General features: G+C 39.9%; 2 protein-coding genes across 2 annotated transcripts in view; one reads left to right on the forward strand and one right to left on the reverse strand.

The window, feature by feature from the left end:
- Nucleotides 1–22,148: 22,148 nt before the first annotated feature.
- LOC141113258 (lysosomal protective protein-like) lies at nt 22,149–58,192 on the reverse strand. Its single transcript, XM_073606273.1, has 15 exons — nt 58,057–58,192; nt 55,822–55,986; nt 55,632–55,743; nt 48,589–48,639; nt 48,408–48,494; nt 45,717–45,872; nt 43,927–44,018; nt 41,782–41,866; nt 41,165–41,256; nt 36,700–36,772; nt 27,478–27,626; nt 24,752–24,827; nt 24,553–24,642; nt 23,781–23,882; nt 22,149–22,887 (listed from the first exon to the last, which is right to left on the reverse strand). Exons 2-15 carry the CDS (start codon nt 55,983–55,985, stop codon nt 22,804–22,806), a joined length of 1,413 nt encoding a protein of 470 aa, XP_073462374.1. The 5' UTR covers nt 55,986; nt 58,057–58,192; the 3' UTR covers nt 22,149–22,803.
- A 7,257-nt stretch (nt 58,193–65,449) lies between these two features.
- Nucleotides 65,450–72,089, forward strand: part of NEURL2 (neuralized E3 ubiquitin protein ligase 2) — a 20,599-nt gene continuing 13,959 nt past the window's right edge. Inside the window, exon 1 of the mRNA XM_073606274.1 lies at nt 65,450–66,171. Coding sequence (XP_073462375.1) covers nt 65,460–66,171 — 712 coding nt within the window. The 5' untranslated portion in view covers nt 65,450–65,459. The remainder of the gene's footprint in view (nt 66,172–72,089) is intronic.

Here is a 72,089-nt window from a genome sequence, read left to right on the forward strand (position 1 = left end):
AAAAATATTTATAATTTTTCTTTATTTTTTATATAAAAAATAACTTTTTTCTTTAAAATTTCTTTTTTTATATAAAAAATTCTGTATAATTTCATTAACTGATTGACACAGTTTTACATATACATATTATATATATTTTACCTCACATGATCAGATTTTTTTATATATTTTTTTCTTTCATATAAAAATTATAATTTTTATTCATTTTTTTATAAAAATATTTTTTCTTTATATATTTTTTTAATTTTTTATTTATAATTTTTTTTAACTGATTGACACAATTTTACATATTATACATATTCTACTTCTTTTACCTCATATGATCTCATTTGTTTTTTGTTTTTTATAATTTTTTTAATACATTTTTATAAAAAAATATTTATCATTTTTATTTATATTTTATAAAAAGAAAATATTCTTTTTAATTTTCTTTTTTTAAATACATTTTTTATTTATTTTTTAACTTATTGACACAATTGTACATATTATACATACTATACTTCAGTTACCTCACATGATCTGATTTTTTTACCCCTTTGTGTGAGGATTTAATGGCATGCTTTCTATACTTGTGCTATTATAAGACTTTTATTCGAATATTAGAATGACCTCAAGTTCTTTTAACTGTTTCAATTTTCCTTAGCTTTAATATATTTTGAGTTTAACCTGAATTCTACCACCTTGCATTATAGTATGCATTTTTACGTGGTATTCCTGAAGAAATAAAGGATCTACAATCAACTATTACAACCCTTTTTCAAGAACTATTTCCATCCCATTAGAAAGATTAGAAACAGATGGAATACACAGAGCTTTAACTGCACATAAAAAAGATGGCCCCCTAGAGAAATAATTATTAAAAATGCATTGTTTTCGAAAAAAGAACAAATAATGGCAGCTGCAAGAAACAAATACTCTAATTTTCCATGGCCATAAATACCAAGTCTTACAAGATGTATCTCAACTAACTCTCTTTAAATGCAAAGAAATGAAAGCACATTTGCAAGTCTTTAAATATCACCAAATAAGTGGGTTTTTCTTTCTCCCCTGGCTTTACTTATGAAGGAACTTCATATATATGTAAATCAACAAATGATCTTCTTTCTACACTTAGAGATCTCTGCCTGTCAACATCTTCCACAACAATGGATGGTCCCAAACAACGAATGAATTCAACATCCCTCTCACAGACCCAAGATATTCAAGACTCCCAAGCACCTCAAATAACTCAAGTCTCACTTAGTCCTCATAAAAGGGGTCGCTTTGCTTCACCACCACCTGAATATGACATTGGAGACCCATATACCATATGGGTGATGTTCAAGAATTCAGTCTTATTTATTTTCCCCTTTTTATTTTATTTTTTTATTATTATTCATTATTTTTTTTTTATTTTTTTTATTCATATTTTTTAACTGAGTGACACAATTTTACATTAACATATTTTACGTCTTTTACCTGACATGATCTGATTTTTTTTATATATTTTTTTATAAAAAAATATTTATAATTTTTCTTTATTTTTTATAAAAAATATTTTTTTCTTTATAATGTATTTTTTACGTAAAATTTTTTTTATTTGTAATTTTTTTAACTGATTGACTCAATTTTACATATTATACATATTCTACTTCTCTTACCTCACATAATCTAATTTTTATTTTATTTGTTATATATTTTTTAATAATTTTAATAAATTTAATAATTTTAGTTATAATAAAAATATTTATAATTTTCACATTTTTTTAAATAAAAAATTATTCATAATTTTTCTTTATTTTTTATAAAAATATTTTTTTCTTTATAATATCTTTTTTTACAATTTTTTTATTTATAATTTTTTTTAATTGATTAACACAATTTTACATATACATATTCTATTTCTATTACATCACATGATCTGATTTTTTGTAATTTTTTTAACTGATTGACACAATTTTACATATTATACATATTCTACTGCTCTTACCTTCCATAATCTAATTTTTATTTTATTTTTTATTTTTTTAAATAATTTTAAGAAATTTAATAATTTTATTTATAAAAAAAATATTTATAATTTTTTTATAAAAAATATTTTTACTTTATAATTTATAATTAATTACTTTATAATTTCTTTTTTTTATATTTTTTTATTTATAATTTTTTTAACTATTTAATAAAGGGTCTGGAGGATTTTAGTTATGAGGAAAGATTGCGAGCACTGAACTTATTCTCTCTGGAAAAGAGACGCTTGAGAGGGGATATGATTTCAATTTACAAATACTGTACTGTTTAATAAGACTCGTGGCCACTCATTACAATTAGAAGAAAAGAGGTTTAACCTTAAACTACGTAGAGGGTTCTTTACTGTAAGAGCGGCAAGGATGTGGAATTCCCTTCCACAGGCGGTGGTCTCAGCGGGGAGCATTGATAGCTTCAAGAAACTATTAGATAATCACCTGAATGACCGCAATATACAGGGATATGTAATGTAATACTGACACATAATCACACACATAGGTTGGACTTGATGGACTTGTGTCTTTTTTCAACCTCACCTACTATGTAACTATGTAACTGATTGACACAATTTTACATATTCTACTTCTATTACCTCACATGATCTGATTTTTTAAATTTTTTTTTAACGGATTCACACAATTTTACATATTATACATATTCTACTTCTTTCACCTCACATGATCTGATTTTTTATAATTTTTATATTTTTTATAAAGAAAATTATTTATAATTTTTTTTTATAAAAAATATTTTTCTTTATATTTTTTTATAAAAATATGTTTTTATTTTTTTATGAAAAAAAATATTTATAATTTTTCTTTATTTTTTACTATAAAAAATATTTTTTTCTTTATAATTTCTTTTTTTATATAAAAAAATTCTGTATAATTTTTTTAACTGATTGACACAATTTTACATATACATATTATACTTCTTATACCTCACATGATCTGATTTTTTTTATAAATTTGATTTACATTTTTTTAAATTATATTTTTTATTTATTTTTCATAAAAAAATATTTTTTTCTTTATTTTATTTTAATTTTTAATTTATAATTATTTATAATTTTTTTAACTGATTTACACAATTTTACATATTTATATTCTAATTCTTTTACCTCATATGATCTAATTTTTAATTTTTTTATTTTAACTGATTGACACAATTTTACATATTATACATATTCTACTTCTTTAACCCTCACATGATCTTATTTTTACTTTATTTGTTATATTTTTTTATAATTTTAATAAATTTAATAATTTTACTTATAATAAAAAATATTTATAATTATAATTTTTACATTTTTTTAATAAAAAAATTATTTATAATTATTTATAATTTTTCTTTATTTTTTTTTAAATGTTTTCTTTATAATACCTTTTTTTAATAATTTTTTTTATTTATAATTTTTTTTAATTGATTAACACAATTTTACATATTCTACTTCTATTACCTCACATGATCTGATTTTTTGTAATTTTTTAACTGATTGACACATATTTACATATTATACATATTCTACTGCTCTTGCCTTCCATAATCTAATTTTTATTTATTTTTTTTTTAATTTTAATAAATTTAATCATTTTATTTATAAAAAATATTTATAAATTTTATTTTTTTTATAAAAAATATTTTCTCTTTAAAATTTCTTTTTTTATAATTTTTTTAATTTATAATTTTTTTAACTGATTGACACAATTTTACACAATTTTACATATACATATGCTACTTCTATTACCTCACATGATGTGATTTTTTTGTATTTTTTTTAACAAATTCACACATTTTACATATTATACATATTCTACTTCTTTTACCTCACATGATCTGATTTTTTATAATTTTCATATTTTTTTATAAAGAAAAATATTTATAATTTTTTTTTATAAAAAATATTTTTTTCTTTATATTTTTTTAATAAAAAAAATGTTTTTATATTTTTTTATGAAAAAAATATTTATAGTTTTTCTTTATTTTTTATATAAAAAACATTTTTTCTTTAAAATTTCTTTTTTTATATAAAAAAAATTCTGTATAATTTCTTTAACTGATTGATACAGTTTTACATATACATATTATTCATCTTTTTTTTTTTTTTTATTTATAATTTTTTTAACTGATTGACACAATTTTACATATTATACATATTCTACTTCTTTTACCTCATATGATCTCATTTGTTTTTTATAATTTTTTTAATACATTTTTAAAAAAATTATTATCATTTTTATTTATTTTTTATAAAAAAGAAAATATTCTTTATAATTTTCTTTTTTTTAATACATTTTTTATTTATTTTTTTTTAACTTATTGACACAATTATACATACTATACTTCAGTTACCTCACATGATCTGATTTTTTTACCCCTTTGTGTGAGGATTTAATGGCATGCTTTCTATACTTGTGCTATTATAAGACTTTTATTCAAATATTAGAATTACCTCAAGTTCTTTTAACTGTTTCAATTTTCCTTAGCTTTAATATATTTTGAATTTAACCTGAATTCTACCACCTTGCATTATAGTATGCATTTTTACGTGGCATTCGGGAAGAAATAGAAGATCTAAAATCAACTATTACAACACTTTTTCAAGAATTATTTCCATCCCATTAGAAAGATTGGAAACAGATGGAATACACAGAGCTTTAACTGCACTTAAAAAAGATGGCCCCCTAGAGATATAATTATTAAAAATGCAGTTTTCGAAAAAAGAACAAATAATGGCAGCTGCAAAAAACAAATACTCTTTAATTTTCCATGGCCATAAATACCAAGTCTTATAAGACTTATCTCAACTAACTCTCTTTAAATGCAAAGAAACGAAAGCACATTTGCAAGTCCTTAAATATCACCAAATAAATGGGATTTCCTTTCTCCCCTGGCTTTACTTATGAAGGAACTTCATATATTTGTAAATCAACAAATGATCTTCTTTCTACACTTAGAGCCCTTTCACACTGGGGCAGGGGCGTCGGCGGCGGTAAAACGCCGCTATTATTAGCGGTGTTTCACCATCGGTTTTACCCCCCGCTAGCGGCCGAGAAAGGGTTAAATACCACCGCAAAGCGCCTCTTCAGAGGCGCTTTGCCAGCGGTGTAGCCACGCCGTCCCATTGATTTCAATGGGCAGGAGCGGTAAAGCAGCGGTATACACACCGCTCCTTCACCGTTCGGAAGATGCTGCTGGCAGGACTTTTTTTACCGTCCTGCCAGCGCATCGCCCCAGTGTGAAAGCCCTCGGGGCTTTCACACTGGAATGAAAGTAGCGGCACTTTCGGGTCGGTTTGCAGGCGCTATTATTAGCGCAATAGTGCCTGCAAACCAAAATAATGGTAATAAGTACTTGTGCGCACACCAAAGAATAATAAAAAGCCAACAATAAAAATATAAATAAAATTTACCTTAAAAAACGTCGAATAAGAACAGAATAGCAGCCACAAATAATAGTGCTCACACACCCAAAAACAATTTTTAAAAAGGGGATAAATCTGCGGCGCTAATCTAAATAAATAAATTCCTGAGATGCAAAAAATGTATGAATGAAGCCAATAAAGACTCAAAGACTGACCGAGGTTTTAAGGTGCATAAATATCTAAAAAAATAACTACTACGTGCCGAAGCCAAATAAGTAAGCAACAATAATATAAATCAAGATCGTCAAGGAGCAGAACAAAACGACCCCAGATAAGAATGTTCGCACACCTACAAAGGATCAGGGAGGTGAAACTATGGCGCTAAAAACAATGAATGTATTCCTGGGATACCAAAGGAGAAAAAACCATATACATCCAGAGGAAAAACAGCCTATAAGAAGATGCAGATAACGATATAAAATTCCTATGATATGTGAAAAACAAATAATACCTTAACGGAAATAAGCTATGTAACAAAGGAACTAATGACCACACCAGGAAAAAATCCAAGTAAGGATCTAGTTCATGTAAATTAATATTCCACCATTTTTGTGCAACCAAGAATTATAACAAATCAATGTTGCAACAAAGAGTGCAGCTAATAGAGGGGACTAAATAATTAAGATCCAGATAACTAATGACCTATTATAGACCTAAATTATAAAAAGCAATAAATAAAGCTCGTGACTTTAACAACACAATCATCCTAAAAGAATAAGTGCAAGCAATAATTCTAAAAAAATATATATGTGCAAGTGATATTTCAGTGCAACATTCAAGGTGAAGACAAGTGAATAAATAAATAATTAATTAAATAAACCAATTAAGGTCCTAACAATTGAAACACAAATTCACATAATTGATAAATGTTCCATAAATCGTAAATAAATCAATTCATATAGTAGAAAATATAAATAATTGAAGGCAATAATAATTTCTAAATTTCTTTCTATAAAAATCCACTCTCTAAATAATATTGTGCAAATGTTAGTGTAGCATCCAAAAATTAGTAAATACAAAAGTAAGTTCCCAAAAATGTGTATCAAATCGGACAAATGTTTCAATGAAGTAAACAATGTTTCTTCCACAAAAGATAAATGAGGTGGCTAACTAATAACACACCAGCAATCAGAAATAACCAGTGTTCAGCATAGATGTCACACTCGATGTGATAACAATAAAGTGTCCCAGAGTGAATAGAAGTAATTTCTAAGTTCAAAAAAATTAATAGTCAATCATCCCATTCATATCTCCTTCGTGATGGATCAAATAAATTCTTTCACATATCCCCAGTGAAGAGAAACAGGTGTATAGACAGATAAAACGGTTCCCCCAGCCTCTCACCTCCCGGCTGAGCGATAACAGCCCAAAAATAGCCTCACGCAGTCTGTGCCTGCAGGTGGTTTTAAACGCTGTCAGCTCCCAGCAGGGTGAAATCCGCCTTGGTGTATGTAATAAAACGTCTCCCGATCTCCAAATTTCTCAAGCAGTGTTCACTCAAAAGAATAAGGGGAAGGATTCCATAGTGTAGTATGTAAATCATCGATTTTTATTAAATAATAACTCACTTACATTTCAAATTTCAGCTTTCAGAAAAAACTTTAAAAACGGCTCACTGACCCACCGATCCCGGCCGTGATCGGAAAGACAAGAAGCCGAGTAGTACCGCCTCTCTTCTCCCTGACGCGTTGCGTGACTGTCACGTCACTTTCTCAAAGGGTATGAAGAAAGGCGGACACTGATCCTTCTTATGGGAGAGAGGTAGCCATAGCAACCCCTCTGACAGAAGCGTGTCAATAAACTATACGGCGCTCCTTGTGCACAATAATAAATATATTAATACAATATTCCTAAACAAATCTCTAATTCCTATATATATTTTCGTAACATAAAAATAAAAAAGTATACTTGTATAAATGATTGAATATAGTTAATTAAAATTGTTATACATATATATAAATGAACTAAGGACATTCAATAAAAATTTATTATTAAGGGGAGGAATGGAAAAACTCCCTCTAGTGGTCCATCTTAAAATTACGGATCCAAATGATATAGGCAATGAAGAAATAAAACCTTCAAAGTGATTAAAACTTCAAAAAATGATTAAAATATAGGCCTGCAACACATAAAAAATGTTTTTCTAAAATAATTCTACAAGATCAAGGATATAATTCGATACTGAATAAAAAAGGAAATCATAATGCCCATTGTTAAAAATGAATGGCCCAAGGAAAATAAATTTATGAAACACCACTTCTAATAATTAGAGATAAAACAGTTAAGATCAAATTCAACATTATGACCCAGAGGCGTTAAAGTACGGAGCTCATGTATCCAACGAGATTCTGCCTAACTCAATTTTATCACTTTATTATCACCCCTCCAATGGGGTTTATATTTCTCGATTCCCCATACTTTTAGTGAGGAGGGGTCCCTATTATGATATTGATCGTAGTGTTTTGACAAACTATGTTTTGGATAACCTTTCTTTATATTTTGAGTATGTTCTCTCAATCTCTTCCATAGTTCTCTTTTTGTTCGTCCTACATACTGAATCTGACAGGGACATTCCAGCAAATACACTACTCCCTCTGTTCGACAAGATATAAATTCTTTGATTTGATCTGCCAATAGATAGTTGCCATCATGCTCCCTGGCTAAACAATATACCTAAGGGCCAGTTCACTAGGTTGAAAAGAAATTGTACGAAACAAGAGGTTTTTCTCAAACAAGCTGAATTTATTGGACAAAGATTTATCCAAAAGGGATATGGCCCTGATTTTATAAAGGAGAAAATTAAAGATGTGGAGGCCATGGATAGAAGTAAACTTATAGAGGATTCTAGTAAAAAAACTGACTCTATGAACTCTGTACCATTAGTGATGGATTATAGTTTACAACATAAGCAAATAGAAAAAATCTTTAGAAAACATTGGAATATAGTGAAAGCAGACAGACATCTGGGAACGTTATTACCAGAGAAACCGAGATTTACGTATCGGAGAGCTCCCACATTGAGGGATCTGGTTGCCAAAAATGTACTAGACCCTCCCCCGCGGAGAAATTTTTCCTTCTTTGATGGGAAAGGCTTTTATCCCTGCAAGACCTGCTACACGTGCAGACACACAAATGAGGCAAAAAAGAAAAAATGTAACTTCAAATCAACAGTTACCAATAGAGAATACCAAATCAAAGAATTTATATCTTGTCGAACAGAGGGAGTAGTGTATTTGCTGGAATGTCCCTGTCAGATTCAGTATGTAGGACGAACAAAAAGAGAACTATGGAAGAGATTGAGAGAACATACTCAAAATATAAAGAAAGGTTATCCAAAACATAGTTTGTCAAAACACTACGATCAATATCATAATAGGGACCCCTCCTCACTAAAAGTATGGGGAATCGAGAAATATAAACCCCATTGGAGGGGTGATAATAAAGTGATAAAATTGAGTCAGGCAGAATCTCGTTGGATACATGAGCTCCGTACTTTAACGCCTCTGGGTCATAATGTTGAATTTGATCTTAACTGTTTTATCTCTAATTATTAGAAGTGGTGTTTCATAAATTTATTTTCCTTGGGCCATTCATTTTTAACAATGGGCATTATGATTTCCTTTTTTATTCAGTATCGAATTATATCCTTGATCTTGTAGAATTATTTTAGAAAAACATTTTTTATGTGTTGCAGGCCTATATTTTAATCATTTTTTGAAGTTTTAATCACTTTGAAGGTTTTATTTCTTCATTGCCTATATCATTTGGATCCGTAATTTTAAGATGGACCACTAGAGGGAGTTTTTCCATTCCTCCCCTTAATAATAAATTTTTATTGAATGTCCTTAGTTCATTTATATATATGTATAACAATTTTAATTAACTATATTCAATCATTTATACAAGTATACTTTTTTATTTTTATGTTACGAAAATATATATAGGAATTAGAGATTTGTTTAGGAATATTGTATTAATATATTTATTATTGTGCACAAGGAGCGCCGTATAGTTTATTGACACGCTTCTGTCAGAGGGGTTGCTATGGCTACCTCTCTCCCATAAGAAGGATCAGTGTCCGCCTTTCTTCATACCCTTTGAGAAAGTGACGTGACAGTCACGCAACGCGTCAGGGAGAAGAGAGGCGGTACTACTCGGCTTCTTGTCTTTCCGATCACGGCCGGGATCGGTGGGTCAGTGAGCCGTTTTTAAAGTTTTTTCTGAAAGCTGAAATTTGAAATGTAAGTGAGTTATTATTTAATAAAAATCGATGATTTACATACTACACTATGGAATCCTTCCCCTTATTCTTTTGAGTGAACACTGCTTGAGAAATTTGGAGATCGGGAGACGTTTTATTACATACACCAAGGCGGATTTCACCCTGCTGGGAGCTGACAGCGTTTAAAACCACCTGCAGGCACAGACTGCGTGAGGCTATTTTTGGGCTGTTATCGCTCAGCCGGGAGGTGAGAGGCTGGGGGAACCGTTTTATCTTTCTATACACCTGTTTCTCTTCACTGGGGATATGTGAAAGAATTTATTTGATCCATCACGAAGGAGATATGAATGGGATGATTGACTATTAATTTTTTTGAACTTAGAAATTACTTCTATTCACTCTGGGACACTTTATTGTTATCACATCGAGTGTGACATCTATGCTGAACACTGGTTATTTCTGATTGCTGGTGTGTTATTAGTTAGCCACCTCATTTATCTTTTGTGGAAGAAACATTGTTTACTTCATTGAAACATTTGTCCGATTTGATACACATTTTTGGGAACTTACTTTTGTATTTACTAATTTTTGGATGCTACACTAACATTTGCACAATATTATTTAGAGAGTGGATTTTTATAGAAAGAAATTTAGAAATTATTATTGCCTTCAATTATTTATATTTTCTACTTTATGAATTGATTTATTTACGATTTATGGAACATTTATCAATTATGTGAATTTGTGTTTCAATTGTTAGGACCTTAATTGGTTTATTTAATTAATTATTTATTTATTCACTTGTCTTCACCTTGAATGTTGCACTGAAATATCACTTGCACATATATATTTTTTTAGAATTATTGCTTGCACTTATTCTTTTAGGATGATTGTGTTGTTAAAGTCACGAGCTTTATTTATTGCTTTTTATAATTTAGGTCTATAATAGGTCATTAGTTATCTGGATCTTAATTATTTAGTCCCCTCTATTAGCTGCACTCTTTGTTGCAACATTGATTTGTTATAATTCTTGGTTGCACAAAAATGGTGGAATATTAATTTACATGAACTAGATCCTTACTTGGATTTTTTCCTGGTGTGGTCATTAGTTCCTTTGTTACATAGCTTATTTCCGTTAAGGTATTATTTGTTTTTCACATATCATAGGAATTTTATATCGTTATCTGCATCTTCTTATAGGCTGTTTTTCCTCTGGATGTATATGGTTTTTTCTCCTTTGGTATCCCAGGAATACATTCATTGTTTTTAGCGCCATAGTTTCACCTCCCTGATCCTTTGTAGGTGTGCGAACATTCTTATCTGGGGTCGTTTTGTTCTGCTCCTTGACGATCTTGATTTATATTATTGTTGCTTACTTATTTGGCTTCGGCACGTAGTAGTTATTTTTTTAGATATTTATGCACCTTAAAACCTCGGTCAGTCTTTGAGTCTTTATTGGCTTCATTCATACATTTTTTGCATCTCAGGAATTTATTTATTTAGATTAGCGCCGCAGATTTATCCCCTTTTTAAAAAGTGCCTGCAAACCGCCCCAGTGTGAAAGGGCTCTTAGAGATCTCTGCCTGTCAACATCTTCCACAACAATGGATGGTCCCAAACAACAAATGAATTCAACATCCCTCTCACAGACCCAAGATATTCAAGACTCCCACGGTCCCACTACGGTCCGTCATCATCCGATCCCCCATAGGGGAGAGCGGCGCTCTGACAGGTGCGTCGCTGCACAGTGAGCTGAGCAAGCGGGTGTTCACGGAGCGGATCATCACTGATCCGCCCCGTGTGAAAGAGCCCTAACATATACATATTCTACTTCTTTTACCTTACAAGATCTGATTTTTTAACTGATTGACACAAATGTACATATTATACATACTCTACTTCTTTTACCTAACATGATCTGATTTTTTACCCCTTTCTGTGAGGATTTAATGGCATGCTTGCTATACTTGTGCTATTATAAGACTTTTATTCTAATATTAGAATTACCTAAAGTTCTTTTAACTGTTTAAATTTTCCTTAGCTTTAATATATTTTGAGTTTAACCTGAATTCTACCACCTTGCATTATAGTATGTATTTTTATGTGGCATTCCTCAAGAAATAGAGGATCTACAATCAACTATTACAACACTTTTTCAAGAACTAAAATAAATTATCGCTGGGGATTTCCTTTCTCCCTTCGCTTTACTTATAAAGGAACTTCATATATATGTAAATCAACAAATGATCTTCTTTCTACACTTAGAGATCTCCGCATGTCAATATCTTCCACAACGGATGGTCCCAAACAACAAATGAAATCAACATCCCTCTCACAGACCCAAGATATTCAAGTCCCCAAGCACCTCAAATACCTCAAGCCCCACTTAGTCCTCATAAAAGGGGTCGCTTTGCTTCACCACCACCTGAAGATGACATTGCAGACTCATATACCATATGGGTGATATTTAAGAATTCAGTCTTATTTCTTTCCCCTTTTTAGTTAATTTTTTATTTACTTTTTTATTAATTATTTATTTATTAATTTTATATATACATATTCTGCTTCTTTCACCTTACATGATCTGATTTTTTAAATTTTTTTTAACTGATTGACACAATTTTTCATATTATACATATTATACTTCTTTTACCTCACATGATCTTATTTGTTTTTTGTTTTTTTATAATTTTTTACATTTTTGTTAATAAAAAAAATATTTATCATTTTTATGTATTTTTTATAAAAAATAATATATTCTTTTAATTTTTTATAAAAATATACATTTTTAATTTATATTTTTTTAAAACTGATTGACACAGCTTTACATATTATGCATACTCGACTTATTTTACCTCACGTGATCTATTTTTTTTATTTTTTATAATTTTTTTATAATTTTAATAAATTTAATAATTTTACTTATAATAAAAAAATATTTATAATTTTTATTTATTTTTTATAAAAATATATGTTTTTCTTTATAATTTCTTTTTTTATATATTTTTTTATTTATAATTTTTTTAACTGATTGCCACAATTTTACATATACATATTCTACTTCTATTACCTCACATGATCTGATTTTTTGTAATTTTTTTTAACTGATTGACACAATTTTTACATATTATACATAATTTATATATACATAATTTACTTCTTTTACCTCACATGATCTATTTTTAGAATTCTTTATATATATATATATATATATATATATATATATATATATTTTTTTTTTTTTTTTTTTTTAAATGTATAACTTTTCTTTATTTTTTATAAAAATATTTTTTCTTTATAATTTCTTTAAAAAAAAAATTGTATACATTGATATATATTGATTGACACAATTCCACATAAACATATTCTACTTCTTTTACCTCACATGATCTGATTTTTTAAATTTTTTTTTATTAAAAAAATATTTATTTTTCTTTATTTTTTATAAAAATATGTTTTTCTTTATAATGTCTTTTTTAAATATAAAATTTATTATTTTATTTATATTTTTTTAACTGATTGACACAATTTTACATATTATACATATTCTATTTCTCTTACTTCACATAATCTAATTTTTATTTTTTTTTTTTACATATTTTTTATAATTTTAATAAATTTATTAATTTTTCTTATAATATAAAATTCTTTATAATTTTTAATTTTTTATTTTAAAAAATTCTTTATAATTTCTTTTTTTTATAATTTTTTTTATTTATAATTTTTTTTAACTGATTGAAACTATTTTACATACACCTATTCTACTTCTTTTACCTCACATGATCTGATTTTTTTATAATTTTTTTTCTTTTATGAAAAAAAATTTATAATTTTTATTTATTTTTTATAAAAAATATTTTTTCTTTATAATTTTTTTTTTCATTTTTTATTTATAATTTTTTTAACTGATTGACACAATTTTACATATTATATATATATAATACTTCTTTTACCTCACGTGACCTGATTTTTTTATTTTTATAATTTTTTTTATATATTTTTTTTTAAAAAAAGAAAAAATATTTATAACTTTTATTTATTTTTTATTAAAAATAATTTTTTCTTTATAATTTTTTTAAACTGATTGACACAATGCATATACATAGTCTAATTCTTTTACCTCACATTATCTGATTTTTATTTAACTGATTGACAATTTTTACTTATTATACATATTCTACTTCTTTTACATCACATGATCTGATTTTTTTTATTAAAAAAATATTTATAATTTTTCTTTATTTTTTTTATAAAAAATATTATTTTCTTTATTTTATATGGAATTTTTTTTTTTATATTTTTTTTAACTGATTGACACAAATTTACATATTATACATATTCTACTTCTCTTACCTCACATAATCTAATTTTTATTTTATTTTTTATATTTTTTTATAACTTTAATAAATTTAATAATTTCACTTATAATAAAAAATATTTATAATTTTTATTTATTTAAAAAAAATTCTTTATAATTTCTTTTTTTTATATATTTATTTATTTATTTTTTTTTTTTAACTGATTGACACAATTTTACATATACATATTCTACTTCTATTACCTCACATGATCTGATTTTTTGTATTTTTTTTAACTGATTGACACAATTTAACATATACATATTATACTTCTTTTACCTCACATGATCTGATTTTTTTTTATAAATTTTATTTACATTTAAAAAAAATTTATATTTTTTATTTATTTTTTTATAAAAAATATTTTTTTCTTCATAATTTCTTTTTTTATTTTTAATTTATAATTTTTTTAAACTGATTGACACAATTTTACATATACATATTCTGCTTCTTTAACCTCGCATGATCTGATTTTTTTTAACTGACTCAAGCCTCACTTAGTCCTCATAAAAGGGGTTGCTTTGCTTCACCACCACCTGAAGATGACATTGCAGACCCATATACCATATGGGTGCTATTTAAGAATTCAGTCTTATTTCTTTCCCCTTTTTCATTTTATTTTTTATTATTTATTTTTTTTATTTATAATTTTTTTAACGGATTGACACAATTTTACATATACATATTCTAGTTCTTTTACCTCACATGATCTGATTTTTAATTTTTTTTAACTGATTGACACAATTTTACATAAACATATTCTGCTTCTTTCACCTCGCATGATCTGATTTTTTTTAACTGATTGACACAATTTTTCATATCATACATCTTTTACCTCACATGATCTTATTTGTTGTTTTTTTATAATTTTTTATTTTTTAATAAAAAAAATCATTTTTATTTATTTTAATAAAATATACATTTTTATTTTTTTAAACTGATTGACACAACTTTACATATTATACATACTCTACTTATTTTACCTCACATGATCTAATTTTTATTTTGTATAATTTTTTATCATTTTAATACATTTATTAATTTTACTTATAATAAAAATATTCATAATTTTTATTAAAAGTTTTTCTTTATAATTTCTTTTTTTTATATTTATTTTTATTCATAATTTTTTTTGATTGACACAATTTTACATATTATACATATTCTACTTTTTACCTCACATGATCTGATTTTTTATAATTTTTATAAAGAAAAATTTATGAATTTTATTTTTTTTTTTAATATTTTTTTCTTTATAATTTTTTTTATAAAAAAGTTTTTATATTTTTTATGAAAAAAATAGTTATAATTTTTCTTTATTTTTTTATAAAAAAATATTTCTTTATAATTCCTTTGTTTTATAAAAAAACTATAATTTTTTTAACTGATTGACACAATTTTTCATATACATATTCTACTTCTTTTACCTCACATGATCTGATTTTTTCATTTTCTTTTTAACTGATTGACACAATTTTACATATTATACATATTATACTTCTTTTACCCTCACGTGATCTTATTTTTTTTATAATTTTTTTTATATAAAACATTTATTTTTCTTTATAATTTAATTTATAATTTTTTTTATAAAATGTTTTTGTTTCTGTATCATTTTTTTTAACTGATTGACATAATTTTACATAGTATACATATTCTGTGTCTTTTACCTCACATGATCTTATTTGTTTTGTATAATTTTTATTTTTTTATTAAAAAAAGTATCATTTTTATTTATTTTTTATAAAAAATAAAATATTCTTTATCATTTCTTTTTTTACTAAAAAAAATACATTTTTTATTTATATTTTTTTAACTGATTGACACCATTTTACATAAACATATTCTACTTCTTTTACCTCACATGATCTGATTTTTTTTATCTGATTGACACAATTTTTCATATTATACTTCTTTTACCTCACATGATCTTATTTGTTTTTTTTATAATTTTTAGATTTTTTATAAAAAAAAATGTATCATTTTATCAAAAATAAATTATTCTTTATATTTTTTAAACTGATTGACAACTTTACATATTATACATACTCTACTTATTTTACATCACATGATCTAATTTTTATTTTTTATATATTTATTAATTTTACTTATAAAACAAATATTTATCATTTTTAATTATTTATGAAAAAAAATTCTCTTTTTAATTTATTTTAATTTTTTTATTTATAATTTTTTTAACTGATTGACACAATTTTACATATAAATATTCTACTTCTATTACCTCACATAATCTGATTTTTTGTAATTTTTTTTAACTGATTGACACAATTTTACATATTATACTTCTTTTACCTCACATGATCTTATTTTTTTTATATATAATTTTTTTTTAATTTTAAAAAAATGTTCATTTTTATTTATTTTTTATAAAAATAAAATATTCTTAATATTTTTTTTAATTTAAAAAAAAATACATTTTTTATTTATAATTTTTTTTTAATTGATTGACACAAGTTTACATATTATACATACTCTACTTATTTTACCTCACATGATCTAATTATTTTTTTTTATAATTTTCATATATTTAATAATTTTACTTATAATAAAAAATATTTATAATTTTTATTTATATTTTTTATTAAAAAAATGTTTATTTCTTTTTTTTTTATAATTTTTTTTATTAAAAAAATTCTTTATAATTTCTTTTTTTTATAAAAAAATTCTGTATATTTTTTTTAACTGATTTACACAATTTTACATATACATATTATACTTATTTTACCTCACATGATCTGATTTTGTTTTATAATTTTTTTTTCCTTTTATAAAAAAAATTTATAATTATTTATTTTTTATGAAAAAAAATTTTCTTTATAAATATCTTTTTTTATTCATTTTTTATTTATAATTTTTTTAACTGATTGACACAATTTTACATATTATATATATTCTACTTCTTTTACCTCACATGGTCTGATTTTTTTATTTTTATAATTCTTTTTATATATTTTTTATAAAAAGAAAAAAGTATAACTTTTAAATGTATTTTTTATAAAAAATATTTTTTTCTTTATAATTTTTTGTTTTACTGATAGACACAATACATGTACATATTCTACTTATTTTACCTCACATTATCTGATTTATATATTTTTTTTTAACTGATTGTAAATTTTTTACATATTATACATATATTATACTATAATATGCATATTCTACTTTTACCTCACACGATCTGATTTTTTTTATTTTAAAAATTATAATTTCTTTATTTTTTATAAAAATATTATTTTCTTGATAATTTCTTTATTTTATATGAAATTTATTTTCCATGTGCTCCTTGCTGTGAAGGGCAGTTATAGGTGGGGGCAGGGGCCATTTTGTTTGTTACTGATGTAATATTGGTGAGGAGACACACTGGACACCTTTGCCTAGTGCTATGTGCCCAATGTGTCCCCTGTGCCTTTAAGGAGGATTGGGCTACCTCTAGGCCCACCTGAACCTTATCCATTAGAATGCATGTGCTTCCACTGTGGAGACCTCATAAATTTACAGGAATTAGGACTGCACATAATACAGGGTGCTGTGAAGAGGCTTTGCAGCTTATGCATGCGTTTGCAAATGTGTCCTATATAAACCCCTGTTTTTAACACATACTGTTAGCAGGTTAATGCGGTTGCTAAGCAGCCTGGTTGGCGAGTTGAGCTGGGCATTTCTCTGGTTTCATCCTACAGTGATGCATGACCACGTAGATGCCAGTTAAAGTAATGTATTGCAGAATAGCAAAAAATGCCCTGGTCATGAAGGGGGTTAAATCTTACGGCGCTCAAGTAGTTAATAAATGCTTTGCTTTCTGTCAGGATCTGTTCCTCTTTGTACATACTGCTCCTCAACATGCAGAATCAGGACTTTGTGCACTAGGATTGCAAACTTGAGATTTTTGGGGCAGTGGGGGGGGCTTATTATATGTATAGAGCATATGGTTTTCCCCAAACCACCCAACCTCTATGCGGCCACACAATATTTTGTGGAATCCCTAGCCTATGCCCACCTAATGGAGAGTGGGGTTAGGGTAATCCCACCCTTCTCCACTTCTGAAGTGTACAATTTTTTTTTAATGGAGTACGTACTCTGAGCCCCCCTCCATCTTTTTATGCAGTCTCCTTCTATAGGGGAATCTCTGAGGCCCAGTTGTATACCATTACGTGGCTCTCATTCTTCTCACACAGGGCGTCTCTCTTTTAGTGGCCACCACCCCAGTACCATCCCAAGGCAAGCCATGGATGAATCTATTTTCTTTCCTTCACCATAGGTGGAAGAAAGTCACTCGATTCCCCTATCAACACAGTCAGGGTTGATGGGGGGGGGGGGGGGGAAGATGCCTCCCACAGCGCTATTGTATTCTGCTGGTGGGGGCACGTAGGGCTCCTCCCTAGCCAGCAGAATACAACGATTACTGCTAGCAGCTATAGTTGCATGTTGAAAAATCTTTCAGGCTGGTTGTACTCAAGTTGATCAATAGATTGACTAGGGTACAATCAGCCTGCTCATACATGCATGGAAATTCAGCCAATTCTTGCCTAAGTGGCTGAATTTCAACCCATGCATGGCCAGCTTTAAGGGGACACTAGATTCTGGTCTAAATAAATCTATTCAATTATGTATTTTCAACTCAAAAAAGTACCATCTTTTGTTCTCAGTTTATTTCATTATTTTTTTTTTTTTAAAGCGGGGTTCCACTCAAATTTTTAACCTAATCTTACCCCCTTCAGTTAATTGCATAGATGTTCAAATGGCGCACGAAAAAAAATGTTATCGCTGTAATTACCTTTATATTGTACTTTGTGGCACTTCCTGTCTCTCCTCCCATAGGAGTAGGCGTGTTTATTGCCTTTCCCAGCGCCGCACTGTCTCCTGGGAGCTTAGTGTCAGGCTTCCCAAGATTCAGTGTGGAAACAATGATCATGCGTGTGAACAAGCCGTGAATGAACAGCATTCACCGCATCCAGGAAATCAATGCTTGTGGGCTTTACATGCCCACAAGCAAGATGGAAACAGCCAGCATCACATTTAAGTTATTCTTCAGTACGAAAACAGACAGAGGCGGAAATATTACACCCAAACTGACTATTATTTTGGGGTTAGCAAAGTGTCTCAATGACCTAAAAAATAAATAAAAAAAAAAAAAGGATTGGTCGCCGGACTCCCGCTTTCATTTCTGCTATGATCCAAGTGCCTGTTAGGAGGATAGCTACGCTCACTCCCAAGATGGACTAGACCAGTGATGGCAAGCCTTGGCACCCCAGATGTTTTGGAACTACATTTCCCATGATGCTCATGCACTCTGCAGTGTAGTGGAGCATTATGGGAAATGTAGTTCCAAAACATCTGGGGTGCCAAGGTTCGCCATCACTGGACTAGACACTATAGGGTTTGTAGTGTGCATAGAGCAGTGCATAGAGCAGTGCACATGACCGCAACCAACACACATTGCTCGTTCCAAAATGGAATTGGGGGGGGGGGGCACAGGCAGAGGGTCAAGAGCTCACAGAGAATGTTACAAGGAGGTAGCAAAACATGGTGAGAAAAACGGTTTAATGAAAAATAGATTACAGGGCCATTTAGTAGTGGCTGTCTATAGATTACTTTTGGAAAGCAAGGATATCATTTAGGGGGAGATTTACTAAGACTGGAGCAGTTGTGCATAGAAAGCAATTAGCATTTAATTTCAGCTTGTTCAATTAAGCTTTGACAATAAAACCTAGAAGCCGATTGGTTACAATGCACAGCAGCACCAGATTCTTTGTGCCACAGTTTTAGTAAGTCTCCCCCTTGATGTCACTTTAAGGCCGGGTTCACATATGTACAGCTGTGGTTGCCAACCAGGGGTCCGGTGCGTTCCTGTACCTCACGCAGCAGTCTGCCAAATATATCAACCAAAAGGAAGCATCGTTAACTGCTGGAACACCCATGTTGTAGAAGTAAGCACCGAAGACCATTGAGAAATGGTAGATATAGAAGCTGTGTAACCCTACCCTGGGCCTTCAGAAAGCACAGAAGGAAACAGACGGATGAAATGCAGTAATAGACATCAGGTAACATCTGATCGCACAAATCACATCCAAGGTGTGAAGAGACTCGTCCCCCACTGTCTAAGGCATAGGGCACAAAGAAAGGAAACACAAAGTCCTGATTGAGATGGAATAAAGAAAGGTAAAAAGGATGGCTGAGGCCGTAAAAATTGAAGACTTGCTTAACGGGGAGTGATTATGCTTGGGCGGGGGAATTCTGATCTTTGCTTGCCGTGTCTAGTCACCTGAAGGTAGCAGCATAACCCTATTGTAATGTAGACAATACTGTGTCCTAGGATGTACAAGAAAATCATATTACTCAATAGATGTAAATTACCAACCTTGTCACCTCCGTGTCTTGATCCCTGTACAGTATCAAAAGCTTCAGGTGGGTTTCTATAGGGAAGCTTTTTATCAGTCACATGTTATAAAATCGTTTTTTTTTTTGTTTTGTTTTTTTGTAGATTGGGGGGTGAGCCTCACACAATACACAGTCTTATCATGCATTTTAGTCTTTCCTGTTGCATTTCAAATACAAAATGAAATAAAAGGCAAACAAACATGAAAAAGAACTTTATTTAAATTTTCCAGCCATGATCAAATTATAAAAAAAAAAAAAAAAAAAAAAATTATTAAGTGCACATTTTAAAGCGACATGGTCAGGGGAGAAAAAAAAAAAAAAAAAAGAACAACAAAAAAACAAGACAAACTGTCCTGCAAAAGTAGAGATATTCTAGTTGACTCTCCAGCAGCTCTTGTGTCCAAACTCCTCTCTGTTTTGGCACTGCAGCCTCCATAAGTAATCAACACTTTTGAGAGTGCCAGCTAACTGTGTCCCCTTCCCCGCGCTGGAGCGCCATCCTCTGACCCCCTATGTCACTGCTGGAGTCTTGTAGTGGGTTGAAGGAAGGTACAAGTACACGGCAGGTGACACAGGCATCAAGAACTTCCAGGGACAGCAGAAGACACTAAGGGACACTGAACAGAACAGAGTGGGGAGGATAGGAGAAACAGGCCACTGAAAAGTAGTAATACCTCCTCTTGCAGGGCACAATTCTTTGCGTTTTTACCCTGATGGGCAGGGCCGCTGATAAGGCAGTACAACTGGCCCTGTTGTACCAGGCCCGGCCCCATCAGTGCAGCAGGAGTGGCCCCGGCAGCTTTACATTTAATTTCTGCCAAATAAAAAAAATAATATACACTAGCCCTTGCTACCAAGCTCCACCCCCACAGCTCTTTGCTTAGGGGGGGTTATAAATGCATTTTCCCGGGCCCCATCAGGTCCAGAGAGGGGCCCGGGAGGTAGGAGCAATGCAGGGACTTTTGCTTCTGTTTCGGGCGCATGCACATTATCAGCGTTGCACCGCATGTTCAGGAAGTTCTGGCCGGCTGCTCGCTGGCAGCGGAGTGATCTGACCGTCATGCACTCTATTGCTCAGGTGCCGCGACTATGTGAGGTGACGGACAGGGAGCGGGAGATGTAAAACGAATCCCGAAGGCGCGGGCAGATAGCGTGGCACTGGCAGGACACAGTGAGTGGGGACTAGAATTGCATATTGTAATGTTGCTGCAGAATCCTCACAGTGCCTTACGATGTTTAGCATTAGGATAATCATTCACACAGCACACTAGGTGCTGCATGGCTCTGTCACAGTGTGCTACATAGCTTTTACCAATTTAACAAATTTAGTCCTAGTAAAGTTTTAAAACGGCACTGGGACCATGCTGCAAACATGTTTTTTATACACAATCCTGGTCCCAGCCCGCTGTATATTTGTAGGGGCAACTGTCGGGTTTTACATGGAAGTGATACGAGCAGCCCTAAAACAGCCACTGCATTGTATGCTTCCCCCCAAACCCCAAAGACAAAGCTGCATTTTGTTTTGAGGCAGCGTCAGGGGAGGGGCCAGGAGAAGAGTCGAGGGTGGGGTTCAAGGGGGCCCTATAAATTAGGCTGTACGGGAACCCATGATTTCTAACAGCGCCCCTGCTGATGGGTAATGGTTCAAGGTCATATGACAAGCTCCATTTCTAGTAGCTCATCTGACAAAATGCAAAAAAGGAAGTGGCCAACTGCTTTAACAAGATCCACAGTAGATATGAAAAAAAAAAAAAAAAAAAAAAAAAAAAAAAACACACAACATTTTAAAGAGCAGTAAGTAGAAGTTAGTCTACAGTGCTATATCTAAAAACACCCTGAGATTATCACATAAATAGGGGTAAGGTGTACATGCATCTCAATTCAAAACCTTTTCTTTTTTGGTATTGAACAGAGTAAGGAATGATTAAACTCCAATTAGGTTTTTTTTTTGGGTCTGTGGCACATTTGAGAGATTTCCATTTCCATCCTACACCGAGTGTCACCACTGGAAGATTTCCCCTCATCTCCTGTTCTGGTAACAACTGTAAAATGTTTGATTTGCACAACTTTTGTCCCAATGGAAAATAGTAATCAGAACAAAAATAAAATTAATCTCTCCAGAAAAACACATGCAATTTAAAACAAAGTAAAAAAAAAAGTTAGTGTGGATCAGGGGGACATGTATGTGTGTGTATGTATGTATGCATGCATGCATACATGTATCAGCCATCCTAGTATTGCAAAGACAAACCGGTATATTAACAGCACAGAAAAAGAATCAAAGGACCCCGCCGATTGGTGCTTTGTAGAGCAGACTTTAAAAGAACAGTCAAATCAGTCCTGATGTTTATGGTACTCAGTTGCTAAATGTTGCTGAGAAGGAGACGTCCTATTCAGATTTAAAAAGGCTCATTGTTGATGTAGCGACTGAACACGATAAAGGCCGGGCTGGGCTTGTCAGTCGGTACCATATGTCCAGCTCCCTGTGAGAAGAGAACAGTGTCAGTGTAATTGGAGGTTACATAAAGCATCTGGATAAAAAGGAGAACCTTCACAGAAAGGAACATTTTGCAATTAGCAAAACATGGGAGGTTATGTCAGATCTGTGCTGCCACTATACTACCACACAGGTATATGCTAGTGGAGTGCAGTGTATTTTAATTTTCCACCTCATTTGATCAACAGAAATACTATATTCAAGTCTCAGTTTAGCAACTGAAAAAAAAAAAATAAAAAAAAAAAAAAACACCCCACACACAAACATACCTGACTGCATATGTATACAAACCCTTAAATAGGACACCCAAACCATCACCAGTGTAGCCAATGCCTTTTCACTGATTAAAATCGAGACCACCTTCAGCAGCCTCCCAAACCCATTGGTCATGGGACAAATTCCAGGCCACCCACAAAGGCAACACTTTACTGCCAACAGTGCTGAATCTTGTCTGCCCCTTCATGAGGGTTCACAGCTGCCTTGAGTGAAGCCTGGTACATACTAAGCTTTTTTCATTCAACCCAGTGGGCTAAACGGGAAAAAAAAAAATTAAAAAAACCCATAGTCATGGTGTCCAGCAAAAGGCCAACAAACCTGAAACTACTGACCGATTCTCTTATTTCAGGCTGTATCTGTCCTTCAGGGTGCACAGTTAGCCAATGGGATATAAATGGGATATAAAGGAATGGGGTGTATGGCTACGCTATGTCTAAATAGAGAATTAACCCCTCATCTTTTGAGGTTTTGATGAAAGTGACTGTGTATATAATCCTTCTGTTTTAAGAAGGAAGCGCTGTATTATGGTCATAGAATATGTATTGTTTTAAAGGTGCAACTTATGAGCAAGAAGAGCAGTAGCAATATATCTAGAACACTCACCTTTATTGTAAGAAAGGTCAGGTTGGAAAATTCCTTTACAAATCCACCAACTTGCTGCTCGTCTCCATCATTGAGAAGCCACGGGCGGCGCTGTACCAGTAACTGATCGTCAAAGCAAATTCAGAAAATTATCAACAAACAGAAAAAAACAAAACAAAAAAAAAAAAAACCAAACACACACACACACACACACACACACACTCTATAAAAAAAAAAAATACTACAAATAACATGATCTTAGAGAATTTAGCAGGCCTGGGCCATCAACATTTACCAACAGGTACCCTGGAGACACAGTCACCTGCCCCTTCAAGACAAAGTGACAGTGTCTGCCACTATCCCACCCGGGAAAAATTAAACATACCCATTTGTGTTCTGTTGATGCTTCCCAATTTGCTACTGCCTTACAGGTATGGAAGAGGAGGAAGAAGGGGGGGGGGGGGGGGGGGGGGCGACACACCACAAGTAGCCAATTTGTTCTGCTTCATTGCTTGAGTGCTAACAAGAGGTAAATTAATAAGAGGGGAGAGTAAAGTGACAGAAAGAGGAGTTCATCAGTATGCCGCTCCCCCCCATTGTCTAGTCACGGGCTGGGGAAGGGACAAGACCTGTAAGCAACTACAGCAGAGAAACATTTGGTATTCTGCCCTTTTACAGGCTGCAATGTGTAGCAGAGCTGTACTCAAGACTGAATGAACAATCTCTCCTATACATGTATTTCACCATTTGCCTGTAAATCAACTGTAAAAGGCTAAAACACAGCAGGATCTACCTTCTGTTGTAGGGAATCCACAAACCACTGGTCACCCAAGAAGTTGCAGGCCATGTCTACATCTCCATTATATACTAGGATTCGGTATTTCTAAGAAGAAAAAAAAAAAAAAAAAAGTTTGTATGCGTAGCTCAGCAGTACGTTCCTTATGATAATGCTTTCATAATGACGAATATATAAAAGGCTGAATGCATCTCACCATAGCACCAAGCAGCTTCAAGTAGTGCTCCTTCATGCTCTCATAAACCCGACCATAGTCTCGGTAAACATCAAAGCTGCAGATAAAATAATGTATTGTATCAAACAAATGTATGGGTTATAAATTACTTACTTTTATGTTGTGTCATATTTCACTGTATACTTTTATTATTATAATTAAAGGGCACCTACAAGCAAAATGGATTCTCCAAATTACTGTAAAGTAACCAATTATAGGTTCAGTCCACCCAAATGTGATATTGTCATTACTACAGGAGTTTGGTGGCTTGAGTCAGTCCCCATCTTTTTTGTCTCAGATACCTAAACTTAACAATTCTTGCTTTGCCATAATGCCCAACCTTGCTCCTGTCCATGTGGGACTTTTGGGTGCTCCCACCCACCTTGTGCTTTCCAGCTCTTTCGGTTGCATTCCCTAGAATATGACAAATACAAAAATACCCAACAGAGATTGGGATCCCCCCTACTGAATCTCATGGGCTGATACCTTCAAACCTGGCAAATAAATCCATACCAGAAGCTCAGGACACCGCCGACAGACAAATGTTCAGCCTGGGGACTGGAAGGTTTTACAGCACCGCCGCCGGGCCAATTAGAAACCGCAGCGTGCTTCGTGCATGGGCAGTAGGGAACCAAGAGTGAAACCGATAGGCTTCACTGCCTGGTTCCCTTACCAGGAATGGCAACAGCAGCACCCAGGAGTCGATCCGAAGATCGGCTGGGGTGCCGACATCACGGGCTCCCTGAGACAGGCAAGTGCCCTAATGTTAAAAGTCAGCAGCTGCAGTATTTGTAGCTGACTTTTAAAATTTTGGGCTGGACCTCCTCTTTAAACTTCCCTATTGCCATCTTATGTGTCCATGCACACATGGAGGTTTTTAACAGTTTAGGAGCAGAGGAGTTTAGAGGAGGTTTTCTAAAAACGGCCTAAAATTGCATTCAGGAGGGGCAATTTTGACCACAAATAATGCTGAACGCTGTTAAAACAAGCCTAAACAACACTAGGCATATTTAGCACTTCAGCTTTATTTATTTCAATGGCTAGGAAAAAAAAAAAAAATTCTGGCCAATGAAATAGATAAATGCCCAAACTCTGGTAAACTCACCTAAACTGTTTGAAGAAACCAGTGTGCATGAGGCCTAAAAAGTGTAAAGCTCCTAGTGTGTCCGATAATGTAAAGGACCAACTAGCCATTAAGAAGCACCTTGCATTGTACAGTGGGATCAGTGAGTTCAGCTTTAGAAAGGAACTGCCACTTCGTGCTGGCTTTGACTTCAAAGAAGAAAGAATAGAAATAAGCAGCTCTAACACACATTTAAAGCATTAAAGAATTAAAGTTGAATTCTCCCCCTCCTCTCCACGGCTCCAGCATTCTCACTGTGGGCGCTCGGCTGTGGATTCACAGCCGGGCATGCACTGCGCATGCGTGAGCCGCACTGCGAACGGTCAGGCAATCTTCTGGGACCTGTGACGTGTCCCAGAAGACTGCAGGGAGAGGTGAACTTCCTTTCAGCACCGCGGAGCGCCAGGAGGACATGAGAGCTGGGTGCCTCTAAACCAGTGTTTCTCAACTCCAGTCCTCAAGGCGCCCCAACAGGTCATGTCTTCAGGATTTCCCTCAGATGAAACAGCTGTTGTAATTACTAAGGCAGTGAAACTGATCAAATCACCTGTGCAAATTAATGGATAGCCTGAAAACATGACCTGTTGGGGCGCCTTGAGGACTGGGGTTGAGAAACACTGCTCTAAACAAACGACAAGCCATGTGGCATTGGGGGGGGGGGTCACAGTAACTTAAAGCTGAAGTTCCATTTTTGGGTGGAACTCCGCTTTAAAATGTACTTAACCACTTAATACTGGGCACTTTCACCCCCTTCCTGCCTAGGCCAATTTTCAGCGCTCTCACTTTGAGTGACAATTGCACGTCATGCAACATTGTACCCATATTAAAAAAAATTCCCCCCCCCCCCCCCCACACAACTAGAGCTTTTTGGTGGTATTTAGTCACCACTGTTTTTTATTTTTTTTTTTTTTTTTTATTTAGCAAAAAACAAGCGTACATGGTTATAAAATTTCAAACAGGTAATTTTTCTCCTTCACTGATGTGCGCTGATGAGACTACGATTGGCAGCACTGGTGGACACTGTTGGAACTGCACTGATAATCAGGATACAGATAATCAGTGCCTCGATTATCAGTGTAGATGTTCCTGTTACACAAGCAGTTTATCGGCTCTCCACTCCTCATGCTGTCATGTGAGGAAAGGCATGCTGATAACCGGCTTGTGTTTACATCGTGATCAGCTGTGATTGGACATAGCTGATCATGTGGTAAAGAGCCACGATTGGCCCGATCCCGAGGACACAGCGATCACAGGAGGTCATCCACTCTGTAGCCGTCATTTGGCTATAGCGCGGTTGGCAAGTGTGCCCTTGTATTAGTTTCCTGTAATCCCTTCTAGAACAGTATTTAGAGAGAGGAAAGGACAATACTGTTACCCAAACAGGCTTTAGTGCCATATACACTGCTGCAAATTCAACAAACAGAGCCTACTAAAATGGAGAAGAGCGCACAGAGACCTCAATAAGTAATCTGCTGCTCCTTCACTATCCAATCAATCTCAACAAAAGCTGTATTGTTTTGACTACAGTGGAGAATAGTAAATGAACACGACATAACGTTATTCCACGCGTCTTAAGGCTTCTTACCTGCAGACCTCCCATTTATTGACATTCGGAGATACATGCAATGCCTTCCTCACATATTGGTCATTCAAGAAGGTGCTGGAAGCTGTACTGTTCATACAGGGAGGGTCCAATCTCACAGGTTTATTGAGGCCAGATATTAAAAGCAACTTCTGCTCCACACACAAAACATGTTAGCATTAGTACCACAATACAATCATTTAGGTCAAATTAAATGCATTTTGCTGCCCATAATATTCAAAGTCATCAAAAGTCAATTAGGAGAGATCACATTTTATCATTCAGAAGAACTGGGAACATAAAGATTTATTTTATGCATGGTTACATACTATCAATATATATTTTCTGCTGTGTAATGCCACCTAAAGCTATATTGTTGGAAGTAAAATGGTGGGAGAGAGAAGAAAACAGCCCTGGACAAGGCTGGAGTATAAAATATAAGATATGTTTAAGTGTAATCCTTTAAAAGTCACCCAGCCGGAAATGACGCACTCGCCACCTAGGACCCGGAAAGCATGGAGGCTGAAAACAGAGGAGACACTGCTCTCTCTGCTGTGGAGCTCGCCGTCCCTCCTTCAAGCCTGCAGCCACCGGTCGGAAGAGAGCAGGGACCCCCAGCAGCCTAGACCCTCGCTGGGTATGAAGAAGAGGAGACACCAGAGCACCCCCTCCCATAAAGGGGGGGGGGGGGGGGGGAATGCTGGGCTGGCCTGTATCACAGACTACACCACAAGTATGCCCCATACTATCCCCACCTGGAGAGAGCGTAGCACACCCTTTGTTCCCTGCAGCGCTTCCACCATGTCGGAGGAAACACTACAACTGAGGCCATGGTGGAAGTGTCCGGTCTATAAAGAAACTGACTTCAGGACTTCACACGCTAATCAAAATTTAGCCAGTCCCTTCTGAACTGGCTGAATTTCAATTATGTATAGCCAGCTTTAGCAGACACCTCCCAGCCTGTAGCCAGGCCCACGATCAAGCGCCGCATCCCTACCCAGGCCATTTCTTAACTAGCCTTCGGGTTCCTGGCACCCTAACTGTGGGCACCCAGCTGTGACAGCTTGTGGCGTCATGAACTTCTGCTCCGATTGCCTAGTTGGTTGAAGCAAAAGTGGGAGTGGGTACCTGCTTACCCCCATTCTTGAAGGGGGGGGGGGGATGGGTAGGCCTTAAAAGCTGAACTTGCCCTTTGGGGTGGTGTTCAGCTTTACAAAGGGTCATACAGAGTCAAGAGACTGGTCAAAATTACGTTTTTTGGATAATAATCAGCAAATATACATACACAGTGCCTTGAAAAAAGTATTCACACCCCTTGACATTTTCCACATTTTGTCATGTTACAACCAAAAGTCTATATGTATTTTATTGGGATTTTAGGTGATAGACCAAACACAGAGTGGCACATAATTGTGAAGTGGAAGCAAAATGATAAATGGTTTTCAAATTTTTTTACAAATACATTTCTGAAAATTGTGGTGTGCATTTGTTTTCAGCCCCCTTTATTCTGATATCCCCCTAACCAATTGCCTTCAGAAGTCTCCTACTAAGTAAATGGGAGTCCACCTGTGTGTAACTTAATCTCAGTATAAATACAGCTGTTCTGTGAAGCCCTCAGGAGGTTTGTTAGAGAACCTTAGTGAACAAACAGCATCACGAAGGCCAAGGAACACACCAGACATGTCAGGGATAAAAGGTGGAGAAGTTTAAAGCAGGGTTATGTTAGAGAAAAAATATCCCAAGCTTTGATCTCATGGAGTACTATTCAATCCATCATCCCAAAATGGAAAGAGTATGGCACAACCGCAAACCTACCAAAACATGGCCGATCACCTAAACTGACAGGCCCGGCAAGGAGGATTCAATTGAGAAGCAGCCAAAAGGCCCGTGGTAACTCTGGAGGAGCTGCAGAGATCCACAGCTTAGGTGGGAGAATCTGTCCACAGGACAACCATTATTCGTGCACTCCACAAATCTGATCTTTATGGAAGAGTGGCAAGAAGAAAGCCATTATTGAAAGAAAACCATAAGAAGTCCCGTTAGTCTGTGAGAAGCCATGTGGGGGACACAGCAAACATGTGGAAGAATGTGCTCTGGTCAGATGAGACCAAAATTTAATGTTTTTTTGCTTTTAGGCCAAAAAGTTATGTATGGCGGAAAACCAACCCTAAACACACCATCCCCACTGAAATATGGTGGTGGCAGCATCATGTTGTGGACATGCTTTTCTTCATCAGGGACAGAGAAGCTGGTCAGAGTTGATGGGAAGATGAATGGAGCCAAATACTGGGCAGTTTTAGAAGAAAACCTGTTGGAGTCTGCAATAGACTTGACTGGGGAGGAGGTTCACCTTCCAGCAGGACAACTACCCTAAACATACAGCCAGAGCTACAATGGAATGTTTTAGATCAAAGCACATTCATGTGTTAGAATGGCCCAGTCAAAGTCCAGACCTAAAGCCAATTTAGAATCTGTGGCAAGACTTGAAAATTGCTGTTCACAGACACTCTTCCATCCAATTGGACAGAGCTTGAGCTATTTTGCAAAATATGAGCAAAAATTTCTAGATGTGGAAAGCTGGTAGACAAAAAGACTTGCAGCTGTAATTGCAGCGAAAAGTGGTTCTACAGAGTATTGACTCAGGGGGGCTGAATACAAATGCGCACCACACTTTTCACATATACGTGTAAGAAAAAAAATTGAAAACCATTTATCATTTTCCTTCCACTTTACAATTATGTGGCACTATGTGTTGGTCTATCCCAAAAAAAAAAAAAAAAAAAAAAAAAAAAAAAAAAAAAAAAGGTACGTTTTTGGTTGCAACATGACAAAATATGGAAAATTTCAAGGGGTATGAATACTTTTTCAAGGCACGGTACCTTTATTTCTTGCTGCTTGAGGATTTTGACATGTTCTCTAATGTTAACCATTTTTCTTTTTCTTTATCGTACATCATGGGACACAGAGGCCAAGTAATAACTTAATGGGTATATAGGCACCTTCAGGTGATGGCCACTGTTATACCCAAACCAGGAAGTTCACTCCCTATATAGCCCCTCCTATCAGGAGTACCTCAGTTTTTTCACCAGTGTCTAAGGTGTTGGTCACAAGTGAAGATGTGCTCTGAGGAGCTCCAGGAGGGATCCATGCTGGATTTAAATAGCCTCCACAGACCGGACCCATCCAAAGTGTCACTGAGCCCAAAGTGGATGGTACCCAGGCCTCGTATTGCCTGTAACGCCGCTCTTTGCAGGGCTGGACCCCAGGAGCCAGGGCTTTGGTCATGTTACATTACCTAAAAGCTTTTCCTGGCAGGATGCTTTTACAGGTCCAAGGGAGTGGAACCCCGATAAAAAAGGGACCCGGTCCTTGAAGGTTTGCTAAACGCAGGCCGCCGTGATGGGGGAAGGTTGGATTTAGGGTTGTCCCGATACGATACTATCGGCACCGATACCGAGCATTTGCCCAAGTACTTCTACTGGGGCAAATGCTCCCGATGCTTCACCCGATACCTAGAGGACAGCTGTGATCGGCGGTGGGGGAGTTACAAGATTCTCCCCCCCCCGCCGGCTTTCAGCTGCTTTAGTGACACAGCGGTGATCGCTCACCGCTGACTGTCACTGCATCCTCCTCCATGTCCCCTCCTTTCCTCTGTCCCTCTCCGCTGTCCCCCTCCGTTCCCCTCTCCTTCTCTGTGCCTCTCCGCTGTGACTGTCCCCTCCGATCCCCTCTCCTTCTCTGTGCCTCTCCGCTGTGACTGTCCCCTCCGTTCCCCTCTCCTTCTCTGTGCCTCTCCGCTGTGACTGTCCCCTCCGTTCTCCTCTCCTTCTCTGTGCCTCTCCGCTGTGACTGTCCCCTCCGATCCACTCTCCTTCTCTGTGCCTCTCCGCTGTGACTGTCCCCTCCGATCCACTCTCCTTCTCGTACCTCCACACTGTCATCCTCGCCTGAAATACCAATTATGGCAAGCCAGGCTGAGCCATTGGAACAAATTGGTGGTGCAACTGCTGCTCACATCCCAGCTCCTGTATACGTGACTGAAGAGGCCTTTTCCTCCACCCTGCAGGGTCTGGAAGGAAGACTAGTGGCTTTAAATCGCATCCTCCAACCAACAGGGTAGGAAGCGTGTCAGATCCCCCTCCCCCACCTTAGACCCTTTAGGAGTACAGGATGAGGTGTTACCCTCAGGCGATCAGGAGGAAAGACAAACCGATGATTCCTCTGCAGAGGAAACAATGGTAGGTGAACCTTTTTCAGCCTCACAATCTGAGAAGTTGCAGATACAATCTCTTACGGAGATGATTCATTCTACTTTCATGCTGCCTCTAACGGACTCTGCTGAAAGTTCAATTTCTTCCTTGGGTTCCTTAAAACCCCCACAGCCTTTGCATGCGTTTCCTGTCTATGCATTACTAGAAAAGCTCATCTATGCTGATTGGGATCACCTGGATAAGCATTTTCTCCCTCCTAAGAGATTCTCAGTTCTCTATCCCATAGAGGAGAAATTCACCAAAAAATGGAAAGTACCAGCAGTTGACGCTGCGATTTCCAGTGTGAACAAAAGTCTAACTTGCCCAGTAGACAATGCACAAATGCTTAAGGATCCAACAGATAAAATGGTTGGAATTCCTGTTACTTTGTTTGGCAGGTGCCGTTACTCAGCCTGCAGTTGCTGCAATAGGCATCTGTCAATCCGTAAAGGACCAGTTTAGACAGCCCCTTTAAGAGGTTCCTGCACAACAAGCTCTGGATTTGGCAGAGCTACCAGAAGCATTAGGTTTTGCCATAGACGCCATTAAAAAGATTCTATTCACCAGGCATCTCGCCTTGCGCTTGTGCTAGTACACATGCGTAGAGTCCTGTGGTTGAAAAGTTGGTCAGCCGAAACACCATGCAAAAAACTCCTGACTGGGTTCCCTTTTCAGGGATCAGCTATTTGGGGTTGATGTGGACAAATACATCCAAACGATTTCCAGTGGGAAAAGTACTCTTTTGCCAGTCAAAAGAAAATATAAAAATGCCCTTCATTTGAATGGGCTCTCTTTCTCCTATGCCAGGGGCATCCGCCTCTAGGCAGTGGAAACGGCCTCCACCGTCAGACTATAGAGGAAAACCTCAGGGTCAGGCCCAAAACAAGTCCTGGGGCCGGAAACCTTCAAAAAACAGAGGTCTAAGGCCTCATTATGAAGAGGCGCCCCTCCTTGCCAAAGTGGGGGTGGGGGACTTCTGCAGTTCTCAGAACTCTGGCAAGAGGAAATTCTGGACAGATGGGTCATCTCCACAGTATCTCTAGGGTACAAACTGGAATTTCGGGACTTTCCACAGTCTCATTTTCTGAGGTCAAACATTCCCAAAGATCCAGGGGGAAAAAAAAAAAAAAAAAAAAAAAAAAAAAAAGGAAGGAAGGAGGAAGGACAATCTCTGTTTCGGGCACTAGACCGATTAATGACTCAGGAGGTGATCATACAAATCCCCACAGAAGAGCAAGGTAGGTTTGGGGTTTTATTCAAACCTCTTTATGGTACCAAAACTGAATGGAGATGTCAGACCCATTTTAGATCTTAAAAAAAAAAACAAAAACAAACAAAAAAAAAAAAAACAAAATGGAAATCAGTTCCTGAAGATCCGCTCCTTTTGCATGGAGTCGATCAGGTCAATGGTTTCTATCCTACAGGGAGGAGAACTTTTGGCATCTATCGACATCAGGGATGCACATCTGCATGTCCCTATATTTCCCGTTCACCAAAGGTTTCTGCGGTTCGAGGTAGAACAGCAGCATTTCCAGTTCGTAGCCTTGCCCTTCGGGCTAGCTACAGCACCCTGAGTGTTTACAAAAGTCCTGGCCCCACCTCTAGCCAGGTTAAGGGCACAGGGAATAACTGTGCCCTTAATAACGGTCTTGGCGTACCTAGACGATCTATTGCTAATAGACCAGTCGGCGGCTCATTTGGAGCAAAATGTACACATTACTACCAGTCGCCTGGAAAGTCTGGGTTGGGTTCTCAACCTAGAGAAATATTCCTTAAAACCGCTAAAGAAGCTGGAGTACTTAGGTCTGATCATAGACACAGCCCAGAAAAAGGTGTTCTTGCCTCAGACAAAAAGCAACTCCATAAGAGAGCTGTTGCAGATGGTCAGGTCAAAAGGAGATCCCTCCATTCGCCTTTGCATGAGGTTGTTAGGAAAGATGGTGGCTTCATTCGAAGCAGTTCCCTATGCTCATTTCCATTCGAGACTGTTGCAAAACAGTATCCTGTCTGCTTGGAACAGAACGATTCAAGCTTTAGACTTGCCAATGCGGCTGTCCCCAAAAGGTGTCCCAAAGCCTCAGTTGGTGGTTACTAACCTAGAATCTGCTAAAGGGAAAATCCTTCAGACCAGTTATCTGGAAGGTGGTAACGACAGACGCCAGCCTTTCAGGCTGGGGAGCAGTACTAGAGAAGACAACTGTCCAAGGACAGTGGTCAAGAACTGAGAAAGCCTTGCCCATCAACATCCTAGAGATTCGGGCAGTGCGTCTGGCTCTAAGGGCCTGGACTTTCTATTAATTCTGGTAGCCCAGAAGGTCATGGTATGCAGAAATCATAAAGATGGCAGTGGAGGATCCATGGTCCCTTCCACTACAGCCAGACCTACTCTCACAGGGGCTGATATTCCATCCTACCTTATGATCGCTAAATTTAATGGTTTTGCTATTGAAACCCACATTCTGAAGAAACGTGGGCTTTCCGTTATCTGTCAGTTATCTCTACCTCGATTAATGCAAGGAAGCCAGCTTCCAGAACTTTATATTATAGCGTCTGGAGGGCTTATGTTTCCTGGTGTGAATACAAGGGTAAGCACCCTCGGAGATATATCGTAGGCAGAATTCTTTCCTTTCTACAATTAGAGGTAGAGATGAAATTGGCCTTGAGTACTATTAAGGGCCAAGTCTCAGCTTTATCAGTCTTATTTCAAAGACCACTTGGTTCACATTCTGTAGTCCGGGGTTTTATGCAAGGGGTGATGCAGCTTAATCCACCAGTCAAACCTCCTTTGAACCCTTGGAACTTGAACTTAGTTTTGTCAGTGTTACAAAAAACAGCCATTTGAACCGATACAACGTATTCCCTTAGTCCTAACAAGGAAGTTGGTATTTTTGGTTGCTATATCCTCAGCAAGGAGGGTTTCGGAATTGGCTGCTCTTTCTTGTAAAGAGCCATATTTGATTATTTATATATAAAAACACAAAGCGCTGTGATGCTAAATAGCTGATAATTACATATAAAACCAAGTGAGGCTGCTATCAAAAGAGAGTGTTTTCAGAGTCACTTAAAAAGAATAAAATGATATTTGAAGCGCTTCACAATGTGCATGAAAATGAATATATAAGAATAAATATAAATAGTAAAATAAATCCAGCGGTGAGTAAAAATTCCTAAAAAATCCACATAAAAATAAATATATAGGGATGTATTCAGAAGGTTCAATTATACAGTCCACTTGGAGGAGCCAAGGACGCTCTGTGCAGATCAGCAGTATCACACAGTGTACTGCACTGAATCTGCTCCTGTCTAAGGTGGCTGACTGCTATAGTAAAACCTGCATATGCCTTATCATAAGGCACACGTGAGTGGATTGAAGTTTGCCTGTGTACCTTGGTATCCTAACTATTGCACAATGATTGTTTTTTTCTCTTATCTGCCTGTTTATGATTCTCACATTGGTTGTGAATAGAAGCAAAAAGCACATTGTTACTATGAAGGTCAATGAGCACCTTGATTAAGCAAGTGTTTTTAAACAGCTTTGCTAGTGATCAAAAGCTCTATACCAATCAGGATTCTACACCTGTATAATTGAACCTTCTGAATACATCCCTATATATTTATTTTTATGTGGATTTTTTATGTGAATTTTTTTACACATTCGGTGTCACTAATTTTTTATAATTTTACACTATTTTGATTGCTGGATTTTTTAGGAATTTTTACTCACCACTGGATTTATTTTACTATTTATATTTATTCTTATATATTCATTTTCATGCACATTGTGAAGCGCTTCAAATATCATTATTTATTCATATTTGATTATTCATGAGGACAGAGTGGTGTTGCGCCCTCGTCCAGATTTTTTACCAAAAGTGGTCTCAGGTTTCCACCTGAACCAAGACATTATCCCGCCATAGTTTTTTCCTAAACCATGTTCCAGGGAAGAAGAGTCACTACGTTGTCTTGATGTGGTGAGAGCGGTCAAAGTCTATTTAAAAAAAGACGACTGCTCAGATTCGGAAGACTGATGTCTTATTTATTCTGCCAGAGCGTCCTAAGAAAGGACAGGGAGCGTCAAAATCCACTGTCGCCAAGTGGATTAGGCAAGTTATAATTCAGACTTATAATTTAAGGGGTAAGATTCCCCCTTTTCAATTTAAGGCGCACTCTACCAGGGCGGTTAGTGCTTCTTGGGCAGTGCGTCACCAGGCCTCCATGGCTCAGATCTGTGAGGCCGCAACTTGGTCTTTAGTACATACATTCACAAAATTTTATCAGGCGGATGTAAGGAGGTATGAGAATATCACCTTCGGGCGCAGTGTGCTGTAGGCAACAGCATAGGTCCTCAAGTCTGGGGGTACCCTGCGGGTTGTCTCCCCCTCCCCTCAAGTAGCATTGCTATGGGATGTCCCATTAAGTTATTACTTAGGCTCTGAGTCCCATGATGTGCGATAATGAAAATAGGATTTTTATAACAGTTTACCTGTAAAATACTTTTCTTGGAGTACATCATGGGACACAGAGGTCCCTCTCCTCTTTTTGGGGTTTAAGTATATTGCTTTGCTACAAAAACTGAGGTACTCCTGATAGGAGGAGGGGTTATATAGGGAGTGAACTTCCTGCATTGGGATACAAGTGTCCATCACCTAAAAGGTGCCTATATACCCATTAAGTTATTACTTAGGCTCTATGTCCCATGATGTACTCCAAGAAAAGGATTTTACAGGTAAGCTGTTATAAAAATCCTATTTCCCTCCCCAGGTCATAATGAGGTTTTGTTCATTTAGCACTGCTCTCATTTTCACAAGTCGATCTGCCCATAAAGGTCACCCACAGAAATTAGCCAGACATACAGGAATGATCAATGTTTACAACCACAAAGCACTCCACAAGCCTGTAAGGTTGCCCCTGCTGAACTAGTAAGTTTATGTCAATGTCAAGGGGAGAAAGGAGGGTGACAATGGAACTGAATTACCTTGCTAAAGTGACCATGCATCTCTGGTGACAGCATCCCTGGGAAACTCACAGCAATGTGATCGCCTTTATCCCTGTGGAATAAATAAAACCTGTCAGCTCTAAATTGGTAACTCATAGGATATAGAAGTCAGTTTATCCAAACATGTGCATGTATAACAATACAATGAAGACGCAGACTACTATAGCCACTTCCCGACTGCCCCATAGCAGATTTACTGCTACAGGGAGGCCGCACAGAATCATGTACACACACACACACACACACACGATTCTGCACTTCCAGGTGTTGGACATGCGTGCACCTGCTGATCGTTCAGTACACTGACAAAATGCCAGTCTGCCCATCTAAACAAGGCAGATTGTCATTCTGTCAGTACAGAAGACATGGATCCTGCGTTTCAGTAAAGGAGAAACACTGATCCATATCTTCCACTAGTAAAAACACCTCCCCCACTACACTGAAACATTACCTAGGCACACAGTTAACCCTTTGATCGCCCCTGATGTTAACCCCTTCCCTGCCAGTGTCATTCGTGCAGTGACTGTGCATATTTTTAGCACTGATCACTGTAATAATGTCACTTGTCCCAAAAAATAAAAAACAAACACTACAGTATATATGGCCAAACATTTGTGGACACCTGGCCATCACACCGGCCCATATCATGAAAGATATGCGTGGACACAAATTGAGTTCAGGTGTTTCCAGTGAAGTGTACTGGTAATCAGAGCATACAATGACATTTTATAAGCGATAAAAGAACAGCGCCCTCTAAGTGCAGTAACAATTAGATAAAATGAATATAAACGGTGGTGAACAATGGTGAACAAATAATGGGCGTATAGTGTCATCCGCTGCACAACGACTAGCTGGAGGAGGGGAAGGTCCGGTGTAGGTGTACTGGAGGCTGTGTAACCGCTGTACGCTCCTGTGTTCGGCCACACTGCTGGTTTGCGGTGCTGTCCAGATGGAGAGATCAGCGCTGTACACTGCTCACGGGGACGGACGTCACTTCCGGGTCGGGTCGGCAGGAGGTGCTCGCATTCGGGAGATGCATGTCCCTTCCTCAGGCCTCAATGGCAGCCATCTTTGGTGGGGGCATAATATACCCACATGGTTCATAGTCACATGATTAGTTACCATGGAAGCATTATACAAAACAACGGAGATGAGAAACAGTGTGTTTCTGTGTGGTGGGAAGGCAATGGGAATGGAGATATGCAGCAATGGGGAGGACAGCGGATGTGGGACATGATACGTGTATATTATTTATAATATATGGGATTGGGTATGGCAATGTCAGGTACTAATGGGATAGGATAAGAATGCAGATAAAAATAATAAAAAGGTAAAATGAAATAAAAATAAAAAGTGAGATATGTGTAGAAGAATTTGGGTGGGAGGATATAAATGATGGTGGTAGTGGAGGGTGTAGGCTGTATAGAGCAAGATGATAATTATGGGTGGTAATAGAGATTAGTAATGGTTATTTAAAAAAAAATAAAAAATAACCATTACTAATCTGTATTACCACTAGGGTTGTCCCGATGCCACTTTTTTAGGACCGAGTACAAGTACCGATACTTTTTTTTCCAAGTATTCGCCGATACCGATTCTTTTTTTTTAATGTCACGTAACAGTGTGTGTTTTTTTTTTTTTTTTTTTTAACAATGCTTTCTTTTTTTGGGGGGTGGGGTGGGGGTGAACGGTGTGTGTGTGTGTGTGTGTGTGTGTGTGTGTGTGTGTGTGTGTGTGTGTGTGTGTGTGTGTGTGTGTGTGTGTGTGTGTGTGTGTGTTTATTTATTTACAATTTTTAATTTTTTAAAATAATATTTTTTTTTATACTTTATTGCAATATGTGTTTTTTTTTTTTTTTTATCAGCCCTATTGGGGGGCTTTGGTGAGATATCAGGGGTCTTAACAGACCTCTGATATCTCCCCCTTGAGACAGAGAAAGAGACCGAGGATAGAGATTCCCCAGTCCCTTTCTCTGCAGCCTCAGCTGCACTGAGAATGAATGGAGAGAAGACAGTGGCTCCTCTCCATTCATAAACTGAGACATCGTAATCACAGGAACACAATGTTTCAGTTATGTGAATGGACAGAGTCAGCTGACTCTGTCTATTCACAAAGCAAGGAGGAGGAGGAGGACGGCGGAACGGAGGGGGACAGAAAAGGAGGGGATCGGAGGGGGACAGTCACAGCAGAGAGGCACAGAGAAGGAGAGGGGATCGGAGGGGGACAGTCACAGCGGAGAGGCACAGAGAAGGAGAGGGGATCGGAGGGGGACAGTCACAGCGGAGAGGCACAGAGAAGGAGAGGGGATCGGAGGGGGACAGTCACAGCGGAGAGGCACAGAGAAGGAGAGGGGATCGGAGGGGGACAGTCACAGCGGAGAGGCACAGAGAAGGAGAGGGGATCGGAGGGGGACAGTCACAGCGGAGAGGCACAGAGAAGGAGAGGGGAACGGAGGGGACAGTCACAGCGGAGAGGCACAAAGAAGAAGGAGAGGGGAACGGAGGGGACAGTCACAGCGGAGAGGCACAGAGAAGGAGAGGGGAACGGAGGGGGACAGCGGAGAGGGACAGAGGAAAGGAGGGGACATGGAGGAGGATGCAGTGACAGTCAGCGGTGAGCGATCACCGCTGTGTCACTAAAGCAGCTGAAAGCCGGCGGGGGGGAGAATCTTGTAACTCCCCCACCGCCGATCACAGCTGTCCTCTAGGTATCGGGTGAAGCATCGGCAGCATTTGCCCGAGTACAAGTACTTGGGCAAATGCTCGGTATCGGTGCCGATACCGATACTAGTATCGGTATCGGGACAACCCTAATTACCACCCATACTTATCTTGCTCTATACATCCTACACCCTCCACTACCACCATCATTTATATCCTCCTACCCAAATCTCACTTTATTTTTATTTAATTTTACCTTTTATTATTATTATTACTATTTTTATCTTTAATTTATTTTTATCTGCATTCTTATCCTATCCCATTAGGACCCGACATTGCCATACCCAATCCCATACATCATGTCCACATCCACTGCCCTCCCCATTGCTACATATCTCCATTCCCATTGCCTTCCCACCACACAGACACACACTGTTTCTCATCTCCGTTGTTTTGTATAATGCTCCCATGGTAACGAATCACGTGACTATGAACCGTGTGGGTATATTATGCCCCCACCAAAGATGGCTGCCATTGAAGCCTGAGGAAGGGACACGCATGTCCCGAACGCGAGCACCTCCCGCCGACACGATCCGGAAGTGACGTCCGTCCCCGTGAGCAGTGTACAGCGCTGATCTCCTCTCCATCATCCGTGATCATAGTGATCACTAATGGCAAATTGAAGGAAATCTGACTACAAAACAAATCACATTTCTTCAAAGATCAGCTATTCCACATGCACATGCAGCTGTTCAGTCACCTGAGGGATTGGGTGAGACGGGTATTTTGAGAGCGCAGTACCTGGGTCCGCCGCGACCACCATACACTGGTTTTACGGATTGGAGTTTATGCTGTGACAGCTTGCGGTGCTGAGTTATTTTTGGGCTTGCAGTGAATTTTAAAGATGTGAGTTTAATGGTGGAGGAGTGTGTTATTTTAATAAATATTATTACGCTATTGCACTATTGGATTATTTTCTTTTTTTCATGCGGAGAGAGCTCTTTGGCACCACACTCTGAATATGTAAAGGTGTACCATTGGAGAGCATTCATTTCCCCTTGCTGTGTGGGATAAAAGCTTGGTGGCCCTGACACGAGAGTGTGGGCAAAAGGAGCTGGTGAGTTTATTTACCTAAGGGGAGTGGATTCACAGTCAGAGGTGCGGTGGAAGAATTATTTTAAGTGAAGACCTGCACTGTATATCGTCACGGAACAATATTATATTTGGACTTTTTGTGGACACTTTTTTATATTTGTGGACTGATTCACATTGGTTTACACATATTTATATATATTTTGAATTCTATATTTAAATTTTTTATGTGCACAGATATGTTATTCACATAATTGGTTTTGCGCACTTTATTTGTGAATTTTTTGATCATATTATTTGATGCACAATAATAGGGAGGAGTGATGATATGATTATATCATTGTTTGATTGTTTGTTTCATCACTCTTTACTATATGTCACTTGATTAGGGTTCACTTTAGAGCTGCTAATTTGAGTTCACTTGGGGCGAGATTGTGGTGAATCAAATTTTTCATTTATGGTTGTTATTATTTAAGCAGCAGCTTAGATTCAGGCTTTATTTTCCATCAGCGCAGCGTTTTTTGGGTGTATGAGTGGGCGGATTTTCTTTATACCTGATTTTTGACATTTATGACAGAGTATGCACAGAACTTCATTCCCTCACTGTACTACACAGAAAAGTAATATGGATGAGTTCCACCAATGTCTCACACGTTGAGGAAACACTGCCATCAATACATAAAACTACATACCGAACCTCGCCAGGGGCTCCTCCAGCACATGCCTCATACAGATTGTAAATGTTCAGCCCTGTGCTGTATACATCATGCATGGCTTCTTGGACCTGCATACAGAATGAAGAAGACAAAATGTTAACATTCTAAGTAAAAAGTACTTACTGATAAGTTATTAAAAGTGTGTACTAGGGAGTGTTTTAAAGTAAGCAAAAACTTTAATTTTGTTTTCAAAAGTATGCAAGAGTCAAAAGCTCTGTCAGTGTCGTCCTCAGGGGTGTTTTTCCCTAACCTCCTGCCTCAGTGACACCAGGACAAGAAAGGAAAGGCTGCATCACTGGGGTAGGAAGACACAGGGAGCAATAAAATTTCAAGAGATCATCTAGCCCACCTCCCAAAAGGGATATAGATAGTAAATAAATATGCCTTTATGGCTATCAGAGAGATTTCTCCGTACTTTTTGTCTATGTGACACTCGGTCACCAGGGTAGGAAGCAAAAGTCAATCTCTGATGGGATCAAAAACTCAGCTAACAAAACTTGGCAAGAGAATTCAGCTCCATGTAGAAAACAAATACAAAGTTTCGGCTGAAGTGGGGCCTGATCAAATGATTTGTTTTTGTAGGGCACACTTACCCGCAGGGAGCAGTTTGTATCTGCGCTATTGTAGAACTGACACTTCCCTCCCTGGCAACAGAATTTCTGCAACTCCTCCCAAAGGCTGCAGGGAAACAAAGAAGCACAAAATGGGTAACTTGGTAAAGAAGGTGGTTCTCTTTTTGTATTTAGCCATTCAAGATGGGATATATTAACTCTTTTTGTAAAAGGGATCACACTTTTTTTTTTTTTTTTAAATCTTTCCAAAAGGAAGCCAGTCATGAAGGAAATGTGGAACTCCCCGCTATTGACTTGCTTTCTAATGTGCAAGCACCAGGACTGTCATCTTCAACCTTTCAATGACCTGAAAACAAGCATGTGGATATCTAACCCCACCACCCTATAACCACATACATATTCCCACTAAATAGGAAGGATGAGTATAAGCCTGGAATATTATTATTACTATTAATAAATATATATTTATATATTCCTATTTTTCCATAGGACAGCTTCCTTTTGATTAGACATGCCCATCTTACTATACCAGTTGATTACGCATTTTACTTCGTTTCAATACAATCACAAAGCACTCTATATGATAGTACATACAGAGCAACAGGTACTCTTTTTAGGCTGTGTATACCCCCAAATTCCTCCTTTTCCTGGGACAGGGCAGATCAGGGGATGCTGAGCAAACTGCTTACTTGCTGATGCAACAGGCATTTGCAGCTCTGAACCCAGAAGCGCTCATATATGAGCACTTCCAGGTGCATTAGACCTAAAGGAGGAGGAGATCAGGGCAGCAGTAGATCATTGATCTCATCCGCTCTCCATTAGCTTCCCCGACAGTAGTCCTGGTCTTGCAGAGGAACAAGGTGAGCAAGGTGACCTGGGAGGGGGTGGGTGGGATAGGATCTGAAGTGTTCTCCCTTCCTACTGGGAGTTAGTCAGCAGCACTAGCTGCAGCCATTAGCCTGGTGTAAGCACTTCCTCCCAAGGCCAAATATATACAGCCTAAGGGCTGGAAGTGGTTAATAAATGATAGACAAGACATTATGCAATAGGTTAATAAAAACAACCTTCTATTTCACCCTGCAGTAATCGTGATATTTTGAAAAAGGTCACAAATGTCCTGATAATAGGCCAATCAGAAAGCCTTCCCCTGTAGGTTTGGTCTGACAGGCTCACTCCTTTATCCCATAATTCTGCAATGAACTACAACTTACAATCTCTACAAAAATGTTCAATGTTGGTGAAGCACATCCACATATCAAATGGATGCAGGCACTCAAGCCTTAAACTATTATAACACAAGATTACTCAGGTGATTCTAATGAAGGCAGAACATCCATTAGAAGGCCCCTTCCACACAGAGTGAGCTCCACTAAGAGTCCGCTTGTTTAGGACAAATAGCTGGTCCGTATCCGCTCTGCATAAGCGCACAGACACAGTCCGCTCTCCTCTATGGGCAGTCAGATTTAAAACCGACCAGCTGTCCATTTACGCCTGACTGCAGGGTGGATTTGATTCAAATCAAGTCGATTTAAATCACTAGTAAAAAGGCTTGATTTAAATCATAATTTTTAAAGCGCAACTGTCATCTGTGCCGCAGCGGCTCCTCCTCTGATCCACCGTTGACTCACCGACAGTCCTATTCACTTTTAATGGGACGGCTGGTGATGCGGCAGTGACACAAGGTGAGGGACGTGGCGGCAGCAGGTGAGTGGATGACCACTAACAGGTGCTGCCATGATGGATCTGAAATGACAGGTGCTCTTTAAATGTAAGGACTTATTCTTGCTGGTAGTTAGAATCTTTAAGATTTGCAAATGAAATGAAGGTTTCCCTATTTAGAATAAGCTGTCAGGTTAGTAAAACAGCGATATTAGAACCAATTCAAATCATACAGTTTATAGTGTACATAGATTTGCAAAACAATGGGATAAAGGAATATTCCTTAACTTTGTTTTATCTCATGGTTACTGTTAAATTGTGTGACTGCATCAATGCAGTTGCTGGCAGAGTTTGGAATCATTGAATGAGTTTACCAAAAATGTAAATATTGCAGAATATACAGCCTCATGCTACATAACTAAGCTCCATTTCATGCTGAACAAACAAAAATTATTAATGTATCTTAAAATAGAAAGAAAAAAAAAAAAATTAAGTGAATTAACTTACTTGCTACCCAATATTCCATGGTAATAGGCAAAGTAAATCAACGAATTGTCATTAATTTCATAACTACTTAATCCATTGCCAACAGCGATTCCCTTAAAGAAAAAAAAAAAAATATATAATAATTTTAGGTTACACTTGGGTGTAGATTGTGTGTTCATGAGTTCAAGTGAATATTTTGGCCAGAAAGAAACAAGCCATGTTGATATTTTATCAATTTACAGGTTGTAAGGTGGCATTACCATGAGAAAGCAAACACTGCCATTTTTTTTTTTTTTTTTAAACTTTCCCTCTGAAAATGCTAGTCGCCCGACTATTATGTTGATGCTTTGGCTTCACTACTTCCACTTGCTACATGCTCGTACCTGTGACAAAAAAAAAAAAAAGGGAAGGATTCCATTCAATAGAAGATAGATTGTGATCATCTAAATGGAAGCCAGTGTCTTCTACCTACTTGCCCTCCATTACAGCACAGCAGCCCCCTTAACACACTTCAACAATTGACACTTGCCATGTCGAATGCCTGTGTCCTTTTCCACACACTGTAGTTTCTTCCTCCAACACAACTATAGGATGGTGTAGTCCAGTAAAAGGCATCCGACACTCCCAGAAGTGTCAGATGGTGAAGAGTCTGAGAAAAGGTGGAAGTCTTGGGCTGCCAGAGTGGGGGTAAAAATCTTTCTGTTGCAGGGAAATTACAGTTCGCGTCACCTCCCACCGATGTTGTGATACCAGCAGGAGGGGTTGTCTGTGAGCATCTGGCCGGTGCTCCAGACCTCTTTCTAGGCGCTCAACCTTGAACTTTATATGTGAGTGTATACATTTTTTTGATTCAATAAAGCCTTAAGATTTTACACTATTGGAGCTTTTTCCGTTTATGGTTTAATCACTCTGCTGAGAGACCGACGTCCCGCCGATCCAACCCATCCTTATCAAGGCCCCTGGCGTTCCATCCCAGTGCCAATGTTCGGTTTTTCGGTGGTGGTCCAGAGCAATCAGATCTAACAGCTTACTCAGACCCTCTGAAGCGGGGGGGTCATGGGTTTCAGGTAAGCGGCCAGTTACTCTATATGTGGTGGTGGATCCAAGCACCTTGTCCTTATCCAGCAGGACTTCAATTGAATTTTAACAATCACTCGGGTGATTCATCTTGTTGTTTTTACATGGACTTACATATGCATTCCTTTCACTGTTGCACATCAAGATTGCACCATTGATGGTTTATTTTTTTACATATATTGGTGATTTATAATTCATATGTTTACACACTTTATTTGGGATTCAAAGGAGGACTGATTGTCACTTGTATGCACACTAGTTTCTTATTAGCGCAATTCCATTTTTTCTAAGACGATTTTAGTTTGTGTTACATACAGGAATCTGCAGCTTTTTCAATTCTTTTTTATTGTTCACACATTTTCACTTATGCGCAGATCAGTGCAATTCAACAGAGGCATCTGCATTTGAGATCTGAGAATTCAGCTTTCTGATGAAGGTGGCAATTTTTACACTTAGGCAGCCTATAAAAGAAGAAAGAAGAAACAAAGAAGAAGGAAGGCCTTCTCCACCCACATAACACAATGATCGGAGTTTCTGGCTATAGCCAGTGGCACTGATCATTCAGTTAAAACCCGACAGGCTGTGTACAACCAGCCTGTTCATACAGGAATCGAAATTCAGCTGGCCCCCGCTGAACTGGCTGAGTTTCGATCCATGTATGGCTGGCCTAAATTTCTACACATGCAAATATGAGTATTGATCAATGTAGATGTATCTGAATGTATTTATCTTACCTTGAGGTTTATAGTGGAATCTTGTGACACTTCAAGAGCCAGTGATGGAACGTATACACCACCATAACTTTCACCTGTGATGTAAAGATCGTTTTTGCTGTATTCTGGGAAAAGGGTATAAAATTGCTTCAAAGCCAAATAGTTGTTATGTGCAACCTGTAGGGAAAAAAATAAATAAATATTATTATTATTATTATTATTATTATTATTATTATTATTATTATTATTATTATTAATAATAATAATAGTGATGAAAAAGGTAAAATAAGAGAAAACAAAAACACACAACACTAGTTGGCTGTTATTAGCCAAGTCACTGACCCAGAACCAGCATGCCAATTAGAAAATTGGCAACTGGATTAGCATGAGACTCAGATGACTCAACATTGAGAAAAATAGGCAATAGTAACCTCCATAGCCTAACAGTATGGGTTTCCTTTATCTATAGCCTCTCAGAAAAGGTTTCCATTAAAACGACAATGCTTTCTGCCCTGAGGAAACACTAATGCCTCGTTTCAGTTTGGAAGGCCTAGAATGGTCCGGCCTATTCAGGTGAGCGTTTCCACTGCAAGTCGGACCGACAGGGGCCATACGTGGGGTTAGGAAAAATGGCTAGCATGGCGTCACACGTCCACCAATCAGTGGAATGTATCGTAGCTCTGCCCTAACCAAACCGTTCCATTTTCTATGGCCCCGCATCTGAAGCAGGACCCTGAATGGAGCGGTACGGTTCAGTTGTATGGGCCACTTTCATAATGGAAACACCCAAAAATAGCGTACCGTACCGTACCGAACTGCTCAGTGGAAATGAGGCATAACTGGCTTCCATGAGGGTCCTCCTGTTAACCTCTTCCCATCCAGCACTCCTTTCATTGGACTATTTCACCCAGGGGGCAGGAAAGTCTGCCTGATCATGCAACCACTGATTGTCAAAGATAGCTCCTAGGCCCCTAGTAATGATCAGGAGCTGGGGAGACCAGCTCCTGATCATGGGACCACTGTGAAGGCCAATGCGCTTCCAGTACAGAATCCTCTGCCACCCATGGACGCATATGTGCGGCATTTAGGCGTTAGATCCCACCCTCTTTTTGCCACAACACATATGACATATAATCACACACATATATTGGATTTGATGGACTTGTGTCTTTTTTCAACCTCACCTACTATGCAACTATGTAACTATGCATTATGTGGGAGGCAAGAGGTTAAAGATTGCAGCAGTCCAGTTTATATTCTACGGGTTTAGCTGCACTCCCTGATGTACTAATCTGGAAAAAAAAATAAATAAATAATATTCCCTTCCTGACAATACATGGTAAGGTTAAAACACAAAGACAAATCCTAGTGAGACAACCACACAATGCATAAACAAAATTCCTTTCCATTTCCATATGCTGCAATGCATCAGATTTACCGAATCAAAGTTACTCCACCCAGCATAATAACAGTCACAAGATGTACAATTAGACACAACATAGCAAAAACAAGTTAAGTGGAACAAGGCAGTACAGACCAGGGAAAGCCAAGTCCAGCAACCAGCACGCTGACTTCATAGCACCTTGTCTGTCTGGAGGGGCCTTAAATTTTTAATCAAGTGCTAGCAGACTATTTTAGCAACACTCTTCCTATAAGATTATATGTGCATTTAACATGTTAACAAGTAAAAGCCTTTTTTGGATAGACATTCAAAAGGCCCGAGACTGCCGCTGGCTGTCACCATCTTGGATGGGAGCATAGGATAATAGGGCTCCTCACCAGCACACCTTGTTAAAGTGAGAATCTTGCCTGTGATGTCCGTTACTCTACTTGAATAAAGGACAAAATTATCACTATAACAACGTGTGCTGGTGAAGATCATTATTATCCTATGGCAGCATGGTAGTGCCATAAACTAATTCACAACATCACCCTTCATGAACTGTGTGCAACTCTGTAAGGACTACAATAGATACGACACAACTTCTCTTGGAGGTCATGTCATCAGTTCCAGCAGATGGGAGGGGCGAACATAAAATAAATTATCTACATACGCCGATAGATATTTTTTATTATTATTATTATTTTTTTTAATTTGTATATTACTTATGGTAATTAATCACTTGTCACCCAGGCCAATTCTGACACTTCTCTCCTACATCATTGTTTTTTACTAGAAAACACACTTTAGCAGACACCCCAGGGAATATAATGGTGGTCTTTGCAACTTTTTGTCTTACACTGTATTTGCGCAGCAGTTTTTTTGGGGGGGGAAAAAAAAAAAAAAAAAAAAAAAAAAAAAACCCACACACGTTTCATGAGTGAAGACACACACACAATTTTTTTTTTGTATACTTTGAAAGATGAGGTTACGCCAATAGATACCCTAACAGGTCACGCTTTAAAATTGCGCACACTCTTGGAATGGCACCAAACTTTGGTACTTAATCTCCATAGGAGACGCTTTAAAATTTTACAGGCTGCATGTTTAGAGTTATAGAGGAGGTCTAGTGCTAGAATTATTCCTCTCGCTCCAACGTTCACGGCGTATGTAACCTGTGTGTATCTGGCTCTGATACTAGCCAGTGCCTCACCAGCCACTGACCTCACCACCTGTCCCTGCTTTAATCATCGGAACAGTAAAATCATTTCATTCAGCACCACCTAGAGTACAGAGGAAAGATTTGCAGTTTGTGATAATGGAATGCTTACTTCTGTGTCATTCGTCTTATAATTTTTGTCATCGGAGTAGGAGAAGCCCACGCCAGCTGGAGCCTCAAGGTACAGAACATTCGCAATCTGAAAAACAAAAAGTACAAAACCAACGTACATCCAAGAACTGATAACAGCAACAATTATTGTGATGCCGGTTATGTTATAAAAAGGTCAGTACCTTGTTCCAGGAATAGTCATTGTATTCCAGTGAGATTCCATCTGGCTGGATCTGCAACAAAGAAAAGCCAAGTAAGAACAATGGATTGCCTAGTAATAGCTCCATATAAGAAGTCAGTGAAGTGGCAAAATATAACCTAACATTTTTACCAAAAAAAAAAAAAAAAAAAAAAAAAGGAAGGACAGAAGCCATTATGAGAGAGACAGGAGAGACAGGAGAGACATATAGTGTCTGCACATAGCCCTGCACTACATATAATGCAGACAGAGCACGGCTCACACATGGCTACTCTTATGCAAGCTGCTGCTACAACAACATGCACAGAGCCAAACTGGGACCAGCCAATCAGAAGAGGAGCTGTGCTGTCGTCATCTGTAGCTGTGAACAAACAATTATAGCTTGTACAAGATCAGATCAAAAGAAAGGCATTGCTTCATGGCGACTTTTTTTTTTTTTTTTTTTTTTTTTTTTTTTCACTTCCCCATTCTGAAAAACTGCATAGGCGAGACACAGGAGCAAACATTGCCATTTATAGACATGCACTTGATAGTTGGGCCATGAAACATTATAAAAAGTAGGTTTGTTTTTTTTGGGTTTTTTTTCCCCCAGAGAAAAGACGGACATTCTCTGAACCTAAAACAGCGTTTGCTCATATGCTTGTGTCCAATGTTCTCCATCAATATAGTTTCCTCTCACTGTGCACCTTCCAATAAATACATCAGTGTGTATGGAAGAGATATTTTCCCCAATTTGAAATGAGCATTTAAAAAAGGGTAGCTGTATCTTCCTTACAACTTTAGCTATTCAACCCCCCACCCAGTTTCCTTGCTGCTACTTTAGTCAGAAAATTAAGTCCTGCTAGATCACTTGATGCTGGCCCTTTTTGCAGGTATAGCTGTGTAAACACATTAATAAGTGCTTATACTGTTCAAAATCAAAATCCATACACTGGATCACTCTGCTCATGCTCAGTTTCTCTCCATTTTTAGGCACTGCAGTGTTTGTAGAGGCCGATCTGCTGACAGGCTGGGTTCACACTTGATATGGCTCACAGCAGGGGGTCCGGTGCATCCCTGTTCTGTTTCAGACCCTAATTTTTGCATGAATACTGACCTGAAACGGAGCCAAAGACGCACAGGACTCCTGTGCAAGCCGCTCCACAGCCACCCTGGAGATGTGTGAACCGGCTCCATTGAGAGCCGGGCACACTCTCCAGTCACGCGAATTCGATGTGGGGAAACTCACAGCCAATTCGCACTTGTGTGAACCCAGCCTTAAGCGGAATTAAACCCTCCCATCCTTTACAGCCAAGGAAGTTTCTTCTGTTTAATCTGCAACTGCCATGATGACGCACATGTGATCAGGATACCAAACATTTGATGGTTTGACAGTTTGGTTGAGGACACAAGCCAATGTGACAGTTAGCAATCCCGGCATTCCAAGAATGTAACTTTTTTGAAACCGTTAAAAATCGATGGGTTTAGTTCTGCTTTATGGATTTACTGCTGTTCAGGGGCTTCAGAAAAATGAAACAGGAGCAATGCCGGGGGGCAATTTACAGCACACACTCATTTTAGTATCATAACTATTAATGTGGAATGTATGTTCCTTGCTAAAGAACATAATTTTTTTTTTTTTTTATCAAGTTGCTATGAGTTCCGCTTCAAGCCCATGGGTGGCCAGCACTAAATAGGGGGGCTGTGGACGAGGAAGGACAGGCTCTGGAACCAAGTTAAGTGGGCAGCAGATGTTCCAGCAATGAAAAAAATTGATTGGTCAATGTAGCTTAGGGGGTGGGGCTGGGATAGCAAACTCTTGAGTATAAGGAAACCTATCCTTTAGAGCTGGTTCATACTTCGTGCACATTAAATGCCATGTTTTCCTGTGCAGAAGCGTCAGTTCCAGTAGGCATTGCCTTGCACTTTAACTGCGAGTCTCATCATCAGGTTTGGTGATGAGACTATTGTTCTGATCACAAATATTCTTACCGGAGACTGAGGGTTTTATTTTATCCCCCCCCCCACTCCTTTGGAAAGTGCATGTAATCAGCACAGGGCCAATCAGCACTGTCCAGACAGGAGCGTCAGGGGTCCTGCATCCTGATAGGAGTTTTCATACGGCACGAGCTGTCCTATCATTGCCGGGTTAAAGCTTGTAGAAGTCACAAGACCGCTACATACTGCAGATGGGAAAAGTTATTTAGCAGTTTATATTTCCATGATCTGTGTACTGTGGGAGACCAGATCTAGTGAATGCAGGGTCCTGGGTTTCGTAACATTTTAAAGTGGAACTACACTTCATCTGAGCACCACAAACCAAAATGTATTAAATCATCCAGGTCTCTATGTTTTAGTTCAATCTTATTTTTTTTATTGAGAGGATAAGCAATACTCAATAACATAATCAAAGTAAGGGAAGAGTATCGTATATACAATAACACATGGAGAATATACGTTTCAGTAAGTGGGATAATCTCCAGAATGTAGATGGTAAAGACAGTAACAATAGAAAACATAGATAAATAGGGAAAGAATAATATTAATATAAAATTATATATATATATATAAAGATCGTGAAAAACATAAATCATTAAGACATCGCGATATTCACTGATAAACTATTTTCTTAGGAAAAGTTATGCTGTTGGGATCGCATTTGATCAAAATGAGGTGGGAATGGTTACATAAACAGTTGCTCTAAGAGCATCTAAAGATGCTTATACAAAAAAGGAAAGGACACAGGATGGTTAGGGACAAGATACACTCCATCCAGGCTATGAGGTAGTGGCCTCTGGGGCCCCTGCAGCCCACAAGGTGAACTCTGAAGAATAGTGGAACATGGACCATGAAGTCCAGGTGAGGGAGAATTGTTCATCTTTGTCACTTTCCTGAAACAGATGCTCCAGGTCCCTGATGCGGTCCACTTCAGTAGCCCAATCCCCAAGGGAAGGCATGGTTGCAGATCTTCAATGTCAGGGAATCACTACCCTGGCTGCGGCCAGAAAGTGTCGCAAAACATCTTTAGCAGATTTGAGAGGTCCAGGGAACATAGACAAAGGGGCTACCTCAGCCGAGTGTTGAATAGATGTCGCCATCAGCTTACAGTACAAGTCAAAGATCGTTTGCCAGAATTTCTTTACAGGAGGGCAATCCCACCAGGCGTGAAGCATGGTGCCCCTGGATACCAGGCATCGCCGGGTGTCTGGTAATGACTGGTTGAAATGGTATATAGTTAAAGCACCTACACCATCTGGTCACCCCCCTTTTTTTTTTTTTTTTTTTGAGTCTTAGTGGCTAAAGACAGTTTGTGTCAGGATGAAGCACTTTTGCTAATCCATAGGAGATCTAGAGTGACTCAGTCCTGATTCACATGTCTGCATGTATTGTGGGCAGGTCAGGAGAAGCATTGAGCAATAAAGAGAGTAGGGATGCACCGAATGGGTTTTTTGGTGCCGAAACTGATACCGAAAATAAATCTTCCTTGATCCCGAAAACCGGAACAGCACTGATACCGAAAGTGACTTTTTAAAAAATATTTTTAGACAGGAGATGGTCAGAGACTGGGGACATGTTACAGGAGATGGTCAGAGACTGGGGACATGGTACAGGAGATGGTCAGAGACTGGGGACATGGTCAGAGACTGGGGACATGGTACAGGAGATCAATGCAGCCTCACCAGTGCCCATCATATGCAGCCTGCAAGTGCTCAGCAGCCTACCAGTGGCCATCATTTGCAGCCTGCCTGTGCCTCACTGATGCCCAGCAGCCTACCAGTGCCCGGGTGCCTACCAGTGCCCGTCATGCAGCCTGCCTGTGCCTCACCAGTGCATATAAACATACACACAAAAATACATACATACAGCCTTTTTAAAAATTGGCAGCTGCAGCTCTGTACCTTCACTCTCCATGCCGGGTACTGCACTGTAGGGGGAAGCAGAGAACACAGCACACACTGCTAGACATCTCTCCCTTACTTTCACTTTCAGAGTAAACAGCGTGACCGAGCTCCTGCACAGCCAATTTACACATCGGCTGAGGATTCATATGCAGCCACCGCTCGGTGAGAAAGGGACATTACACAGAGACTCCACAGGCCACCTGCAGCATGGGCGAGGAGGGAGGGGAGGGGAGAAGGAGAGAGTAAGGACAGGCGCTCCAGAACGATACCCCTGTGATGGGTGGGGCCCCACCCAGCAGGTCATTTTCGGCACCGTTATCGGCATGAATTCTATTTCGGCAAATTGCCAAAAAGGCCATTTTCGGCCAATATGTTTCGGCAGCCGAAATTTCGGTGCATCCCTAAGAGTAATGTTGGGAGAGTTGTCATCCTGCAGAAGCATATCCTCCAATCCCGATAGAGATGGGAACGTTAAGATATTACTTGCTTTCTCTGAACCCACTGTATTTAATGGCGGGAGGATGATCCAGGTGGGGTATCTGTCGTTAAAGACGGGTCCGCACCGAAGAACCTGGGTGAGTCTACGTTCTTCCTTTCGCCAGGGTCCAAACCGCACCCCCATGCATAGCCGGTGGGAAGGCAGGGGTTCCGCAAAAGGGGGGGGGGGGGGGGGCGCGGAATTAGTCAGTCCCAAATCTGAATCGTCGCAAGGTGGCAACGGGCCCCTACAATGAGTGGAAGGGGTCCAAGGGAGGGCACAGAGGTCTATTGGGTTCAAGTGACTTTTCAATTGAACGCAAACTTTGGCTGAGGAACAATGAAACCAGTCCAGGATACGGGGGAAGACCGCTGTCTTATGGTATATAAAAAAGGCATCCGGGGCCCCAGCCCCTCCCTGAACTTTCTAAAGGGATAGAGTTTCATAGCGTATTCTTGGATGGGCCGCCTTCCAGATGAATTTGGAAAACATCTGGACGGCGCTTTCTGAATTACTAGGTATGTAGATAGGGATTGTTTGAAATGGGTATAGAAACCAAGGTATTCACCCTACCTAGCCATGAAAGCCTCCTGGATGCATAACATGATAAAATTTGCCTGGGTCCTAAGGAGCAGGGGAGTGAAGTTGCCAGAAAACAGCTGGAATGCATCCATCGGTATGTGGATTCCTAGATACCGAATAGAAGAGGAGCTGGTCTTGACAGGAAATGTAGTCAAAAGTTGTTGCAGTACTGCCTTTGGCAACGAAATATTGAGGATTTCTTACTTACCGTAGTTCACTTTAACGTTAATTACTACCCCAAATTTTTTGAACTCCTGTAGTATTAAGGGCAGGTACAAGTGTGGTTGTGTCACAAACAGAAGCAGGTCATTTGCAAAAAGAGTTTAGTGTGAATAGGGCGTACCATTATACCTGCGATAGTAGGGTTGTTTTGCAAGGCGATAGTCAAGTGTTCCATAGTAAGGACATAGAGAATGGGGGACAAGGGGCAACCCCTGTAACGTCCCATTATGAACAGAGAACACTGGACATAAGGAACCGTTTATGCGTATCCTTCCTAGCAGATGGAGAGGAGTAGAGTGACCTGTATCCTGGACGTCATGTTGGGGCCTAGTCATATCTGCTGCCGGGACAAACGGAGGAATTGCCAATCAACTCGATCAAATGCCTTCTCAGCATCAACTGTTAAGAGGCAAAAGGTGAAGTTATGAGTGAGAGCGTAAATCGGTGAGAAAGGTTTTTACCGTATTATCCCTTGCTTCACGTCCGCTCTTAAAAAAAAAAAAAAAAAAAAAAAAAAAAAAAAGGGGGAGTAAAGCCATTAGGGCCAGGGCTCTTGTCAATTGGGGTGGCAGCAATGGCTTTTGCTACTTCATCTTCAGAAATTGGCGTTTCAAGGTCGCTGATAGTGTCCTCATCCAAAGTAGGGAGTGTGGTCTCTGTAACATAAGATTTCTTATCTTCATCTAAGGTGGAGGGGAAGCCAGGAGACTGAGCAGCAGGTATGTTGTATAAGGACTGGTAGAAATCCTTGAATGCCTGCGCTACCTGAGGTGAGGAGACTGGTTCCCCGTGCATAGCCTGAACGTAAGATATAAAATGTAGAGGATAGCTTTGGGTGCAAGGAGCAGGACAAGGATCTGCCGCATTGGTCTTGGAATTTATACTGATGTAAGGCGAGCTTACCTGCAAATGTTTACGCAGAGGTCTCATACAGTTCCCTGAGCTGCAACCGAGGAAACCCCTTTAAGAGAGTTTCCACCGTTGGAAAACATTTGTGTTAAGTTTCCAGATTTCTAAGTTTTTGAATTGCAGCCACTATGGCAGCCGAACGTTCTTTCTTCAGGTCTGTTTTATTATGTTGAGAAATCACTTTTGAAAAACACCACCCTAGCATTTCTGGCCATGGTCATATTGAGGAAGGGCAGATGATTCATGTAGCATTTACTTCCTGGAATCTACATGCCCCTAGCTCAGGCATGCAAGCATTAGAGGGTGTGCTTAGCTGAAAAAGCCCCTCCTCAAGACTCCTGGGATGTATGACATAATTTGCCTAGGCATGGAAACCAGCAGGAAGTAACTGAAGAAATGTAAAAAAAAAAAAAAAAAAAAAAAAAAAAAAAAAAAAAAAAAAAAAAAGTAAAACAAGCAAATATAGGATATACTTTCCTATTCATTTATAAATGCTAGCAGCATAAACATAAAAATAGTCAATGTTCATTGACAGAGTGACGTTACAAGTTAGGTAAATTCAACCTCTCCTACAGCATAATCTTGTGTGCCAAGGTTCCAGTAGTGGTACCTCCTGAGTCAGGATCTCTCATTTGCTGTACCATATGGGGGGGGGGGGGGGGGGGGGTAATGTCGTGTAATTGCTATACATCCAACACCATCTGTACTCTGAAGATATGGCAGGTCCACACATCAGAGGTGCCTTGGGGCATATGGTTTTAGAAGACAATGGAGACACCAATTTTTATTCGAAATGGTAACAGACACTGGGAAGCTGGGCTGATTGCAGGGGAATTATGCATTAGAAGGGAGTCACCCCTCCCATTCTCCACTTCTCTTGCTGGTTATGAAAGGACTTGGCAGATGGCCACATTCTCTTTGAACAATTATCCAAATTCTACTGCAGTTACATACCAGAAAAGGGCCATGTTCTGTCAACAAGCCATCCAGAGAGCTACAACCGGGACCTCCATTTAGCCACAGGACCAGAGGACTGGAACTTGGGTTCTTCTGAGATTCTACAAACCTGTATTAATGAGAGTTATAAGCAGTCAGCAAATACAAAAACATATGGATAGAGGACATCACTGAGGCTGCTACATACCAGTAGTGGAGATGTTTTCCCCCAGGAACATCCAGGTAGCCTGAGAACTGACGGAAAGATGGTTGCTTTCTCAGCCCTGGCAAGTACTTAATCTCATCATCAGAGGGTGCAGAATCTACTAAAAGAGCTCCCAGGAGCACAGCGCACAGCAGAAGAGGACGCATCCTAAAAGAGAAGGCAGGAAAAGGCTAGAACCAGAGAGGCAGGCACAGTGAAGGCAACAAATTCTTCCAGTGAACTATCCTCTATGGATGCTAGAGGGTTCACCTCCTGGAATTCTATTAGTAGTGCGCACACAAACTTTCTAGGATAGGGTTGCCACCTCATCCCTTTAAAACTGAACACATTAATTAATCCAGTTCTGTGGCTGATTAAGGTAGTAATTAAACTCACTTGGTGCCTTATCTGCATTAATTTAACCTCAGAACCTGTTTCATTCATATTTTTTGGGGTTTAAAGGAATGAGGTGGCAACCCTAGTCTAGGAGGCACCGACAGTGGAACCTTATGTCCCATGAATACTCACATTATACTGCGCATGCACAGCGAGTTCACCGATTTTAAGTTGGAGGTGGTAGCCTCCAGCCTTACTGTCCCTGGGGCCTAACCTGCAGCCTGAGGGCCAACTGTGGCCTTCAGACTTCAGTAGTGGGAGCACTGAACTGTAAAGAGACTCCAACAGAGATAATCTCCATGTGTCACTTGTAACATGCTCCCAGTTTCTCCCACCCCCAGCATGTCTTCAGTCTCCAACCACACTTACAGCATAGCCACAGTATCTGACCATCTCCAGCAGAATGTCCACAAACAGTATTTTGTAACATTCCATACTATAGGTGTTGCCCTTTGATGTCAGGGGCCGCATTACATATACTGAACACTAAGTGTGGCCCTTTGATGATGTCAGTGTATACACTGCTCCTTAACCGCCCCAAAGATGCTGCTTGCAGGACTTTAATGTCCCTCAAGCACCCAGGCTTTCACACTGGAGTGACAGTAGAGGTGCTTTACAGGCGCTATTTTAGCGCTAAAACACCTGTAAAGTGCCTCAGTGAGAAAGTGGCCTTAGTGTGGCCTTTTGATGATATCAGGGGCACATTACCTATGCTGAGCACCAAACTTGACTCTTTGGAGGTCAGGGGCCACATTTGACACCCACTATACCCAGTGTCCATATATGGAGTGGAGTGACTTAGCAGTGTAATCGTGGGGGGGTGGGGGGGGGTGGGGGGAGTAATCATGAATGCTGTGGTGGGCTCCATAGAGACCCCTTAAGCAATAGGAGCCACCGATGCAAAAGGAAATTTCAGAAAAATACATAAACAATTGTGTAGATGTCTGGAAGTAACTAAATACAACATTCAATAGTAACCAAGACATAATGTAAGAGGAAGACAATACACTTTACAATGTGATTTTACAATCTCTGCTAAAGTGACACTTAAGGTTCGTTATGTTATATAAAAAAAAAAAAAAAAAAAAAAAAAACCCCACACAATCATACTTACCTCCACTGTGCAGCTCATTTTGGACAGAGTGGCCCCAAACCTGCTCGTCTGGGGTCCCTCGGTGGCTCCTCCCCACATCAGATAACCCCCTGGGAGAAACGCTCTCCCGGGGGGGGGGGTTAACCTTGCGAGCACGCTCCCGAGTCCAGCCTTTGTGTCCATAGACACGAAAGCCAGACTCGGCACTGGCACTAGCATCACTGGATTTGACTGACAGCAGCGGGAGCCAATGGCTGCGCTGCTATCAATCAACAGCCGAGAACCTCGGGCAGAGAGATAGCGCAAGTTGGGTCAAGTTCAAGGGGTCAGTTAAGTAAAAAGGGGGGGGGGGGGGGGGGGTCACTGACAGGTGTTTTTTCACCTTAATGCATAGGATGCATTAAGGTGAAAAAACACAAGCTTTTACAACCCCTTTAAATTTACGATCTTGTGAAAGGATCTGCCTGTTTGGACAATAATTGGACTGTTTGTTTAGGGACATCTTAATATTTTTTGTAAGATTGCATAGTAAATGGCCAAATGTTAGCAATGCCATGGTAATTGTTATCCATTGGGGTTAACAACACTTTACAGCCTGCAATAGAATTAGCACTGTGTATATACACACAAGCCCCCTTCCTTCCTATTACTCCCCTCAGCCCTATCAGAGTTCTATGACAATGTCAGATCAGATCAGATCACACATCTATAGAGGCGGATCCTCCTCACACCGATCGATAAGAGCTCACCTTCCCTCTCTCCTCTCTGCAGATCACAGCCAGCCGCCTTCACTTCCTTCTCTATATTTCTCCCCAGCAACTTCCTCCCTCTCATATGACTCCAGTCATGTGACCGGTCTGGTGGCTGGAGATCACGTGCTCCTCCTAGTGGGTGAGGTGGGCGGGGTCTGATGTGCTGAGTTGGCTGATGTGTGCAGATAGAGTTCTGGTAGAGAATGATGTTTGTATACAGAGCTGTCACCTATAGCAACCAATGTCCTCTTGGGACGGAAGTGTCATGGCGCACAGCACTGTGTACACTCATTACTCAGCGTTTTTCTTTATTTAGAAAGCGCAAACTTTATAAACCACTTCAGTACCAGCCTAGGCTACCCATCCCCCCTCTATCCTGCACTTCAGTACATTAACCCCTTCATCTCCATCCTCCCACTGTGTGTGACCTGGAAAATAAAGCAGAATTAAACTCACATTAAAAAAAAAAAATAAAAGCCAAGCAGGGCTTTTATGACATCGGCCTGGCCTCTCCTGTCATTAGCACTTCCTCCTGCCTGTCAGCTGTCAAGTACACTGAGCAGGGGCGCTGATAGGGCAGTACAGCAAGCCCTCCCGTACTGGGCCCGGGCCCCATCAGTTCAAACAGGGGGTCCAGTCACCTGCTGAGTAGGAGGGCCGGCTGTACCGTCTTATTGCAGACACCAATCCTCCTCTGCCTTCATGTGCAATGCTGCCAGCTTCTCCCTCCGGCTGCACTACAGGGGGGTGGTTCTAGCACATGCACCCCTTTCATCTGCTGTCTGGGCCCCCCCTGTGTGCCCCTTTCCCCCCGCAGTGCTGCTGGCTTCGATCCTCTCCTGCCGGAAGTTGCTGCGGGAACACAAGGGGACGTTTCAGGTTTCAAGATGGAGAGTGGGGGAAGGGGTCGGTAAATATATCATTTATTGGCCTCTTCCTTTCCTGAATGAACACAGTGAGTGATTGAATATCTCTTCAGTACTGAAGCATAGCAAACTGTTTACTAGGATTCGGTTTGTGCATGAGCAAGAAGCTTCAGAGCACTTCCAATTTATTCATCTTTGCAACTGAGGCTGCAAAGAAAGGGACTGATAAAATCTATGAGCTCAGTCACTTCAGGCTGGGGGAGGGGGCTTTCAGGTACACTTTATGGGGCTCCGTGATTTTTAACAGCAGCCATGACACTGAGCCCTAAATGTGCAGATTAGTGTACGTTTGTGGCACCACCCTGCGCCGTGATGATGTGACTCCCATGTGCACTTGCAGGAGTAACGTCACCAAAGCCCGGCAGGACCTGGAAGGAAGACCAGGAGAAGATCGACGGGGCGGAATCAGCTGGATCAGGTACAGCGCAGCACTGGAGGGCTGCGTTTGACAGGTAAGTCTGTCATAATGTGCTAATATGCTGTGCAGACTAGGACATCATGGCATAAACCTGGTGCCCTATTTAATATAAAGAAAAAAGTAGAGGGACAGTCCACCGCCAGATCATGTCAGGACTAGGGTGCCCACGTGTCCCGGATTGCCCGGGATTGTCCCTGATTTCATATTTTTGTCCCGTGTCCCGGGCACCTTCATTCCGGGACAATACAGTGTCCCGGAATGAAAAAAAAGACACCGCCAAACTCCGCCGCCACCCTTATAAACATTACACACTACTACACAGTCTCACACATGAGTCATCATAGGCTGGTTGCTAGGCTAGGGCCGCCCCGCGTCTAGCAACCAGTGACGTCGGCTGAGGGCTGACGTGTGGGCAGTCAGTGTGGGCAGTGCACCCGCACCCTACGGCTGAGAGCAGCACGCACGCCTCTGAGAAAGAGAGAGCAGCCAGCACAGCCACAGAGTGACACCACGCCAGTGACCAGATAGAGCCTGAGCCACAGTCATTTACTGCTGGTAAGGATCATCCTCCAGCCTGTCCCCAGTCAGACTCAGTGCCAGTCCTGGCCGGGGCCGCCGCCGACTACTCCCGCTAACCGCAGCCGCTCTCCGCTGCTCTGCAGCAGCACATTGCCATTTGCCAGCAGCACACAGAGATCAGAGAAGTAACAGTTCAACTTCTCTTCTGAGCAGCTGGAGCCTCTTCCGAGTCCTCCTCCAGCCAGCTTCCAGCTCCACAAGGTCCGCAGGTTTGCCGCCTGCAGTGCCAGACATTGACAAACTTCCAGGACCCGGACAGGAGGTTAGTGTACTGTGTTACACTCACACACACTTTGTTACAGTGAGCATGCGTTCTGCCGCTGTCTGCCACCCTCCGTTCTGCTGCTGTCCCCCTCCATTCCGCTGCTGTCCCCCTCCGTTCTTCCTCCGTGTCCCCCTCCATTCTGCTGCCCCCCTTCGTTCTGCTGTCCCCCTCCGTTCTTCCTCCGTGTCCCCCTCCATTCTGCTGCTGTCCCCTTCCCTTCTTCCTCTGTGTCCCCCTCCATTCTGCTGCTGTCCCCCTCCGTTCTTCCTCCGTGTCCCCCTCCATTCTGCTGCTGTCCCCTTCCCTTCTTCCTCTGTGTCCCCCTCCATTCTGCTGCTGTCCCCCTCCGTTCTTCCTCCGTGTCCCCCTCCATTCTGCTGCTGTTCCCTTCCCTTCTTCCTCCGTGTCCCCCTCCATTCTGCTGCTGTCCCCCTCTGTTCTTCCTCCGTGTCCCCCTTCGTTCTGCTGTCCCCCTCTGTTCTTCTTACGTGTCCCCCTCCGTTCTTTCTCTGTGTCCCCCTCCGTTCTGCTGTCCCCCTCGATTCTGCTGTCCCCCTCCGTTCTTCCTCCGTGTCCCCCTCCGTTCTGCTGTCCCCCTCGATTCTGCTGTCCCCTCCGTTCTTCCTCCGTGTCCCCCTCCATTCTGCTGTCCCCCTTCGTTCTGCTGTCCCCTTCCCTTCTTCCTCCGTGTCCCCCTCCATTCTGCTGCTGTCCCCCTCTGTTCTTCCTCCGTGTCCCCCTTCGTTCTGCTGTCCCCCTCTGTTCTTCTTACGTGTCCCCCTCCGTTCTTTCTCTGTGTCCCCCTCCATTCTGCTGTCCCCCTCCATTCTGCTGTCCCCCCTCCGTTCTTCCTCCGTGTCCCCCTCCATTCTGCTGTCCCCCACCGTTCTGCTGTCCCCCTCCGTTCTTCCTCCGTGTCCCCCTCCATTCTGCTGCTGTCCCCTTCCCTTCTTCCTCCGTGTCCCCCTCCATTCTGCTGCTGTCCCCCTCCGTTCTTCCTCCGTGTCCCCCTCCATTCTGCTGCTGTCCCCTTCCCTTCTTCCTCTGTGTCCCCCTCCATTCTGCTGCTGTCCCCCTCTGTTCTTCCTCCGTGTCCCCCTTCGTTCTGCTGTCCCCCTCTGTTCTTCTTACGTGTCCCCCTCCGTTCTTTCTCTGTGTCCCCCTCCGTTCTGCTGTCCCCCTCGATTCTGCTGTCCCCCTCCGTTCTTCCTCTGTGTCCCCCTCCATTCTGCTGTCCCCCTTCGTTCTGCTGTCCCCTTCCCTTCTTCCTCCGTGTCCCCCTCCATTCTGCTGCTGTCCCCCTCTGTTCTTCCTCCGTGTCCCCCTTCGTTCTGCTGTCCCCCTCTGTTCTTCTTACGTGTCCCCCTCTGTTCTTTCTCTGTGTCCCCCTCCGTTCTGCTGTCCCTCTCGATTCTGCTGTCCCCCTCTGTTCTTCCTCCGTGTCCCCCTCCATTCTGCTGTCCCCCTTCGTTCTGCTGTCCCCCTCCATTCTTCCTCCGTGTCCCCCTCCATTCTGCTGCTGTCCCCTTCCCTTCTTCCTCCGTGTCCCCCTCCATTCTGCTGCTGTCCCCCTCCGTTCTTCCTTCATGTCCCCCTCCATTCTGCTGCTGTCCCCTTCCCTTCTTCCTCCGTGTCCCCCTCCATTCTGCTGCTGTCCCCCTCTGTTGTTCCTCCGTGTCCCCCTCCGTTCTGCTGTCCCCCTCTGTTCTTCTTACGTGTCCCCCTCCGTTCTTTCTCTGTGTCCCCCTCCGTTCTGCTGTCCCCCTCAATTCTGCTGTCCCCCTCCGTTCTTCCTCTGTGTCCCCCTCCGTTCTGCTGTCCCCCTCGATTCGATCCAACACAGACTCAGTCAGATCCAAAGTGAATGCCCTTTGCAGACAGGGACCGTAGTAATAGAGGTAGTGCCGCAGAAAAAAGAGGTCTTTGGTGCTAGCTGTCCTATTCCTACTGCTCCCAGTACCACCTTTTCAGGCACTGCCAGCCCACCTGGTTGCAGCTGCCCCTTTCACTAGCCCTCCTGGCTACTTCTCCACAGTCCTTCAAGACTGACTCTGCATCCATCCCAGACTGCTTGCACCCAGTCCCTTCAGGCATACCTCTCAGTCCTCTGACTGTATTACTGTAGCAGGGCGGCCCTTCTGCACAAAATCACATACCTGTACCTGATTTCGTGCATGGGGTCCTGGGTGCCCACTACGCTGGCGACCCACTCCTGCTGTGATTGGACACAGTGGGAGCCAATCAGCCGATTGGCTCCCGCTCCCACTCCCACCCGCCGATCATTCTGAGGAGAGGCAGAACGGCGGTCTGCCTATGTAAACAAGGCATATCGTCGTTCTGCCAGAGGGGAAAATGTAGATCTTGTGTTTCTGCTAAGCAAACATAGATCTCTGTTTTCCCCCAGTCAAAGCACCACCCCCACACTTAGCACCCCCTAGGGACACACTTAACCCTTCGATCACCCCTGATGTTAACCCCTTCCCTGCCAGTGTCACTAGTACAGTGACAGTGCATTTTTTTTAGCACTGATCACTGTAATAATGTCACTGGTCCCCAAAAAGTGTCAGTTAAAAGCACAAGAGAAAAGCGCCTCTGAGTGCAGGTATTTAATGAAGACATATAACATGTAATCCACACTTACAACGAAGTAAAGGATGACAAGCCAAGGAGGAGGAAGACTCCTGGATCAATGCATAATGTCCATGGCGCAGATCAGCAGTCCAGTGATCAAGTCATCCGCAAGGGAACCGGCCAGCTGAACTCGCCATAGATCTTGACAAACTGAGAAGCCGCTCGCTGGCGTGTGACGTCACAGGAGTATGGGAGATCCACAACGCGCATTCAGAGCATGCGCGAAGCTCACACTGGGCATGCGCGCTCCTTTGTCAAGTGTAAGGAGGACAGAAAAACAGGGGAAATAAAAAGCTCTGCAATTTGGGAGAAAAACCGCAACAGCTGATAGATTAACCATTAAGCATGCTTAACTTGATAAAGGAGCGCGCATGGCCAGTGTGAGCCTCGCGCATGCTCTGAAACGCGTTGTGGATCTCCCATACTCCTGTGACGTCACACGCCAGCGAGCGGCTTCTCAGTTTGTCAAGATCTACGGCAAGTTCAGCTGGCCGGTTCCCTTGCGGGTGACCGCGGCTGCCCCGATTCGATCACTGGACTGCTGATCCATGCTATGGACATTATGCATTGATCCAGGAGTCTTCCTCCCCCTTGGCTTGTCATCCTTTACTTCGATGTAAGTGTGGATTACAAGGTTTATGTCTTCATCAAATACCTGCACTCAGAGGCGCTTTTCTCTTGCGTTTTTCTCCTGCTTCTACAATAGAGCTGACTTTGTCTATATGAAAAGCCTTGCCCTCAGCGCTGGTTACACTACACAGATGCTATAACCTTCCCAGCTACATAGACTATTCTGTCATGGACATTTTTTAATTTTAATTATTAATATTATATTATCCCTAGTATCTTAGTTTTGTAGTTGAATTCATCCATATACTATTACCGATATCTGTCTTTTTATCATTTTATTATCCCTAGAATTTTGTATTTTAACTTCCTGTGCACTGACATATGTGTATACAAAAAGTGTCAGTTAGGTGTCCGATTTGTCTGCCACAATGTCGCAGTCCCGCTAAAATTCGCTGATCGCCGCCATTACTAATAAAAAAAAAAATCTATAAAAATTCCATAAAAATATCCCATAGTTTGTAGATGCTATAACTTTTGCCCAAACCAATCAAAAATGTGTAGCAGAATATATATTGACCTAAATTGATGAAGAAATTCGATTTTTTTAATTTTTTTATTGGATATATTTTATAGCAGAAAGTAAAAAAAAAATATATATTTTTTTTTAATTTTCAGTCTTTTTTATAGCGCAAAAAAATAAAAAATGCCACCAAAAGAAAGCTCTATTTGTTGGAAAAAAAGGACATCAATTTTATTTGGGTACAGCATCACACGACCGCACAATTGTCAGTTAAAGTAACACCTTGCCGTATTGCAAAAAATGGCCTGGTCAGGAAGGGGGTGAACCTTCCAGGGCTGAAGAGGTTAAGGTAAATCTAAAGTTGATTGTACAAAGATTGTATGGTCAGTGTGTACTGTGTATGGTGAGCTTAGCTTTAGTGAAATAAAAATATAGAACGCATAAAATGACAATTGTTTGCCTATTTTCAGAAACAGCTATGGTTGTCCAATTACCATTGTGCCCCCCCCCCAGGAGCATCTGCTTCCCTTCCTTCATTACAGGCATTTAAATTAGAATAATAATTATTATTATTATACAAAATTTATATAACAGTGTGTGCAGCATTTACAATATAAAGGGAGAGAGTGAAGTTAGAATACAATTCAATACAAGAGTGTTATGCCACGTACACACGGTTGGACTTTTCGACCGGACTTTTGACGGACTTCCGACAGACTTTCTAATGAACGGACTTGCCTACACACGATCACACCAAAGTATGGCAGATTCGTACGTGATGACGTACACCGGACTAAAATAAGGAAGTTGATAGCCAGTAGCCAATAGCTGCCCTTGCGTCGGTTTTTGTCCGTCGGACTAGCATACAGACGAGCGGATTTCTGAGTTACGACGTAAAGATTTGAAGCAAGTTCCAGATCTAAAGTCCGTCAGATTTGCAACTGGAAATGTCCGCTTAAGGTCCGGTGAAGCCCACACACGATCGGATTGTCCGCCGGCTTTGGTCCGTCGGCCCAGTCCGGTCGAAAAGTCCGACCGTGTGTACGCGGCATTAGAAGAGTGAAGTTAGAATAAAATTCAATACAAGAGTGTTAGAAGAGTGTTAGAAGGGCCCTGCTCGTGAGAGCTTACAATCTAATAGGGAAGAGTATGAAAGATCCGATTAGCAAAGCCAAGAACAGGTATTGTTGCAGCATGTTTAACTTCCTTCTATGTTATTAGAACCATACTTGGCCTACTTTGACCATTTATTTGGTCTTATATTGGAGAGCTTTTATTGCTTGACGAAAGACATTATCAGAAATTGCAATTTGTTTTCAGAATTTCAGAAATGAGATTTCACATAGCTTTCTGTTCCAGTAATTTCTGTAATTAGAAATTTGGTAGGTGTAAGCTTCACTTTCCCTAAAAGGCACTTCATTATACCTCCTGCAGCTGTTTCAGCACAGATAACCCAGACGCTCTGGCCTTTTAAAAATAGTATCAAGCTGCATGTCATCTGAGCTGTGTGCTGGAGACATGGCTGTGCAATGGCAACCATTCACGTGTTTTCACCCTATCCATGGTACGAATGTTCGCATCGACCCTACAGGAACACAAGCTACAAGAGTTGAAAGCTTTGCTAATGGGATCTGCTTCAGCCGAGACCCACTGGAACCTGGCCAGCTGTTTTTGGTCGAGATTGAGGAAAAAGAATGGGGGTGGTGCGGTCACCTAAGAGTTGGTTTGACAGCTCGAGATCCTCGCAGCCTGGAAGTTGTACCAGAATATTCACTGCCAGATCTTGTCAATCAAGGGGATAGCTGGGTATTCGCCATAACACGGAACCATAATAGAGTGGTGACCGAGGAAGGAGAAAATAGCCCTAGCTCAGGAAAAGGACTTCTATCGGACCCTTACCTAAAAGTGGGCAAGTATAAAATTTCTCGTGACAAGCTGGTAGCACGAAGTAGGCCGGGCCGGTTTAGCCACATTTTGGATGACTTGTACAAAACCAATGTGCTGCCACCTACAGCCCGCAGGAGCAGGATTGGGGTATTGTATGAACCACAGTCAGATGGAACTCGTCACATGCACACCATCATTAATGGGGAAGATATGGGTGCCAGTGTCCGTGGAATACCAGCCTCACAGCCGCTGTATGCCGTCATTGATGTCTTCGCCTCCACCAAGAGTGTCCGAGTGATCCAGTTAGAATACGGATGTATGTATCACATTCAACTATTAGCTGAACACATCCCCATGGGGGGAGGGGGGAATTCCCTATAAGGGAACGTGATGACTCTTTGACATTCAGAAGCAGCTCATACACTATGCATTAATACCCAGTTATGAATAGATTAAGAATAGTTTATTTAAGAATTTAAGAATAGTTTTAAGAATAGTTGTTGTCAAAAGTATAGGAAGCGGCACAATCATTTTATGAATTGATGGTTGGCCTAAGAGGATTTACAACATTTTGGAAAATCTCTTGTGATCAATTGTTGATTTTTGCTGATTCTGCCAATCTCCATGCATGCAACACACAAAAGCCTCACAAGCTAGGGCTCGTTGATTGCTTTGACATTGGAGAACATTCGGACATGCGTCCAACCATCTCCCAATGTCTTTCAGATCAGCTTCTGCACTAAACAGGAAAGCTTTGGTTGCCTGTGTATTGCGTGTAGACAAGGTACAAGAAGGGGGGACAGGATTGCATTTACCATGTTGTTGGCTGAGGGCCAGTGATTATAAGGGCAAAGTTTGAGTAGGCAGCAAAGTCCTATTATTTACAAATTGTATAAATTTTTCCCTAGTTTTGTCTCCATTTTCTCGCCACCACTGGACATTTGTGGCCAAATTTAGGAAGAGAATAGTAGAGGCAAAGGGGTGCAGGGGGAAGTCAGAAAGGCTTTTTATAGTTCAAGAAAAAATGATCTCTTCTTTCTCTTCTTTGGTGGTCTAGACATGTAAAAAGTATCTTTATATATACAGCAGATGCCATATTGCTTCCAATAGCTCTTTCTAGTGAACATTACACCAGGAGCAGTGATGGCTGATGTTTTGGGTTTTTTTGGGGGGGGGACAAACAATGCACCCCCTTCCCCCCCCAGTCGGTCATCAGCCCCGCACTTACCCCATCTAGGTCGCGGGCAGTGCTTCCTCCAGGCGGCGGCTTCCCCTGCATCTCCTCCCTCCTCTTCCTAGGTCACTTCTTCTCTCGGCCAATCGGCTGACGGGTCTCAAGATTCGCTTCCTGTTTGGCCGGGAGGAGAATCAGGAAGACAATATTAACTTGCTAATATTAATTCGCTATTGTCACACAACTGGGTGTGACAGGCTCTAATCATGTGCTTCTAAAAAAAAAAAAAAACATTGGAATCAATGCACCTGGCGCCCTGCATGTAGATTAGGGGCTGGGCGCATGGATTAGGGGGGCGGCGCCCCTGCGCCCCGTATGGATGGACCGCCACTGATCAGGAGATTTCTTATACCCACCATAAATTTTCTCCTGCGTGGTGAACATCACTGCTTTAAACATCTTCTGTATACTGGACCTACAGAGATACATACAGTAGTCAGGTTGCAAAAAAAAAAAAACTATCTAGTTTAACCAGGAGAAACAAAATACTACATATACAGAATCCTATACCCACAACTGATTCAGAGGAAGGCGGAAAAACCCCTATAAAGCATGGTCCAATTTGCGAACGGGAAAAAGTATTTTTATCCCCCGAAGGCAATCAGATATTCCCTAGATCAGTGTTTCTCAACTCCAGTCCTCAAGGCGCACCAACAGGTCATGTTTTCAGATTTCCACTATTTTGCACAGGTGATTTGATCAGTTTCTTTGCCTTAGTAATTACCACAGCCATTTCATCTGAGGGAAATCCTGAAAACATGACCTGTTGGTGCGCCTTGAGAACTGGAGTTGAGAAACACTGCCCTAGATTATAGTGGTTTTAAACCCTTACATATACCCAGTGAATTGACTGGCCTTCTACATAAGATGTACCTGTTTATCTGTTTAAAGTTTTCTTCATCGGTTTTAAGTCTAGAATATATAAAGCTTGCCTGAGCTGTCAAAAAAAGGGGGATGGGAGCTGAAATCATACTCTGCAGAGCTCAGTGAGGAGAGCTCTGAGAGCTGATTGGAGGAAAGTAATACATACCCCTCCACACAGCAAGCAGCACACAGGAATAGAGCGGAGGCTGTTTTTCTCTTGGTGTCAGGAAAACTTGTCAGAATTGATTCATGCAGATAGCAGAGGAATGAAACAGCAGCCAGAAATGACACTTAGTGGTCCTACAGAGTCAACACTAACGCGTTTCAGCCTATCAAGGCCTTACTCATAGTTAGTCTGACATAACCAACTAGACAGATATATAGCAAGCCAACCACCCCCCCCCCCCCACACACACACACACACACACACACAGCTGGGATCACAATTAATCATTTAACCATTAAGGTACTCTGCTGGAGAGAAAAGGCAAGCAATCATTCAATGTATCTGTCACTACAACAAACATAAAACACAACATATAATAACAAATATTGCATCAAAATAAAATAAATGAATGTATATATACTACATTCATAGTGGAATATCATTTAAGTCAGTTAAATAAAAAAACAGCTGCAGGAACCTAACATTTTTATGGGGGGTACAGTTGGATAACGTGCAGTTGGTTAACACACAGTTGATTAACTGCACGATATCCAAATGTACATTATCTACCTGTGCATTAACTAACTGTACGTTATCCAACTGTACCACCCCATGAAAATATTAGGTTCTTGCAGCTGTTTTTATTTAACCGCTTCAGCCCCAAGAGATTTTACCCCCTCCCTGACCAGAGCACTTTTTGCGATTCGGCACTGCGTCGCTTTAACTGACAATTGCGTGGTCATGCGACATTGCACCCAAACAAAATTAACGTCCCTTTTTTCTCACAAATAGAGCTTTCTTTTGGTGGTATTTGATCACCTCTGCGGTTTTTATTTTTTGCGCTATAAACAAAAAAGAAAACGAGAATTTTGAAAAAAAACGCAATATTTTTAACTTTTTGCTACAATAAATATCCCCCAAAAATATATTAAAAAACTATTTTTTTCCTCAGTTTAGGCCGATATGTATTCTTCTACATATTTTTGATAAAAAAAAATCGCAATAAGCGTATATTGATTGGTTTGCGCAAAAGTTATAGCGTCTACAAAATAGGGTATAGTTTTATGGCCTTTTTATTATTAATTTTTTTACTAGCAATGGCGGCGTTCTGCGATTTTTATCAGGACTGCGACATTATGGCGGACACATCGGACAATTTTTACACATTTTTGGGACCATTGGCATTTATACAGCGATCAGTGCTATAAAAATGCATTTATTGCTGTAAAAATGTCACTGGCAGGGAAGGGGTGAACACTAGGGGGCAATCAAGGGGTTAATTGTGTTCCCTAGTGTGTGTTCTAACTAAAGGGGGGAGGGGACTGTGTAGGGGAGATGACAGATCGCTGTTCATACTCTGTATGAACAGACGATCTGTCTCTTCTCCCCTCAGGGAACCGGTTCTCCATGTGTCAGCAGCGATCGCGGGAGCCCAGCAGGGATCGTGACCGCCGGGCACTAGCATCGGCTCCGGGGGCGAGCAGCCCCTAGTGGCCACAGGGCGAAGCGACGTAACATAACGTTGTTTCGCCCAGCCGTGCCATTCTGCTGAAGTACAACTGCGGCAGCTGGTCAGCAAGTGTTTAACTGACTTAACTGATATTCCACTATGAATGTAGTATATATGTTTTTGGTTTTTTTGGGTTTTTTTGTATGCAATATTTGTTATTATATGTTTTATTTAGTATGGTGACAGATGCATTGAATGATAGCTTGCCTTTTCTCTCCAGCAGTGATACTAAAAGTCTTGTTTTTTTTAGTTAAAAATAACAAACATGTCATACTTACCTGCCCTGTGTAGTAGTTTTGCACAGAGCAGCCCCAGTTCTCCTTTTCATGGGTCCCTCTTTGGTGCTCTTGGCCCCTCCCTCCTGTTGAGTGCCCCCACCGCATGCAGCTTCCTATGGAGGCATCCGAGCCGAGCTGCAGCTCTGTGTGTCCATTCAGACATGGAGCAGCAGCCTGGCCCCGCCCCCCCATCACTCCAGCCCGCACCACAACCATCCCCCCCCATTCATCAGCTCACTCACCCTGTGCTGACAAGTGGAGGCGGCAGCGGTTCCCCCCTCAGTCACCTCCGTGTCCCGGCTCCGTCGGTCAGGCTTCCCATGCGTGCCCCAGACGACGTCAGAGTGTGACGAAACGTACGTCGGACGTGCTGACGTGCTGCATCGACCGTCTGCAGGACGGGTGTTCGCTTTTAGCCGGCCGGCTCTTTATGCTTTTGTACATCTACAACATTGTAAGTGCGTTTTTAATTTCCTTTAATAAATATTCAACCAGGATTACGCTATGTTGCTCTCCTTTTTCCTTGGGGCATCTCTTGTGAGAACAACCCCTAGCTAGGAGTTCATTATCCCCACATTAGAGGGATTGCTTGGTACCTGGTGGACAGCGGGCTTATCTCAAGGTTACGAAGTGGTGTGTTGGTGTCTCCATTCCATGAAAGGCCCCGACCGGGTTAAGGTCACAAGCTCCCCTATGCTTGCCGTTTGGTAAGCGCGCATTTTTTACCAGTATCACAGTGGTGCGGTGAAGGATTCATCCACTTTTTACATGCATTCCTGCCTCTAGACCGGGGCCTGTGCCTATGTCTCTCCACTTCACCTCACTCATTTGGATTTTGATCACGAATTAGGACTGTTATCAAAAATAATAATGCTAATATGAACTTTTGATATCAATTATTTTAATTTTCGGTTTATTTATTTATCTTATATATATTGGTTCACGTATACTTATATTGGCTTAATCTATAAGCTTATAACACTCACAGCGCTGCTCCTTATATTGATTCCCATGCGTCTCCTCAGTCGTACGTCTCCTCCCTCCTCATAGGCCAATAGGATGACTTCTCCTTTCGGCCAAATGGGAAAATGGTCTCACAACCCGCTTCCTGATTGGCCAGGAGGAGAATCAGTGTGATAATAGCGAATATTCAGTCGCTATTGTCACACAACTGGGTGGGCTTTGCGTGCAGTGCTCTGCGCCCGGAGTCCACCCTTTTTTGAAGCCCATTAAAACCTCTGGCTCACGTGCTTCAAAAAAATAAAAACCCTCATTGGAATCCACATGTTCGGCACCCCGCATGTAGATTGGGGTGCCGGAAACATGGATGGGGGGGCGGCACCCGTGCACCCCTAATGAACGGGCCGCCACTGCTTGATGCAGTCACACAACACATTTTCCAGTACTCTAAGTACGGCACATTCCACTGGTTCCCCAATTTCCATTATACAGACGTGTTGTCTACTTCCTATACGTGTAAAAACTTTGTAGCTTGAGACTGATGTGATTAGCTCAGTGCTCTCAGTTCTCAGTGTCAGCACTATATAAATGAGTCATACAAATATATGCTTTGTCATAAAAGTACCGAAGGCTTTCAGCATTTAACACCTAATATGTTGTTTTAAGAGGAAATGACTAGTCTATAGATGTTCCTGCATGCACTGGTAGCTGAGCCTTCTGTGAATCACACTGTGCATACACATGAAGTAAGCGATTTAAATTACTTTTAACCACCAGGTCCAATTGCAAAAGCAAATTAATGGATCAAGACCATCAATGAAAAACATTATTGATTGTTCCATTGCTTTGATAGAAACTGCTGGTGGTAGTTTGTCTTATAATCTCTTCAGTCTTCTCTGCAACTAAAATCAGTCAGACGTTTTATAGTTGTTTCAGACTCCTCTGTGACTCCAGCAACTATTCTTTCCATTAACGGGAGATCTTCGAGGGTGCAGACTACCAATGAACTCGGTGTTAAGCTATTCCCCCAAAGTAGTTGTAAAGGAAGGTTTTTTCTCTTAATGCATTCTATGCATTAAAATAAAAAAACCTTCCGTATACAGCAGCCCCCCCTCAGCCCCCCCAACACTTACCCGAGACCCCTCTCTATCAAGAAATGTCCAGGAGTGCCTTGGCCATCTGGGACTCTCCGTCCTGATTGACTGAGAAACAGCAGCGGCGC

Source organism: Aquarana catesbeiana, linkage group LG12 (assembly GCF_042186555.1).
Source record: "Aquarana catesbeiana isolate 2022-GZ linkage group LG12, ASM4218655v1, whole genome shotgun sequence".
In the NCBI taxonomy this organism is placed as follows: domain Eukaryota; kingdom Metazoa; phylum Chordata; class Amphibia; order Anura; family Ranidae; genus Aquarana; species Aquarana catesbeiana.

Bases quoted from the DNA above. Each gene is read 5' to 3' on its own strand.
- LOC141113258 (XM_073606273.1), bottom strand. From the start codon at position 55,985: ATGCGTCCTCTTCTGCTGTGCGCTGTGCTCCTGGGAGCTCTTTTAGTA. The intron at 44,019-45,716 runs GTAAGATAAATA...TTTTTCTTTAAG, and splicing joins ATTCCACTATAAACCTCAAG to GGAATCGCTGTTGGCAATGG. The intron at 23,883-24,552 runs GTAGATCCTGCT...TTTGACGATCAG, and splicing joins TGGATTCCCTACAACAGAAG to TTACTGGTACAGCGCCGCCC.